At 39.0% G+C, this 72,089-nt stretch overlaps 1 protein-coding gene and 3 pseudogenes across 1 annotated transcript; 1 reads left to right on the top strand and 3 right to left on the bottom strand.

Annotated features, from left to right (window-relative positions):
• Positions 1-7,542: 7,542 nt before the first annotated feature.
• On the bottom strand, positions 7,543-8,433 carry LOC122728765 (annotated as a pseudogene).
• Positions 8,434-19,885: 11,452 nt separating this feature from the next.
• LOC122728764 lies at positions 19,886-38,185 on the bottom strand (annotated as a pseudogene).
• A 1,818-nt stretch (positions 38,186-40,003) lies between these two features.
• Positions 40,004-41,098, bottom strand: LOC122728763 (annotated as a pseudogene).
• A 7,856-nt stretch (positions 41,099-48,954) lies between these two features.
• On the top strand, positions 48,955-49,896 carry LOC122728762 (olfactory receptor 6V1-like). Its single transcript, XM_043967546.1, has one exon. It carries the CDS (start codon positions 48,955-48,957, stop codon positions 49,894-49,896), a length of 942 nt encoding a protein of 313 aa, XP_043823481.1.
• The last annotated feature ends 22,193 nt before the right edge of the window (positions 49,897-72,089 follow it).

Raw genomic sequence — 72,089 nt, 5'->3', positions numbered from 1 at the left:
TTGTACTTTATTCCCAGCTCATTCAGAGATCCAGGCAAATGAGGGACTGAAGGAAACTATAGTGCCTTGGATCCACACAGCCCATTAGGATTTGTCAATAGTAGCCCCAAAATGATTTGAAGGGGAGTACAATCTAAAGATGTGGGCATGTTATCTGACTAACCCTAAGTCATATAGAGCCTTAGGATCAAAGATGTGTATCCTGCTTGCAGGAGGAAGTGAATTCTAAAGGACAGACTAAATGCCTATGAATTCTAATTGGCTCACTGGGTGATCTGCAAATCACCTTGGCCTTTGGAGGCTAAGACTCTGAAAACTGCCAAGTATCTCTCTACTTATGGTGAAAACCATAGTTTTTCTCAATCTAATGAGTGTGTTTGTATGTGTGTGTGTGTATGAGCTCTACACACCTAAAAGATCTGAAACTTTGCCCTCACTTTATGACTCCTAAGAGAGAATGCAGATGTTATCTGTTCCTCTTATAGGGAAAAGGTAGCATCTCAGGTGAGGATTCCAGCTGAATCTCAGTTTGTGGCAACATCAAGAGCAGCTCAGAAGAGAGAGAAAGACAGGGAGCAGCAGAGACACTATTTGATAACTAGGCAGAATAGTAGTGATGGGACAGCCCAGGGAACAGGCCCAGGAGAATAGAATGGTGGCTCTGAAATTTCAGAGGTGTGAGTTGCCCTGTGATGAATGTGTGCTAGCTATGTACTCTCATGTAGGCAATGCTAATGAGCAAAGCCATGAGTCATTCATACCAAGTGAATGAGTCATTCTTACTACATGAATTACTTTAATCAAATCACATTCCTAAAATTTAAGCAACAGAGAGAAGTTGACAAAGGAGATTGGAGGGTTTTAGAACATAGGAAGGAATGGATGGAAAATTTCAAGCATTCAGGTTCCTGGAGATTTACAGAGAAAGGAGAGAATGAACCAGCATGTAGGAAGAAGTATAGAAAAATCTACAGGAACATAGTGAAGGTGGGATAAGGTCATATGGAAGCTGGGGAGCAAAAAGAAAAAAAATGGAACTCATGGAATACAGGACAAATGCCATAGACAATCTTCAAAATCTGGTGGAAAGTAAGTCATCCTTTTCCCTGCCCTTTGAGAACACACCCAGCCAGTCATAGCCAAACTGTCATTTACCTCTAGTCTCCAGCCAACACCCTTCAGCCCCATTGTGGAAGGGATTCTATCCCTTAGCCCCAGGCTTGATGGAGAATCCTGAATGGTTACAACTTAAAGGAAGGTTATTCTCCCAGAAACTTTGAGCTCATTACCTGAAATTCCATCTTTTAGACTTTATTTCAAGTTCCTGAGCCCAGAGGCTTAAGTTCCCAAGAGGCTTAAGGCCTGGGTGACTCTTAATTAGCTTAATGAGCTGGTTAAATTAATCCAATAAATGTACTAAAGAGAAGAGATAGATTGTGAGGGAGGACTGCAGGGAGGGGACATTTTGGAGCAAACAGTCCATTTTGGAAAAGAAAATGGGGGCAGCTAGGTGGCGCAGTGGATAGAGCACTGGCCCTGGAGTCAGGAGGACCTGAGTTCAGGTCCAGCCTCAGACACTTAACACTTACTAGCTGTGTGACCCTGGGCAAGTCACTTAACCCCAATTGCCTCACCAAAAAAAAAAAAAAAAGAAGATGAAGGCAGGCCTCGGGTGGGGGAAGGGGGTGGCAGCAATGAGAAGCTTTGGAGAACCAAAACTACCATAAATTCATGTGGGTAAATATTGAGGAAAAGGGAAAGGAGAAAAAAATCAAGACAGAGATTATTATGAGCCAAGTCTAGTCATTATAATCCAGTTCTGGTCTCAATTCCTCCACTGATTTTCTTGTGAGGGATAAGGAAAAACTAATTTCTCTCTTTTAGGAATGAAATGTTCCTACCTTATCCCTACTTTTCCCCATGCTTAAGTGAAGTATAAGCAGGGCTGTTGTGAGTCTCAAATGAGAAAATGAACATAAAGCAGGTCGCAACCCTTAAGGTACCCTAGAACTGTCTATTATTATTATTATTATTATTATTATTATTATTATTATTATTATTTTGGTGAGGCAATTGGGGTTAAGTGACTTGCCCAGGGTCACACAGCTAGTAAGTGTTAAGTTTCTGAGTCCAGATTTGAACTCAGGTCTTCCTGAATCCAGGGCTGGTGCTCTATCCACTGCACCACCTAGCTGCCCCAGTGTCTATAATCATTAATATTATTACTAGCCTATAGTCACCAGGCCTCTAGTCTGATGTTGACTTCTTTCTCTGAGTCTTGTCCTGCACTCCTGCTGAGCTCAAGCAGTGTTTATAAAGAAATACAAGAGCTTGCTGGTTAATGTTTAAAAAAGACTCTTCAAAAAACAATACCCAAACACTTTTAGGTTTAATCTGAATTGTTAACACTTTCTTAAGTCTAAATGATCAGCAAAGTGATCTATCAAGTCCTGATATGTAGAGTTGTTCATGTCTGAGATGTAAATGCTCACACTGAAAGTTTAACAGGAGGTGAAAGCTGGTTTGAGTTGGCCCCATCACAGCCCTGAATCCAAGGCACGATATTGCTACTCTTTTTACCCCTACCTCAGATCTAATTATTGCCCTCTAACTTTATCTAGGTTTTATAAACTGACTCCTTAATGAAAGGAAATACAAAATAGAAGATGCTTCCCGGGGATGCACAGAATATAGGACTATTTGTATCACACAGGGTGCTCTAGGAGACTTCCATGGCAACAGTAATGTATACCCCCAAGCAAAAACTACTATTTTTTCACTTTTAAAATAATATTTTAATTTTTCCTCAATTACATATGAAACAATTTTTAATATTTATTTTTTTAAGTTTTAAATTCCAAATTCTATTCCTCCCTTCCTTCTTTCCCTCCCTGATATGGTCAGCATTTCAATATGGGTTATAAATATGAAATTATGTAAAATATTTCCATATTAGTAGTTTCATGCAAGAAAACAAAAAAAGTAAAAAATAATGTATTTCAGTCTTTATTCAGACAACATCAGTTGTTTCTCTGGAAGGGAATAGCATTTTTCATGATGAGTCCTTTGGGATTGTCTTGGATCATTGTGTAATGATTGGAATGACGCCACCTGCTGGATACTTACTGTAGAAGAGTTCTGCCCATGAAGCGAAGGTCTTTGAAGGCAAGACCAGGCTTCAGGAAGTGACGCAGACTAGTGGGAGGAGGAAGGAAGAGACTGGCGCTCGGGCTCACTCTCTTTTCCTCTGGACTCTGGTGGAGAAGGGAGCTAAAAATGTGCTCTCCCTTTAATAGATAGGAATCTAGGCCTTTTTCTCTCTCTTTACCAAATTCTTATTCTCCTTAATAAATGCTTAAAAGTCTAACTCTTGCTAAAGCTTGTAATTGATTGGCGACCACTCATTAGATATTTTAGACAGTTTAGCTAGAATTTTAGCCCTTAACAATTGTATTGATGAGAAAAGCTGTCATTCACAGTTGTTCATCATACAATATTGCTGTTACTGTACACGATGTTCTCTTGGTTCTGTTACTTCACTTTGTATCAGTTCATGTAAGTCTTCCCAGATTTTTCTGAAATCATCTTGTCATTTGTGGTAAGATTATTGGAATTTGGCCGACCAATTGACAAAAGACCCATGCTGTCTCAGCACATGGTCTCAAGGGGACCTAAGAGAGTGCAGGAGACCTACAAGCCAGAGAGCCAAGAGCATGCACCAAGAGAGTGCTCTGTTTGCTCCTTTTGCTGATTGTTGCACTGTTCTTCAATGTGGGGACAACTTTCTGACTCCAAGGTGAACATAGCCTGACCCCATAGGGTGTGTAATCAACCAATCAGTGAAAGGGAAAAGGAATGACATTCCAAACTCTCATCAAAAGCCAGTTTGGGATTATTTCCAGCACAACCAATCCCAACTCTCTCTTCACCCATTATAGCTCAGCATTCTCTTGTCTGACCCCTATTACTCCTGGACTCCCTCCTGGTATCCACCTCTCAAAGGAAATTATAACTCTAACCTAGCCATGCACAACAACTTTGTAGGCAAAATCCATCTGTTTTTTCCCTTAAATCACCTTGGGACTATTTTAGGTGACACAGAATGAAATGGTTCTGCAGTCTGGGGCAGTGACCAGGGAATGGTGCTTCCATTTTTTTTGTGGTGGTGTTTGTTTTTCCTGTGAGAAAAAAAGACAGGATGAGTAGGCAAAAGGTGAGTTGTGCTGCTCATCCTAGGGCTCAATATATTCTCTTTTTCCCAACCTACCCTTTTTTCTGAAATTCCCTATTTCCATTTCTATGACCATGAGATCATCCTTCCAGTCACCCAGGTTCTCAGTCTCTTTGTTATCCTTGACACTTAAATCATCTGAACCTGCTCTCTTCAGTTACCAAAGATCTCTTAATTGCCAAATCTGATGGTCTTTTCTCAGTCTTCAACCTTTTTAATCTCTTTGCAATATTTATCACTACTGACAACAGTGCTAGGAGAAATATCCTAATTCCTAACCCATGCAAGGTTTGGGCTAGTTTTTAGACTAGCTTTTTTTTCCTTAAAAGTTGCTGAAACTATCCTCAAGACATCATTAACTCAGGGTTCTAAGGGCTCAGGTTGTTGGAATCACTTCTTGTAGCCTGAGTAGAGAACATTCATGAATAGCACCAGGTATAATGTAATGCTTCCCTGGAGGAAAATGATGGGCAGCTCAGGAGAAGGAGTTTGTTTGGCTCAGCTGACATAACTTGAAGTGTCCTCAATGCACATCCTGGTTGATTATCTTTCCCCTTCTATTATGACAGAGTAAATCTCCTTTTGTTAAATATCAAATGACCTACAAAGTATCTCATTTCATCCCAATATTGAACCTAAACAAGCAAGCCACTGACTTGATTCAGGCCCAGTCCAGTACAAGCAATTTTGCTTTCCAGATATGTCCTTTCTTCTCTTTGGGTTGCTGATAACAAGTTCAGTATTTTACCTTTCAAACTCCTATATCTGCAAACCTAAGAAACTTAGAAACAACTTTCCAATCTGTTGAACAATCTTCCAAATGAAGAGTTTCGGCGGTGGTGTGTGTGTGGGGGGGTGGTGTTTCAAAGACATTTGTTAAAAATATAAAAATGCAACACCTTCAAATTCGGTTACAAAGAACATCAGAGAAGACAAAAATTTACCAGCCAAAATGAAACAAAACCGTTTGCATAATTGGCAGATGGGATTAAAAAATGAGTACCACAATTTCATAAGTATGCCTAATAAAATATAGACTACTGTTGAGGGTAATGCAAAGGGAGGAAAAAGGCAAAAATTAGACAGTATGAAAAGGGAGATCTAGGGAATGCATAGACCAGTGGCTTACCTTATTTGGCAGTCTCATTTGGAGAGTGGAGGAGCCATTCAGTTCTAGATTCCCTAAAACCATGCATACTTTTCTTTGCCTGGGTTATGTGGGGTTTGTTTTTTTCCTTTTTCCCTGCTGCTGCTGCCCCACAAAACTCCAGCAGTTCATTGGTGCAGTGGATAGAGCACTATCCCTGAAGTTGGGAGGACCTGAGTTCAAATCTCACCTCAGACATTTACAAGCTGTGTGACCCTGGGCAAGCCACTTAACCCCAAATTGCCTTAAAAATTCAGGGCCATCTTTAGTCATCCTGATATATATCTTACCACTTGGCCCAGATGGCTCTGGAAAAGAGAGCGAGGTTGGTGACATTGCACAGCCCTCACTCACTTAAATCCAATTCACTGCAAGTCATCACATCACCTTGATGTCATGGTTCTCTTTGAGAATGAAGGACAAACAATGAAAACAGCTGCCCCACAATCCAGAGCAAACCATCAGAGTCCTTGCCTGAGAGATGAGCCACTAAGCTCTGAACTGCCTGAGATGAAGAATGCTCATCTTAACAGTAGCCATTTTCTGCTTTGCTTCTTTCTCAACCCAATGTCAATCATCCATGATTCCCACTTCTGTCTCTGAGAACTATACCCAATCAATATTTTGTGCCTCTGGAGAGGTAACAAACTATCCTATAACTTCACTCATCATCATTTTGGCTTCCCAGATCATAACTCTTTTCCCAAGCAACCATATTACTATATGTGTTATCTCACTGGTTAGAATAGAATTTAAGCTAAATGAGGGCTTGGACAATCTACCCTATGTTACTGTCTCCTTGACACTTAGTAGTGCTTAATGTTTACTAAGGGCTTTTTTTGTTTGTTTGTTTTTTTGGGGGGGTTTTGCAGGGCAATGAGGGTTAAGTGACTTGCCCAGGGTCACACAGCTAGTAAGTGTCAAATGTCTGAGCCCGGATTTGAACTCAGGTACTCCTGAATCCAGGGCCGGTGCTTTACCAGCTGCCCCTACTAAGGGCTTTTAATAAACATTTTTCATTTATTCATTCATGCTCCTATATGCGATTTATGTTCTTCAGTTATGGAAATCCATCAAGTATTGAAATAGGCCTAACTTAAAATGTGACCTTCATGTTACTATATCACATTGTGTTAAACCAAGATTTTCAGAAATAATGAAGGATATCCAATCATATTACTCTCATTATTCATTATTAAATATAACATTTTAGTGAGAGTTTAAAGTATTTTTGTGCCATTAATAAATAAAATATTATCTCGTCCTTTAAATTTATTTTTGTTCAATATAATTATAGAGACATACATGTATATCATTAATAAATTAGAAAATTTGCATATCTTGGGGGTGTTAAAAAAATTTTTATGGGGGGTCCTATGATCAAAAAAGCTTCAAGAAAATTGTTTTATGCCATAGACTCTTGCACATACCTCTACAGGTGCACACACACAAAATTCCCTTATAAAGAAAAACACTTAAGCAAAACCAAGCAATGAAGTAACCTCATCTGACAATGTATGCAAAATTCAGCCCTCATAGTCCCTACTCTCTCTACAGAGAGAAGGTGTATGGGTTTCAATGTCTGTCTTCTGGAAGCAACCTTAAGTTCAGCTGTGTTTTGGTGTTGTTTTGAATTGCATTAATATACTTACTTTATATGTTCTTCTCCTGAATTTTCCTTGTTGGCTCTATTCATCCAGACTGAAATACCCATTTGTCAAGAGCTTTCCAGAAATTGTAGTATAGTGCTTGAAGGACTTGGTGTGGGAATGGAGTGGAGCTAATGACCACTCACAATTTTGGGGTTCTGGTTGTCAAAGTCCTGCAAAGCAAATCAAATTGGGGAAGAAGAGAGATCAGCCCATCGTCACAGTTCTTACCAGAACCTCTCCTCTTTTTACCCCTTCTCTAGCTCATAATCTACCTCAAACTCTTGACCCACACATTGAACTCCTTTAAAATGGAGTGACATTTCAGTAAGAACAAAATAATGACATTGGTGCTAGTGGACAGTGAACATGACCATTAACTCTCCTTGAATGTTTCCAAAAGCATGAAAACTCAATATGTAAAATTTGACAATTATGACAGTGAAGTAGCTTATGGAGTGAACATTTAACAACTGAAAAACCTAAAATGTATATAATTCTCACTGAAATCTCCCTCAGCAAGGAGTAACCCTTAAAAAGATGATGTCCCTCAAGGCTTCTTTAATTTGGTTTTGCCGAAGAGTGAAAATGAAGGGTGTCAGGAATGGGGTTACTACTGAAATCATCAGGGACACTTTTTATACTCAGCTGCCTGGGTCGCTTGGGGTTCACATGAACAAGCAAGTGTCATAACTTGTCGCCACCACAGTGAAGTGAGAAGCACAAGTGGAAAAGGCTTTCTTCTAGCCAGAGGCAAAAGGAATCTTTCAAATGGTAAAGATCATATAGGTATAGGAGATGATAGTTTGAAACAAAGAGCCTAAGAGTACAACAGGGGCCATCAAGAAGAGAATAAACTCTAGGAAAACTGTGACATCCAGGAAAGCTTGAGCAATACCCCTCTTTTACAAAAGAAATGGTTTACAAGAGTTGATCTGCAGAAGGAGAGTTGAAAAGTACGACAGACTGGCAAGATTTGAAAAAGAAACTCCAAAACACAGGCCAATATAACCACCCAGAGACAAATGTGACTGTACTTCTGGGGAGGGGGGTATGGACAGCTGCATAATAATCTACCACCACTGCTCCAAGTAATACAAATTCTATTATCTCCATAGAGAGATACAAGAAGAGTTGAGTGAAACAGACTGAAAAAGACATGGCCTTGGTTTCAGACATTAACAATTCCCCTAGCATGGGAGGAATAATAGTGGAGGTAAACAGGATGTCCAAGAGAGACAAGTGACCAAACGAGAGTCAGTGATCAGCATAATGACAATGATTACCACATTTTCCATTAAAGTCACAAAGAAGGAGAAGAGGAATATGGCAGAGTGTGTGGCAGAACCCTGGATAGCCCCAAAAGTCTTAAAATAAAATTTGATGACTCCAGGGTGATTTCCCATCAATTGGTCCTCTGTTCCTTCTGGCAGCTAGGGGTCAAAAGAGAATTAACATTACCAATCAGAAGTCCTAATTTCCAAAGGTATAGTGACAGATCTACAGCATGCTATATCCCCCCACCTGTTCATGGGATATATTTCAAGATCATCTTTGATTGACAAGAGGTTTATATAGTTCTTACTATGTGCAAGGGAATGGTTTTCAGAGGCAATTGTATGGCAAGGGCACAGGGGTTTGAATCAAGAAGACCTGAGTTCAAATCTGACCTGAGACTCTTACTAGCTGTGACCTGTGTGTGACCCTGGGAAAGTCATGTAGTCATTTATAGCAATTTATAGTGTAAATGGGACAGTGGGAGAAGGGATACCAAGGGCTTGAATAAGACTGAGAGGTAGGGTGTAATGAAACAAAGGCTTCAGAAGAGCTCTGAAACAAGATTTATTAAACCACCTTTGAATTTTCTTTTCTGTCAAAATGTCTGCAGACATCAGCCAAGATATTAAGGGTGATTTCTCCTACAAAGAGAAGAGGGATTCAGACCATTGCCTTCGTGTTTCTCATACATCTGTAGCAAAAGAACAAACTGATAGAATCAACCATTTGGGATATGTACAGATTCCTTTGCTATTGTACCAAAGAATCTTGAGAAACAAACCACTTACAAAACAGGTCTGTGAAAGGGATATAGTCTCATGTTACTCAAAGAGGTTGACTTGAATTAAATAATAATCAATGTTTCTGGGGTGGCTAGGTGGTGCAGTGGATAGAGCACTGGCCCTGGAGTCAGGAGTACCTGAGTTCAAATCTGGCCTCAGACACTTAACACTTACTAGCTGTGTGACCCTGGGCAAGTCACTTAACCCCAATTGCCTCACTAAAACAAAACAAAACAAAAAAATAATCAATGTTTCACCCTAATTGATTGACTGCCTTCTCCGATAGCCCAATCCTTTTCACTCTGTCAGTAGTTCACCATTACCTTCTGTGGTAAAATAATGGAATTTGGCAGATGGGGGGGGGGGTCCCACCTGATTGATTTAGTAGTGTTTGTATTGGCTGTGAATGAGAAGCTACTAAGTACTCACTTGAGATGATTAGATTTTTAGCCACACCTGGCCAGCCCTGTTAAACCTAGTTTAAACTTGGCCAGCCCTGAGAAGGAGTGTCCTCAGAGGCTGTGGACTGCGTCATCAACAGAGGACCGGTCTCAGCCACACAACTTGAGAAAAAAAGTAGAAAAATGGACTCTCAAAAGGAAGTTTGGGCTCTTTCCTTGGAGGAGCTTTCAGAGCAGACTGGAGATGGGCTGCACAGCTGACTCCCATAGAAATTATGGACCCCCTGGTGATGAGTTAATAGAAAAAGGCCAGCTCTTTGAATTAGCTGAGTCACAAACAATTTTTGGGTTTTGAGACAGTCTTTCTTAAGAGCCAGGAAGCTTATCCATTTTTTCTCTTTCCCTATTCCCTTGTCACTTTATTTATTTCACCTTTGTTGTATATTTTATTCCCATCAATAAAAACTGGTTTGTCAGTGGAAAAGAGGCTGTTAATCTCCTTTCTTATTAGCCTGGGAGAAATAACTGGGAGGAGAGGAAACTCTGGACCTAGAAGTCCCTCATTATTTTCTGGACCCCAATATTACAGCAAGACACCCAATTAACGCTACCCAGAATTATTTGACCCTTACATTTCTAAATCAGTTTTAGGCTGAGCCAATTCTTTTAATTCCCTTGGTCACCAGAGAAACAAGATTTATTTCTGCATTTATATTTTCCTATTTGGGATCCTCTTGAATTCAGATCAAATGATCTTTCAAAAAAGCCAAGAAAACACACTCTCAATAGACATTTTAAAGCTACAAATTAGGCTCTTCTCAACATACAGACAGTTTTCTAGATGATCACAATGGTATTCCCCATAACTATTGTATTATGTTATTCATTTAGACTAGGACCTTTTTTCCTTCTTTGTTCTTTGTTTAGTACAGTGTTTAGGACATAGTAGGCATGTTAAACACCCCTGACATATCCCTAAAAATAACCCCTGGCATCTTGGCTGGTGGCTGTAGAAACTTTGACAGAAAAGTAGAATCAAACTTGGGCTAAGAAATGCAGAATTCTAGAACAATGTCTAAAGGGCTATAAAAATTTTCATACCCCTTGATAAAGCAATATCAATATTAAGTATGTATCCCATAGAAATCCTAAAAAATGGGGGGAAAGCACATGTAGAAAATTATTTATAGCAACTCTTTGTGTGGTAGCAAAGAATTGAAAATTAAGGGGATACCCATCACTTGGGAATGGCTGAACAAGTTGTGGCATATTAATATAATGGAATACTACTGTGCCATAAGAAATGATGAGCAGGCAGATTTAAAAAAAAAACTAGACTTACATGAACTGATGCTGGGTGAAGTGAGCAGAGCCAGGAGAACATTGCACACAATAACAACAACATTGTGCAATGATAAACTATGATGTACATAGCTTTTCTCAGCAATGCAATGATCCAAGACAATTCCAAAAGACTCATGATGGAAAATGTTCTCCACATCCAGGAAAAGAACTATGGAGTCTGAATACCAATTGAAGCATAGTATTTTTGCTTTTGTTGGGTTTTTTTTTTCTTCCTTGTAGTTTCCCCCTTTTGTTCTGATTTTTCTTTCACAACCTGACTAATGTGGAAATATGTTTAACATGAAGGGGTTTCAATATTTAATAACTCCATTAATTTTTGGTTTTACTTTACAATGACATAACATCATATACAGTATATATATATATATACAAGAAATGAATCATTACGTGCAAAAAAACAAATCTTATAAATGGCAAAAAATAAAAAATAATTTTCAAAAACTTTTTAAAACACATGACTTTTGGCTCACCCTGTGTATGTGTGTATGTATGTGTATATATATACATATACATATATATGTGAGTATATTGTGTGTATACAGAATATATACGGATCTTGGCTGAGAAATGAAGAATAGTTTGATAGGGTCTGGTGTGTGTCTCGAGCGCGCACGCATACACACACACACACACACACTCTCTCTCTCTCTCTCTTTCTCTCTCTCTCTCTCTCTCTCTCTCTCTCTCTCTCTCTCTCTCTCTCTCTCTCTCTCTCTCTCTCTCTGTTTCTCACAGCCAAGATCCCCAGGGGGGAAAACCATCTATGACCATTTTACTTCTACTTCTAGTCATTACAAAAGCAAAGAGATGGAAGATGGAGTGGGAGAAAGAGCAATAAGGCTCATCTGGAGTGATCATCAGGGCATGGAATAAAGCAATGGATATTTAGGCTAGAAATGTTTATGGGAGCCAAAATGTGTTGGGTTTCAAATTTCAAACAGGAATTTATATTTGACTCCAGAGGTATTAGGGAGTGGTTAAAGTTTGCTGAGTAGAGGAATGGCATGGTTAGACTTGTGAATGAGGGACATCACTTGACACCCTTGCTGTGGATGAATGGGTAAGAGGAGTCTGGAGAAAGAGAGAATAATAAGGAGGCTGCTACAATCATAGAGGCAAGAAGTTATATAGGCCTGAATACAGGTGTGTGCTATGAAGAGAATTAATGTGGGAGATGTTGTGAAAGTAAAATTGATAAGATTTGGTGACTGAATTTGGTAGGTGTTAGAGACCAAAGAGTCAAGAATGAGTTCAGTATAGCAAACATGGGTGACTGGTCTAATTTTTTAGATGACAATGTATTTTGTCCCTGTAGACATTCCTACTCTGATTCTTAATTGTTTTGAAAAATAAATTAACCTGAATGATAAAGAAGAATCCTAAGTATTTACTCATCTTTTGAGTGGTCATCAAACTACAATGGCAGCTTCAAAGGCATCTCACACAAAAACTATTGAATTTCTGAGAGAATTATCTTAGGGGATATTTCTGCATTGTAAGAGGAATCATGAAAGAATGAACATCTAACTGTGATTCTGAAGAATTACCTCTCATAGGATCATAGGATTATAGATTTAGATCTAGAAGAATGCTCAGATGCCTTCTAGAAGTACAATGACTTGCCTAGGGTCACCCTGCTCATAAATATCTGAAATGAGATTTAAACTCACTTCTTACTGTTAGGAATAAACAGAGACTCTGAAAGGACAGAGGATTTTTTCCTCTAAGAAAGCCATTTTAAGTCTTTGTATTACAAAGAAATATGAATAATATTCTTCAGAAGAAACATTGACAACCAGTGAGTTGATTGGTAGGACCCTGTTTCCAGAAGTAAGGAGAAGTCACCAGTAGCAGGGATGTTTAGAACTGACGTTGGTTCTGTTCTTTCTCATTGCCTATACAATGCAAGTACTTACTTATACATTTGGATATTTTTGTTTCTCACAGTGTTTTGTTTTGTTTGAGACTGTATCTCTCAACCTCACCTAAGCTAGAAATGCAGTGGATACTCACTGGCTTGATTCCAATACTCATAGGGGCAGAAGCTTTAACCTGCTACATTTTCCTGACCTGGGCCACCACTCCCAGCTTGTTACATCATTAATAACTTATATAAATAGTGACCTTGAAATATCTTTTAGTTTAGGAGATTAGAAAGGTATATAAAGAGAGTGATATGAGTGAAAATTTATGGGAAAAGAGATTTCTCCACTTGATTTAATAAATGATTTTTAGTAAACTGGTAGTAGCTAAATGCTAATTGATTAAGTGAGAGATATGTTATACTTTCAATAATTTCTAAGAAAATATAAAAATATATCCCTTTGTTATTTTAGAACCCACCAAGAGAATGAATAAAAGAATGATCTGTTAAAAAATGGAGAGAGAGGTAATCACCTCACTAAGAATACATGAAACATCAACCATTAATTTTGTATCAGAGAGAAGCAAAAGAATATTTGCAAGACCAAACAAAAATACAAAGAGATAAAAGAGAACACAGAACAATTATAGGACACCTCTAACAACTAAAAAAGTAAGAAGCAAAAGTAATTGTTTTGGATTTTGCAATTTGAATCTATATTACAACATATCACATATGCTTACTCAAAAGCAGTCATATTTTTTCTGGTCTTTTCTTCTCTTACCATTGTAGTTTCCATGGAAAGGTTGGTTTTATATTTTTTCCTCATTTTCCTTTATTTCTGAAGGAGCTCAAAAAGCAATTCTTCCCACATCATATATCAGAGCATTCTCAGCTGTCCCAAAGGCAAAGAGGTTCATAAATATCCTTGCATTTTAAATTTCATTGACTTCCCATATGCTTCTTATGCAGTCAGAATATAAAATAGCCCTTCTAGTTTTGGTTTTACCCATCCAATTTCAGTTTCACCCATTCAGTTTCAGTTTCACCCATCCAATTTCAGTTTAATCCATCCAGTTTCAGTTTCACCAATCCAGTTTCAGTTTCACCCATACAATTTCAAATCCACTTCTCCAGATTAATTTTCAACCATCCAGTTTCAATTTCAGTTTCACTCCTCCAGTTTCCGTTTCAGCTCTAATTTCAGTTTCACCACTCAAGTTTCAGCCATCCAGGTTCAATATCATTAGTCCAGTGTCAGTTTCACCCCTCCAATTTCATTTTCAACTATATAGCTTCAGTTTCACTCCTGCAGGTTCCTTTTCACCCCTCTAGTTTCATTTCACCACTCAAGTTTCACCCATCCAGGTTCAGTATCATTAGTCCAGTGTCAGTTTCACCCCCCCCCCCAGTTTCAGTTTCACCCATCCAGTTTTAGTTTCATTATTCCAGTTTTGCCCATCCACCTATTCACAACATTCCAAAACTTGGACTTTCATCCCTTCACTTAATCTCTCAAGACTTCAATCACCTCATCAGTGGGTCAACTAGATGGCACTGTACATAGAGCACAAGGCCTGAAGTCAGGAAGACTCCTCTTTCTGATTTCAAATCTGACCACAGACACTTACAAGATGTGTGACCCTGGCCAAGTCAATTAACTCTATTTGCCTCAAATCTAATGTGTGCTGTATTGGAGGGAGCACAGAATGAAGAGACAAAAGATATGACTTCTATTCCTACTACTACCACAACCACAATGAATCATTCTGAGCATGTCACCTTATCTGAGCTTTTGATTTCGCCCTTCTAGTTTCAGTTTTCACCCATCCAGTTTTGGATTCACCTGACAAGTTTCACCCGTCAAGTTTCAGTTACACCCAATGAGTTTCAGTTTCACCCTTTGAGTTTCAATTTCACCCACTGACTTTCAGTTTCACCCAAGAAATTTTGCTTTCACCCAATGAGTTTCACCTGTTGAATTTCGGTTTCACCTATCAAGTTTTGGTTTTAACCGAAGGGTTTGACCTATCCAGTTTCAGTTTTTCACTCCTCCAGATTCACTTTCACCCTTCCAGTTCAGCTGTCCAGTTTCAGTTTCACCCATCCAGTTTCACCCCTCCAGTTTCAGTTTTACCCATCAGTTTCAGTTTCAGTTTTACCCTTCCAGTTTCACTATACTAGCTAGCCTAATCAAAAGTCAATTTACATTGAAGAACAGAAGAGAAGGAACAGGTATTGAGATGATCAGAATGTGTAGAAAGCTAAAGAAATACTAAATTATAAACCCATATCTATGATGGAAAGACTTGGGTTCTATCCCAGTCATCAATATGGTGGTGGTACTTGCTCACTGCAGGGGATTTGGGGTTCAGTATTCCTGGGTCTGTAGATTTTATGTAGGTTCATATTTCAAAGCAATGGTACTACAAGTCCTCCCACCCAGACTCAAACCTGGTCTCAGGCTGACAGCAAAAGGGCCCTATTTCTATTATATGCTCATCTCTCCTAACTGCCCAATATCATTGCCCTGCTACCTACTCTAGTCTCACTTACACAATTTCAGTTTCACCCATCCAGTTTCAGTTTCACCTGTCCATTTCAGTTTAGTCATCTACAAAAAAAAACCCTGAAAAAAAATAAATAATCTCATAATAAAAATAAGTCAAATTTAGAAAATAAAAATAAATACATATTTCTAAATGACTATACATAGTTTTTCAGGCTAGAAAGCATTATTATATTGAAATACTTGTTATTTGAAGGTTTATCTTAATTCTTTGGTTATGGAAGTGAACAGACTGGGGCAAGAAGTATCAATTTCATAAATTCATTTTCTTTCATTAGAAAAGTCACTTAAGGGGGCAGAGCCAAGATGGCGGAGGAAAGACATTTAACCCACAAGGCTCCTGATACAATCACCCCAAAAATAGCAATAAAAGAACCCTTGGGGCAGAAAAATACACAAAAATACAGGCTGAGAGTTTTCTCTAGCTATAGATAGATTTCAGGGGGCCGTCTGGGCCAGGAATAAAGCCTAACCCTGCAATTGGCTGACACACCAGACACCTGCCAGAGGAATTTGCCCCAGTGCCTCTGAATCAGCTGCAGGACTGGCGTCTTCTGGAACCGAGCATGCAGTCAGAGTGAACGGCTGGATGGGGTTGGGGGGGGGTAAGTGCAGGGGTACTAGTGGACTGGGGGAAAGGATTCAACTGTCCCACCCCAGTGGGGAACCAGGAAGAAATCCTGATTGGCTGAAGGCCCAGGTGGGAGAGGGGAGCAGGGGAACAGGGGAGCAGGGGAGCAGGGGAGCAGTCTCATCGGAAGCTGAGAACCACACCACAGAAAGCTTTGCTGGTTGGTTGCTTAGTAAAGTAGGCCTGAAGTTATCTCCAGACCTGAGAACAGGCCAGGTGAGATTAAAGCCTGCCCCCCCCAACCCAAAACACCTGGGACCCTCTGAAGCTGAGAACAGGAGTGGAGCTGAGAAGCAGCCCCGCCCCACCCCAACCCCAACCTCCCCACCCCCAGTGGAGAGTTTAAAATCAAATGAAAGCAAGGCCAGGCAGGCTGAGAAGAAGCCCAACCATCCCCTGGGCCATGCTGTAGCTTGAACAGTGTGTCCTGGAAGCAGTGCCACACTTTAAGAAGGAGTTAAAAGCCAAGAAATAGTAAGCCAGGATGAGTAGGCAGAGAAAGCAGAAGACCATCAAAAACTTCTTTGGGGGAAAGGTAGACCACAATACATCCTCAGAAGAAGAAGATAATAATAGGGTCAAAGCTCCAACATCCAAAGCTTCCAAGAAAAATATGAACTGGTCTCAGGCTATGGAAGCTCTCAAAAGGGACTTTGAAGAGAAAGTAGGAGAAATAGAAAGAAAATGTGGAAAAGGAGGAAAGAATGGAAAGGGAAATGAGAGCAATGCAGGAGAGTCATGAGAAAAAAGTCAACAGTTTGAAAAGCCAAATGGAAAAGGAGATTAAAAAACTGTCTGATGAAAATAACTGCCTAAGAATTAGGATTGAACAAATGGAAGCTAGTGACCTTATGAGAAACCAAGACACAGTAAAGCAAATCCAATTGAATGAAAAAATAGAGGGCAATGTGAAATATCTCTTTGGAAAAAAAGCTGACCTGGAAAATAAATCTAGGAGAGATAATTTGAAAATCATTGGATTACCTGAAGACCATGACCAAAACAAAATCTTAGACACCATCCTATAAGAGATTGTGAGGGAAAATTGATATTCTAGAAGCAGAAGCTAAAATAGAAATTGAAAGAATCCACCGATCACCTCCTGAAAGAGATCCCAAAAGGAAAACCTCCAGGAATATTATAGCCAAATTCCAGAACTCCCAGGTCAAGGAGAAAATACTGCAAGCAGCTAGAAAAAAGGAATTCAAATACTGTGGAGCTCCAATAAGGATAAAGCAAGATCTAGCAGCTTCTACATTAAAGGACCAAAGGGCATGGAATATGATATTCCAGAGGGCAAAGGAACTGGGACTTCAGCCAAAAATCATGTACCCAGCAAAACTGAGTATAATCTTTCAGAGGCAAAAATGGGATTTCAATGAGAAAGAGGTCTTTCAAGCATTTGTGATGAAAAAACCTGAACTGAATGGAAAATTTGACTTTCAAATACAAGATCCTGGAGAAGCATAAAAAGGTAAAGAGGAAAAAGACTTCGTGAGGGATATTAAAAGATCAAACTGTTTATATTCCTACATGGGAAGATAATACTTTGAAATCATAAGAACTATCTCAGTAAGAAATACACAGAAGACAGGGCTGAACTGAATATGAAGGGATGATATCTGTAAAGCATTTATGCTTTGTTCTTTGTAGGACAGACAGGGTAGGGTGTCATGTCTGGGGCTGGATTTGAACGTGGGTCCTTCTGGCTCCAGGGCTAGTGCTCTGTCCACTGCACCACCTAGCTGCCCATATGGTACCTACTTTTCTGGGCTTTTATGAAGAAAATTCTCTGTCAAGCTTAAGGTATGATATAAAGGTTATAATGAACAGGATACTATCAGAAAAACCTGGAAAGACCCACATGAACTGAAGCAGAGTGAAATGTACTGTATACAAAATAACAGCAATAGTGGGGGATGATCTATTGGGAATCATGTGGTTATTTTCAGCAAGAAAATGATCCAATATAATAACCCTGAAAGACTTATGAAGATTGCAGCTTATCTGCAGAGAAAGAACTGATAGTATCTGAAAACAGATGGAAACACATTTAAATATTTTTTTTCATTTCCTCTTTGACAACTCCTTAATCTGAAGTTTTGGGGGTTTTTTGACTGTTTTCTCTCCCAACTAGCTAATATGAGAATTTTTCCATGACTACTCATGTGTAACTTATTTTGAATTGCTTGAGTTCTTGTGGGTAGGGAGTGGGAATGGAGGGGGGAAGAGAAGTTGGAACACAAAGTTTTTTTTAAAAATTGATGTTAATTTTGTTTTTACATATATTTTGGATAATAAAATTCTATTAAAAAAAAAAAAGAAAAGATACTTAAACTCAGATCTAGGGTTAGAAAGTCCCTCAGAAGCTATCTATTCAAAATCCTTCTTTGGCAAACCAGAAAAATGAGGCCCAGAGAGATCTGACTTAGGTAAGAACAAAGAGGTAATAAGCATCAGCATTAAGATTTGAACCCTGATCCTTTCTTTCTCTGCACCACATTGACTTCTAGACTACTTAGGCAACTTATGATGAAGTTGCCACTGCTCAAAACTGATATATGTTGGGGGGAGGAGGAGGAGGAGGAGGAGGAATAGGAAGCAACAAAATAAAGTGAAAGTGGGACAGCTAGGTGGCACAGTGGATAAAGCACTGGCCCTGGATTCAAGAGGACCTGAGTTCAAATCTGACCTCAGATACTTGATACTAGCTGTGTGACCCTGGGCAAATCATTTAACCCCCATTGCCCTGCAATCAATCAATCAATCAATAAACAAATAAAAATAAATAAATGAATAAATAAGTGAATAAATGAATGAATGGATGAATGGATAGATAAACAAATAAATGAATGGATGGATGAATGAATAATAAAATAAAGTAAAATGGAAGCGTCAGCTCCGTCTCATTTTCACCCATCCAATTTCAGTTTTACCAGTCCAGTTTCACACATTCAGTTTCAGTTTCACCAGTCCAGTTTCACCAATCAAGTTTAAATTTCACCCATCTAGTTTCAGTTTCATCAGTCCAATTTCACCAATCCCACTTCAGTTTCACCCCCTCCAGTTTCAGTTTTAACCATCAAGTTTCACAAGGCCAGCTTCACTTTCACCTATCCAGTTTCACCCATCCCATTTCAGTTTCACCCCTCCAGTTTCAGATTCATCCTTCCAGTTTCACATACTAGCCTAATCATGTCAATTTACACTGAAGAAGAAAAGAGAAGGAACAGGTATTGAGATGATCAGAATGTGTAGAATGCTAAAGACATACTGAATTATACACCCATATCTATGATGGGATGACTTGGGTTCTGTCCCAGGCATCAATATGATGGTGGTACTTGCTCACTGCAGGAGATTTGGGGTTCACTATTCGTGGGTCTGTAGATTTTATGTAGGTTCATGTTTCAAAGCTCTGGTACCACAAGTCCTCCAACCCAGACTCAAACCTGGCCTCAGGCTGACAGCAAAAAGGCCCTATTTTTATGGTATGCCCATCTCTCCTTCTCACTGCCCCATATTCCTGTGCTCCCTACTACTCCCAGAAGGTGAGGACCATAGTGTGTGCTGCTAAGAGGACACTATCTTTCCTGGGAGATGATTTATTGGGGATCATTTTTGTTGCTATTCAGTTTTTTCAGTACTATCTGATGCTTTATGATTCTATATGACGTTTTCTTGGCAAAGATACTATAGTGGTTTACCATTTCCTGCACCAGCTCATTTTATAGACGAGGAAGCTGAAGCAAACAGGGTTATGTGACTTGCCCAGGGTCACACAGCTAATAAGTGAGATAAATATGAAAGAAATCCAAGACCTGAATAGAAGGTTGGAGGAAATTAGGTGAAAATCCAAGACCTGAATAGAAGGTTGGAGAAAATTAGGTGAAAGTCTTTTTTTTTCCGATTTCATCACAGGCATTTTTATTAACAGACCATTAGAAAAACAATCATGGTAATGACTTTTAGTTCATTCTTCTAATAAACCTGTTGAGCTGGTCTTCCCTGTTACCAGCATCTCCACCTTCCACAAAATGAGTAGTCCTTTTCTTCATTCCACCCCAAAAAGATAATTTGAAGGGCCACAAGAAGTTGTTGGCAGCTTTGAAGTGCTTGCCAACAGTGTAGATCTCATGAATCAAGTCCTCCATGCAAATAATTCCATATTTACCTGGAGATTTTGCAATAAGGGCATTAAAGTCAGGGCAATTCTCTATTTCTTGGTCTTGCCATAGCCACGTTTGTAAATCAAGTCATTCACAGATTTCAGGTTTGGAAACCCCATGCAATGTATGGTTCCACAATTCTCAGCACGTTAATTGAAGCCTTATTAAGCTTAACAAAGGTGCCGTTTAAGATTTGGTGAAGACAAAGAAGCTGCAATACTTTTTGGACCTTTGGGCTAACAGCATTGTTACCTCTGATTCTACTCATAAAAGGTAACGGGTTCAGCAGGTACATAGGAGTTGCCAGCTTTTGCGTGCTATTCTAGTCAGCCAGATTTCACTTCTGTACATCTGTTTGTACTCCTTATGGTACGCTTTAGCTTTTTCATAGATAACTTTTTTCTGTATTTTACAGAGCTTTTTTATAGCCACCTTCTTCCTTAGGTATTTGGCCTTCAGTATCACAAAAGCCTTTTGCTTTTTTAGAAGGAATTCTGGAGCAGATGGAACATTCTTTTCTTCTGCTCCACTGGGTCAAAACGATCTTCATAAGGATATTAACAAGTTGTAATTTCTACTATGGTAAATGTTGGTAGATAGAACCCATATCAACAGATGTTCTTTGGGGTCCTTGATAATTTTTGAACATATAAAGGGGTCCTTATACCAAAATGTTTGAGAACTCCTAGCATATATTACGTGCAATTTGGAGTTAGAAAGATGGCGTTTTAAATCATGCTTTGGTCACTTATAAAAAGTTAGTTAACCTCCCAAAGCCTCAGTTTCCCCAACTATAAAATGGTACTAATAATAGCTGTAATTCTTTAGATGATCGTTATGAGGCCAGATAACAAGATACTATTTGTAATAAAACAATGATTTGCAAAATGTATAGCTAGGGTCCAGAGGGCAGAAATGACCAGCATGAGGGAGCAGCATCTATTTATGACCTATATGATCAATGGCAAGTTGCTTAATCTCTCAAGCCTTCAGTTACATCATCACTATGGACAGCTAGGTGGCACAGTACACAGAGCACCAGGCCTGAAGTCAGGAAGACTCTTCTTTCTGAGTTCAAATGGGGCCTCAGAAACTTTGCAGCTGTGTGACCCTGGGCAAGTCACTTAACTCTGCCTCAAATTGATTATGTGCTGTAGTGAGAAGCGTGCTGAACGAAGAGAAAGGGTTTATGACTTCTGTTTTCACTTCTACCACAGCAACCTTGAATCATTTTGAGCATGTCACCTCATCTGTGAAATGAGCATGATAACACCTGTAGTACTTATCTCATAGTGTTGTGTTGCTCAAATAAGCTAATGAAGGGGGGGAGGGCAAAAGTCACGATGTTTTAACAACTTTTTGAAAATAATTTTTTCTTTATTTTTCCTCATTTACACAATTTGATTTTCCATGCACAGTGTAAATTAATTTCATATATATATATATGCTATACAATGCTATGATATTTTAACTTGAAAAAAAATAAAGGAGTTGTTAAATATTGAAACCCCTTCATGACTTTTGGCCCACCCTGTACAAGTAAATCACTGTGCCAACCTTAAGGTGATATATCAGTCTCAATCTATGTTCTTGGCTGTGGTCATGAAATGAAGAGACAGCAAAGCCAGAAATCAGTCTCACATCTGTCACACTAAGTGAAACAAAAAGAAATGGGTGAGTTATTGGTTTGCACTGGTGGAAGTCCCCTCATTAGGAAGTCCCTGTGTTGATGAAAACACAGACTTGTATTTCTTGCCTTACAGAGTCATAGTGAAGATGAAAGGAGATTATACATGTATACTATATATCACCTATGGAATAGTATAGTATTAGATATGTATGTTATATGTGACATAATATATACACACACATCATTATACATATGTGTGTGTATATCAGTCTCTATTCATCAGTTCAGTATGACCATGGCATTCATCCCTGTCCAGAGCCTCTCTTGCCATTTTCCCTTAGCACTGACTGATTTTTCTTCCAATCTCACCGAGGCACATTCTAGACAGCAATCTGGCTCCTCTATCCTCCCTCTTCCAGCTACCGTTCATGCAAACAGTGAGGACATGGGGCCAGTGCCAGACCACCCTGAGGCTTTAGTGCATTCAGCATAGGCAAATAGAATGTTTTTTAATTTTTAAAAAGAAAGCTTAACTGACCAACCATGAGCTATGGTGAGCAAACATTCACTCAGCACCAGATCTGTGAACTGCCCTGCCTGAGACACAGGTAATACAAAAATGAAATGAGGTAGAATGTCATGGAGAGTTAGCCATATGCACCAATAAAAAGTCACATTCTATAGAGTCCTTTCCTTACAAATTCCCTACCTGGGTGATGGTATAAGTATTTATACTTTAGGCTTGCCCATGGATGCAGCTAATAGGTGTTAGATTTAGGACTTAATTCCCAGTTACTTTTTTCATTCCATTGACCTGCCTCTTCTGCCCCAGGAGGATGACTCAGAGAAGAGAACCTTGATTGTATTGTCTGTCTCTTTCTACCCCATGCTCTGCTTCTACCCCATGTTCTAGAGGTTTTGGCCCAGCAACTCCCACTTCTCTTGCCCTCTCTTCTTACTCCATCACAAAGACAAACACTAAAGAAAATGCTTACCTCTCACAGGAGAATACGCAAATTGAACTCGGTTTCCCCACAAAAGTGGCTGGGCCTCTGTTCAAAATAATTTCTAACAGACAACTGAGGCAAGACAAGCTCTCTCTTCAGCAATTCCTGCTATTGATGTTGCCCTTCAACTCACAATGACGAAGGAGTGAACCTTACCGAGGACTTACCAAGTCCTAGAAGAAAGATGCTCTCTCTCTCTCCCTCTCTCTCCCCCATTTACTCATCTATCCAACTCTGGAGGATTCAATGCTGAAACTTTTGTTTATAATGAGCCTAAAATCAGGAATTCCCCTCAGGACCTAATCTAGGGGAAACTAGGCAAACGAGACTTCTTCCCTTCTGGCCAATTAGAACCAGAGCATTGAAAAGTCTTGTTTAAAGAGACTAATCTAAATTCATTCCACTCCGGTAATCTACAAAGGTGGGGTTCTTCTTATTGCTACTGGCATTCTTTTTTCTTGCCCCAGCTGAATCCCCAGAGGGCAGATACAGGGAAATAAGAAATGTGACATTTATTATCTTAAGAAAAGCTAATTACCGATCTGCAGGGTTTAACCAAATGGAAATAGCCTCCAGAATTCAGAGGAGTAGTCGTTCATGGAATTTTAAAGAACAGAAGAGATGTCAGATGCCATCTGACCCCAAACACTACCCAAATCACAGACTGCCTGCTACATCTGTGAAAAATGATCATTCTGTCTCTGCTTGAAGATGGTGTTAAACATCTTATTACTGTCCCAGCAATGTGTTCTAAAATGTAGGAATGTTTTCTGTTTTTAATTTTGGTTTGAAGCCTGCCTCCTTATATACCTCCTAAATTATTCCTAGTTCCACTTTTAGGGATCAAATAAAACAAATCTACTTCCTCTTTAGCATGGTCACCCTTGAAATATTTGAAGAAGGAGAACATGTCCCTACCAAGTCTGCTCCAAAATTAATATCCTAACAGATTCCCATAGGGAGTGGTTTTCAGAGGCAACTATATGGCAAGGGCACAGGGGTTTGAATCAAAGTTCAAATCTGACCTGAGATTTTTACTAGATGTGACCCTGGGAAAGCCATTAAACCTATATCTGCCTCAGTTTCTTCAATCGTAAAATGGGAATTAAAAAAACCCCAATCTCTGTGGGTTATTGTGATCATCAACTGAGATAATATTTGGGAAGCACTCAAGACTGTACTGGCATATAGTCAGTACTTAATAAATACTTGTTTCTTTCCTTTAAGTTCCAACACCCCTTTGTCCACTCTTTTTTAACTTCTTTCAACTTATAAATTGTAAAAAAAAAAAATATTATTAGATAGAAAAATTAGTCTGAAAAATTAGATAATTGTACTTATAAAAAATTATAGGTTTAGAAAAAATGTAATAGGGACCATAAGTCCTTGTGGTCGCCATTCAAATTGTAGAAATATTTTAATTTACTAGGGCTAAATTTGGGGGGACTAATCTGACTGGAGGACTAATCTGGTGGCCTCTTGACTAACTGGCTATCTGACTGCTATTAACTTAGAATGGGCTGTTTAAAAGTTTCTCCACACTGCTCCCAAATTGATAAGCAAAAGATTAAGAAGCCTCTTAACTAAATATCAAAGCAGAGTTTATTTATGAGATAACAATTTAAAATTATGAATACAGGGAAATAAAATGTACACTTGACTGCGTTCTGGTGTCTCTTTCTACCTGCTGCGCCTGGAACTTTTTTAATAAAATAAGGTCATTGCTGCTCTTGCCTTAGGGTATGTTCCACTTTCACTGCTCAGCTCCTTTCACTAACTCTGCCTGTACCCTATGCTGACCGCTTCTGTCCTCTCCGCTGCCTCCTGTCCGTCTGTCTGCTCCATCAGTCTGCCCTCTGCCGCCTTTGCCGCCCTACTAATCTTGTCTGACTCCCAGGGTCTATACTTATATATCTTCCTTCTCTCCACTCACAATCTCGGCTTTTTGCACCCCCATACACACCAAGCTAATCCGCCAGCCAGGCTGCAGCTGGGGGGGGGGGGGAGGTTGACATACTTCAAGCCTCCAGTGCGTACCATACCCCAGGGCTCCAGTGGCCCATGCCCCTGCTGCACGCCTGGGACCTTGGCACGGGCTATGCCAGAACCCAGACTGAATGAGCTGGGATCTCTCGGATAGATCTTCTCAGGGCGGAGGGAGCTGGGATCCCTCCCCCCAGCTTGTCTGACCTGGGGTCTTGTATGGCCTATGGGCTTTTTTGGCCTCAGCTGAAGCAGAGGGGGGAGGGGCACCAGCTCCTCCAACAGAAAAGCCTTGAGGGCCTAAGGCTTTTTAAATCTTAGCCCAAAGGTAGGGTCCCGCAAATCAAAATAAATTTCTACAAAATGTCCATTCCTAAAATTTGGTGCTCCCAAATGGACCCAATATTCTAAATTTGGTCTGACCTTATAACTGCTGCCTCACAGTTTGACTATGTGGTTGGATCACTTTTCTTTTCTATTCCTGCATGTCCCTGATGGTGCCTTTGCATCACTTCTTGAGTACCAGTCGTCACTGGTAACCAAGATATACCTTTTTTACACCCATCATGATTCTTTACAGAAAGGTTATTCAGCTCATAACTGCTTAATCAATAGTTTGCTTGATCTGAACAAAACGGATGAGAAGATGGATAACTGGACAAGGATAGTACTCGTTCCCTGAACATTCTAGATACTTTGGAAATGTAGGGGTAAGGAAGTGGAAGCGCTCTTTATGGGAGGAGAGAGGGCATGTGGAGTAAGTGTAAATGGGACAGTGGGGAAGGGATACCAAGAGGCTTGGATAAGACTGAGAGGTAGGGTGTAATGAAACAAAAGATTTATTAAACCACCTTGAGTTTCCTTTTCTGTCAAAATGTCTGCAGACACCAGCCTAGGATAATAAGGGTGATTTTCTCCTACAAAGAGCAGGGAGATTCAGACCATTTTCTTTGTGTTTCCCATATATCTCCCAGGCAAAAGAACAAACTGATAGAATCAACCATTTGGGGCATGTACAAATTCCTTTGCTGTTGTACCAGAGAATCTTGAGAAACAAATCACTTACCAAAATAGGTATGTCAAAGGATATAGTCCCATATTACATAAAGAGGTTGACTTGAATTAAAATAATAATCAATGTTTCGCCTCATGATTGGACTGCCTTCTCCCACTAACCCAATCCTTTTCACTTCCTCAGTAGTTCACCATTATCTTCTTCTTCTTTTTTTTTTTTTTTTTTTTTTTGGTGCGGCAATTGGGGTTAAGTGACTTGCCCAGCGTCACACAGCTAGTAAGTGTCAAGTGTCTGAGGCTGGATTTGAATTCAGGTCCTCCTGACTCCAGGGCCAGTGTTTTATCCACTGTGCCACCTAGCTGCCCCCCACCATTATCTTCTAAATAAGTTTTAGACTGAGCCAAATTCTTCCAATTTCCTTGGTCACCAGAGAAACAAGATTGATTTGTTTATGTTTTTTAATTTTGGATCTCTTGACTTCAGATCAATTGAGCTTACAACAAAACACTCACTCAATAGACTTTTCTAAAGCTATAAATTAGCTCTTCTTGTCATCATACAATTTTTTTTTAGATGATCCACAGTTATGTTCCCCCTAAACTGTTGTTTTTGTTAATGATTTAGATTAGGGACTTTTTTCCTTCTTTGTATCTCCAATGCTTAGGAGAGTGTGCAGGACATAATTGGTATGCCAATCACCCCCTGAAATCACCCCTGGTTATTTGGCTGGTGGTTATAGAAACTGACACAAAAATATAAACAAAATTGGGTTAAGAAATGCTGAATTCTGGAACTATGCCCAAAGGATTATAATATTGATTACCCTTTGATAAAGCAATACTACTAGGTCTGTATCCCCAAAAAATCATAAAAAGGGGAAAAGACCCACATGAACAAAATTATTTATAGCAGCATTTTTTGTAGCAAAGAATTGGAAATTAAAAGGATGCCCATCAACTGGGATTGGCTGAATAAGTTGTGGTATATGAATGTAATGGAATACTACTGTGCCATAAGAAATGATGAACAGTTGGATTTCAGAAAAAAAACTAGAAAGACTTACATGAACTGAGACTGAGAAAAGTGAGAAGAACCATGAGGACATTGTACACAAGGTCTTATCTCTTCCCAGCAATGCAATGGTCCAAGACAATTCCAAAGACTCATGATGGAAAATGATCTCCACATCCAGGAAAGGAACCATGGAATCTAAATGCCTGATTGAAGCAAAGTATTTTTAGCTTTTTAATTGTTTTTTTTCTTTGGGTTTTTTTCCCTTTTGTTGTAATTTTTCTTTCACAACATTAACATGTAGAAATAGTTTAACATGAAGAGGTTAAAATTTAATACCCCTCTGTTTTTTGGTTTTTAATTTTACAATGCCATAGGCATCATATACAGTATAAGTAGGAAATGGATTTACATTATGTGTGAAAAATCAAATCTTATACTGTCAAAAAATAATTTTCAAAAAGTAATTACAAGCATCATGACTTTTGGCCCACTCTGTGTGTAATAAGGGTATGTATGTGTACATATATCCATATATACACATATATATATACACCCACACATATGAATCTTGACTGAGAAAGGAAGAGAATAATTTGATAGGGCCTGGTGTATGTCACACACACACACACACACACACACACACACACACACACACACACACCATACTCTATCAAACTCTTCTCCCTTTCTCAGCCAAGATCCCCAGAGGGAAAACACCTATGCTATGTTACTTCCTCTTGTAGTCATTACAAAAGCAAAGAGATGGGAGATGAGTGACATTGTGGGAGAAAGAATCATAAGGAGGATCATCAAGGCATGGAGTGAGCAATAGATATTTAGGATGGAAATGTTTATGGGAGCCAAAATGTGTTGGGTTTCGAATGTCCAAATTGGAATTATATTTGGACTCTAGAGGTATTGGGGAGTGGTTGAAATTTATTGAGTATAGTGTTATGGCATGGTTAGACCTGCCATTTGGAAATCACTTTCTATGGTTGAATGAGTAAAGGGAGTCTTGAGAAAAGAGAGGATAATAAGCGGCTGCTGCAATCATAGTGGCAACGAAGTGATATAGACCCGAATCATGATAGTGAGTATGTGTATGATATGAAAAGAATTAATGTGGGAGAGGTTGTGGAAGTAGAATTGAGAAGATTTAGTGAATGAATTTGGTGGGTGTCTGAAGAGTCAAGAATGACTTCAATATAGCAAATATGGGTGACTGTTCTGATTTTTTTTTTTGCAGGCAATGGGGGTTAAGTGACTTGCCCAGGGTCACACAGCTAGTAAGTATCAAGTGTCTGAGGCAGGATACGAACTCAGGTACTCCTGAATCCAGGGCCGGTGCTTTAACCACTGCTCCATCTAGCTGCCCCTGTTCTGATTTTTTTAGAGTAATCATTAGAGTATTCTATCCCTGTAGGCATTCCTACTCTGATCCTTAATTGTTTTCAAAAATAAATTAACCTGACTAATAAAGAAGAATCCTAAGTATTCTTTGCTAATCTTTTTAGTAGTCATGAACTACAATGGTAGATTCAAAGGCATCTCCCTCAACTATTGTATTTATTTTTTTTGTAATAAACATAGTTTAAAGTTTTCAGTTCCAAATTTTATACTTCCTTCCCTCTCTTCCCCCTATGTCCCTGAGACAGTAAGCAGATATAGATTATACAAGTGCAGTTATGTAAAAAATTACCATAGTAGTCATTTTGTATAAGAAAACAAATTAGAAAAATGAAAAAAGTGAAAAATAGCATGCTTCAGTCTGTATTCAATCAATGTAAGTTCTTTCTTTGGAGGTGGAGAGTATACTTCATCATTAGTCGTTTGGAATGGTCTTGGATAGTTGTATTGCTGAGAAGAGTTAAGTCATTCACAGTTCATAAAACAATATTGCTGTCTCAGTGCACAACATTCTCTTGGCTCTGTTCACTTCACTATACATCAGTTCACACAAGTCTTTCCAGGCCTTTCTGAAATCATCCTGCTTGTCATTTCTTATAGCACAATAATATTCTATTACCATCATATAGCACAGCTTGTTTAGCCATTCCGCAATTGATGGGCATTCCTTTGATTTCCAATTCTTAGCCACCACAAAAAGAGCTGCTATAAATGTGTTTGTATAAATAGGTCTTTTTCTCTTTTTGGGGATGTCTTTGGGATATAAACCTAGCAGTGGTATTGCTGGATCAAAAGGTATGCACAGTTTTATAGCCTGTTAGACATAGTTCCAAATTGCTCTCTAGTATTGTTGTATCTTTTTACAACTCCACCAACTATGGAATAGCATCCCAGCTTTCCCACATCCCTTCCAACATCCAATATTTTCCATTTTTGTCATATTTGCCACTCTGATAGGTGTGAGGTGAAACCTCAGAGTTGTTTTAATTTGTATTTCTCTGATCGTAGTGATCTAGAGCATTTTTCATATGATTATAGATAGCTTGATTTCTTTGTCTGAAAACTGTCTGTTCATATCCTTTGAACATTATTCAGTTGGGGAATGACTTGTATGTTTATAAATTTTACTCAGTTCTCTATATATTTGAGAAATTAGTTCTTTATCAGAAATACTTGTTTTAAAAAAATCTTTCCCATTTTTCTGCTTTGCTTATAATCTTGAACATATAAGTTTTATTTGTGTAAAAACTTTTTAATTTTATATAATCAAAATTATCGATTTTATATTTTGTATTGCTCTCTATATCTTCTTTGGTCCTAAATTCTTCCTCTGTCCATAAACCCAATGGATAAATTATTCAATGCTCTCTCTCTCTCTCTGTCTCTCTCTCTGTCTCTCTCTCTGTCTCTCTCTCTCTCTCTCTGTCTCTCTCTCTGTCTCTCTCTCTCTCTCTCTCTCTCTCTCTCTGTCTCTCTCTCTCTCTCTCTCTCTCTATATATATATATATATATATATGTAAAGGGTGATAACCCTTTATGTGTAAATCATGTACCCATTTTGACCTTATTTTAGTATATGGTGTGAGATGTTAGTCTATACCTAGTTTCTGCCATACTGTTTTCTAGTTTTCCCAGCAGTTTTTGTCAAATAATGAGTTTTTATTCCAAAAGCCTTGGTCTTTGGGTTTATCATATACTAGGTTACTGTAGCCATTTACTATAGTATAATTTGTACCTATTCCTATTCCTATTGATCCACTTCTCTATTTCTTAACCAGCTACCAGATTATTTTGAATTATTACTACTTTATAATACAGTTTGAGATCTGGTACTTGCTAGACCACTTTCTCAGTATATTTTTTTTCATTGATTCCCTTGATATCCTTGAGCTTTTGTTCTTCCAGATTAATTTTGTTATTATTTTTTTCTAGATGTATGAAATATTTTTGATAGTTTTATTGGTATGACTATTGCATGTCTATGAGAGGAATTATCTCAGGGAACAATTCTGCATAATAAGAGGAATCATGAGAGAATGAGCATCTAACTGTGATTCTAGAGTTACCTCCATAGGATCATAGTGTTTATAGATTTAGAGCTAGAAGAAAGCTCAGAGGCCTTCTAGAAGTACAATGACTTGCTAGGGTCACCCAGTTCATAAATATCTGCAATGGAATTTAAACTCACTTTTCATGTTAGGGCTAAACAGATTCTGAGAGGACAGATTTTTTTTTCCTGAGAGAACCATTTTAAGTCTTAGTATACAAAGAAATATGAATAGTATTCTTCAGAAGAAGCACTGACAAGCAGAGAGTTGAATGGTAGGACTCTGTTTCCAGAACTAAGGAGAAGTCACCAATAAGCAGGGATGTTTAGAACTGATGTTAGCTCTGCTCTTTCTCACTGCCCATACAGTGCTAGTACCTATTATATATTTGCGTATTGTTTTTCTCACAGTGTTTTGTCTGAAACTGTATCTCTCAACCTCACTAAGCTAGAAATGTAGTGGACACTCACTGGCTTGATTCCAGTATTATAGGGGCAGAAGTTTTAGGCCTGCTACCATTTTCGGACCTGGGCCGCCACACTCCCAGCTTGTTACATCATTAATAACATATATAGCTAGTGACCTTGAAATTTCTTTTAGCTTAGGAGATAGAAAGGTTTATAAAGAGAGTGATGTGAGTAAAAACTTATGGAAAAGAGATTTCTCCACTTGATTTAATAAATAATTTTTAGTAAACCGGAGGTATAGCTAAACGCTAATTGATTTGAGAGATATGTTTATACTTTCAATAATTCTAAGAAAATATAAAAATATATCCCTTTGTTATTTTAGAACCCACCAAGAGAATGAATAAAGAGAATGATCTGTTAGAAAAATGGAGAGAGAGAGGTAATCACCTCACTAAGGAGTACATGAAACATCAACCATTAATCTTGTATCAGAGAGAAGCAAAAGAATATTTGCAAGGCCAAACTAAAATACAAAACACATAACAAGATAACACAGCAGTTATAGGACACCTCTAACAACTAGAAAGTAAGAAGCAAAAGTAATTGTTTTGTATTTTGCAGTTTTAATCTATATTATAACTTACCACGTATGTTTACGAAAAGCAGTCATTTTTTCCTGTTCTCCTTTTCTCACTTACTATTGTGTAGTTTCCATGGAAAAATTGATTTTATATTTTTCCTCTCCTTTCCTTTATTTCTGAAGGAGCTCAAAAGGCATTCCTTCTTATTTATTTATCAGAGCTTTCTCATTTGTCCCAAGGGCTAAGTGGTTCATAAATTTCCTTGCTTTTAAAATTTCATTGACTTCTCAGATGCTTCTTATGCATACCAGTCAGAATATAAAAATGTTTCAGAGGGGAAAAGAAAGATATTATTTCTTTACCCTCTCTTCTCCAAATTATTTTCATTGCAAGTTGAAAGATTACTTCTGTCCTCAACATCATATTTCTGTGCTTTTGTGACTTTCCCCCTTCATTAATTGATCCTAGCCCTGTTCATTCTCTCTTGTGTGTATTTCAACCATATTCCCACCCACCCCCATTATCTCCTAAGTTACCATGAACAGAAAAGAGAACTCTTTTGGAAGGAAAGAAAGAAAACTGACTTTGTGTGATAACACATAGGTTTTCTGTCTCCATCAACATGGTCTCAGGCAGACATGCCCAAGTTCTACTGTACTTATACTACACTACACTAATGTCATCTGAATTCACAGAAAGTAGTATTGTATAGCTGGAATGGACTTTGGCAATCATCAAGTCTGGATTCTCATTTAGAGTTGAGGAAAATAAGACCAGCCCCAAGCAGTAAATCTTTAATTGCACAAAGTAACATATAAGAATGAGGAAAGTATTAGAAATTTATCTCTAAAGCCCTTTCCACTACGAAAACAAGAAAAGACGAATTTAGTTGAGAAGCAACAGCCGAGTTCTTCTTGTCTAGAGCTAAACTTTATAAGACTGATATCCAAAGAGTCTGCTATATCAGTTACTTCCTTGGAGTACTTTTTAGATGTTTCAGTGATGACTTTGGGTTTTTCGTTGACTGTCATATCATAATACAATTAATAAGCTTACCTCCAAACCCTCTCTTATAAAAAGAAAAACAATTCAGCAAAACTGACAAACATAGCACCTATGTTTGACAATGTATACAAAATTCTGCATCCATTGTATTTCATTCTTACCAAGAAAAAGGATGTTTAGTCTTCTTTTCTATGGGAATAAGGTTCTTCACTAGAATATCGCAGAGCTTAGGCTATAGCAACTCCATCATTATGATATCATGTATCATTTTATATGTAGATATAATTGAAATGGTACCTGGTTAGACATTAGAAGAAGGAAATAACCAAAGATGACACCAAGAACATATTCTCTCTCTCTCTCTCTCTCTCTCTCTCTCTCTCTCTCTCTCTCTCTCTCTCTCACACACACACACACACACACACACACACACACACACACACACACACACTCTAAAAAAGAGGAAAAAGTTTGATGAGAAAGATAAAAATAGTTCTGTATATAATGATTTTCAAGTACATCCAGATGAAACTATCCCAGTAGAAATCGGAGCTATGATTCTGGAGTTTAGGAAAGAAATCAGAATTGGAAATAATAATTGAGACTCTCCTGGGTAAAGGTAGTACCTGAAGTCAAGGGAATAAGTGATATTTCCAAGGATGGGACTTAAGAGAGGGAAGAGGAGGGGACTGAAAGCAGAATCTTGGAGAACATACACATCAAATTTTCAAGCTAGGAATTTCATTTAAAAACTATTGGTGGGAGCAGCTAGGAACTATACCCAAAGGTCTATAAAATGATGACCCTTTGGGGCAGCTAGGTGGTACAGTGGATAAAGCACCGGCCCTGGATTCAGGAGGATCTGAGTTCAAATCTGGCCTCAGCCACTTGACACTTACTAGCTGTGTGACCCTGGGCAAGTCACTTAACACTTATTGCCTCACAAAAAAATGTTATTGTTGTCAAGCCTCTTAGCCTACAAATTACACTTTCCACTGCTTAATCACATAGATGACACAGGATGAAAATTCTTACAAATGCAAACAAATAGAAACTTGCACGATCCAGATATTCATAGAAAAGTGCAATCCAGGAATGGCTAAACAAGTTATGGTATATGATTGTGACAGAATACTATTATGCTATAAGAAATGACAAGTAGGGGCAGCTAGGTGGCTCAGTGGATAGAGTACCAGCCCTGGAGTCAGGAGTACCTGAGTTCAAATCCGGCCTCAGACACTTAACACTTACTAGCTGTGTGACCCTGGGCAAGTCACTTAACCCCAATTGCCTCACAAAAACAAAAACAAAAACAAAAACAAAAACAAACAAACAAACAAAAGAAATGACAAGTAGTATGGTGTTTTTTCCCCCAGAAAAACCTGGAAAGACTTACTAGAACTGATACAAGGTGAAATGATCAGAACATTGTACAAAATAACATCAATATTGTATGATGAGCAAATGCGAATGATTTAGTTATTCCCAGCAATGCAAAGATCCAAGACAATTCCCAAGGACTTATGGATAAAAGTGCTATTCATCCCCAGAGAAAGAACTGGAGTCTGAAAGCCAATCAAAGCATACTTTTTAAAACTTTCTTTTTATTGTTTTTTTTTTGTCTCCATTTTCTTTTGTAACATGGCTGATATGGAAATATTTTGCATGACTGCATATGTATAATCTGTATCAAATTGTTTAACTTCTCAAGGAGGGGGGGAGATGAGGGAGAGAGAATTTGGGAACTCAAAATTTTTAAAAGCATATGTTAAAATTTTTGTTTACATGTTATTGAGAAAAGAGTAGAAAAGTATAATCCAAGCTTCCTATTAGAGGTGATTTCAACCAACCCAGTTGAATTTTATAAGTGAGGAAACTGAGACATTCAATGTTTTGTCCACGGTGATCTTTTTAACCCCAAAATTCTAATTCAAAAACTATATATTGGTTCTCAGAACAATATCTACAATGTATTACCAGGGTACGTAAGGGTAGCTTTTCCATAAAAGGTACTGAAATCATCCTTGAGCTTAATTGGCTCAAGGTACTAGAATTCAAGTTATTGATAAAGCTCACTGGAAGCTTAAGTACAAAAACCAATCCATAAGGGAGCCAGCAATAACTCCCTCAGACTTCTGAGGTTCAGTCCCACATCTCCAGTTATCTATGACATTTCAAATTGGATGTCCTGAAGACATCACCCACTAAATTGTGAGCTCTTCAAGGGCATAGTCTGTCTTTTGCCTTTTTTGTATCCCCAAGGAACTTAGCACAGGGTTTGGCACATAGTAGGTGCTTAAGAATGTTTATAAATGACTGACTGCTGTATCAAGCTCAACTTATCAAATTTCACATTATTGTCTTAAAGTTTAAATGTCTGTTGATTGCAACCACTGTTTCTTCTGATCTCCCAGGTTCATAAGCTCCCCTGTAACCTCAGAACTTCATTCTCCCTCACCCAACATATCCAACCATCATTGTCAAATCATGCCTTTGCCTCCTCCAGAACATTTTTTCCATCTACTCTCTTCTTTCCATTCACACAGCTATCACTTTAGTTTCAGGCTCTCAACACCTCCCCGTAAATTATTACAACACCATTCTAATTAGATTCTTGCCTCAAGTCTCTCCATAGTCTAGTTCATCCTCAACACAGCTGCCAAAGTGGTTTTCATTAAGCACAGAAAAGAACTTAATTCCCCCCATTTAATAAATTCCAGCGGCTCCCTAAGGCCTCTAGAATTGAATTATAACCTCTTCTATTTAGCATTTTAAAAAATTTTACAACCTTGCCCCAAACTATCTTTCCAATTTCATTGTACATTCTCCTCAGGGATCCAGTCAAATATGCTCTCTGTTGCCCCTCTCCATTTCTTATCTCAAGGCCTTTTTCATTGGCCATTCTCCATTCTAGCAATTTTTCTTTCCTCATCTCCACTTTATACAATTCTTCTCATTCTTCACCATGCAGCTCAAGCACCACTTTTTCCCCTTAATAATATTTTAATTTTTTCCAGTCACATGTAAAGATAGTTTTCAACATTGGTTTTTATAAGATTTTGAGTTCCAAATTTTTCTACCTCCCTCCTTTACCTTCTCCCTCCCCAAGATAGCAAGCAATCTGATATAGGTTGTATACATACAATCATATTAAACTTACTTCCAAATTAGTCATGTTATGAAAGAAGAATCAGAACAAAAGTGGAAAACCTCAAGAAAGAAAAAAAAAGCAAAGGAAAAAAAGTATGGTTCAATCTGCATTCAGATCCCACAGTTCTTTTTCTGGATGTGGAGAGCATTTCCCATCATGAGTCCTTTGGAAATGTCTTGGATCATTGTATAGTCAAGCACCAGTTTGTTACATTAAACCTTTCCTGACCACTAGTGCCACCCCTCCCAAACTATCCTTTTTTTTTTTTTTACTATTTATCTATTTGTACTTACTTTCTTTAAATTTATTTTGTTTGTACTTATATATGAACTTATTGTATTCTCTATTACAAATCAATCTCTTTTTGAATGGGAATTGGTTCATTCTTTCCATTTACATCCATAGTCCCTTATATAGTGCCTGGCACATGCTGATTGATTCAATTGTTTCAAGTTTTATTCCTGACACAAAATAGCTTTCTGACCATGGGAAAGATAGTTCCCCTCTTAGCAAGGCATTACTCTTCCCTTTGAGGTGCAAGTTGTCTGTCTTCATTATGGATGGATAATAAGTGAACTTAAGTTGAAGATTCCAAACAGAAACATAAAAGAAAAGAAAGCAAGGCATGATTTAGCTGTCCCTCTAGCAGAAAAGAGGATTGGAGGCATGGAGAGAGAGATAAAGAAAGGAAAGGCATATTTGCTGTCTCCTGGACTGCAGTTTTTCCCCCTTTCTCAAAGAAGGATTATATGAGGGACTATGTTGTGATTTAAATGTAGAATAACTCAAAACTTGGAAGAGGTAGTCAGCCATACATCCTGTAAAAGACAGAAATGTGGTAAAAGAAACTAGAGCTATACATAAACCTCATCTCTACTTTTCTTTCTCAATCCTTCATTCTAAGGACTTGAAGGACTGAAGGAAACTGCAGTGTTTCAGACCCACAAAGTCCTTTATGGTTGGTTTATGGTAGACCCAAAATTGTTTTATGGGGACTACAGGTTGGCAATTAAGAGATAATGGTATTGGGGCAGCTAGATGGCGCAGTGGATAGAGCACCGGCCCTGGAGTCAGGAGTACCTGAGTTCAAATCCGGCCTCCTAGACACTTAAACACTTACTAGCTGTGTGGACACTGGGGCAAGTCACTTAACCCCAATTGCCTCACATAAATACTATAAATAAATAAATAAATAAAGAGATAATGGTATGCTATCGACTAACCATAAGTCAAATAGACCTTTGGGGTCAAGGGTGTGGATCCTGCTTGCAGGAGGAAGAGAATTCTAAAGACAGACTAGATGCCTATGAGTCCTAATTGGTTCACTGGATGAAATACAAAGAGATCTTTGGAGGCCTTCTGCAACTGAGATGTACCTCTCTCCTTAAGGAGATTAAGACATTTTTTCTTAATCTAATGATGACATATAGAGTCCCTAGATAGTCTAAAAGATCTGAAGCTTTGCCCTTGTCTTGTGAGTCATAAAAGAGAAGGCAGTTGTTACCTATTCCTGTTTTCGGGAAGAATTAGCACTCAGGTGAGGATTCCAGTTGAATCTCAGTTTGTGACAACATCAAGAGAAGACCAGAAGAGAAAGAAAGGCAGGAAGCAGCAGAGATAGACAGCCCCGGGAACTGGCCTAGGAGAATAATCTTATGGCATTACCAGAATATATTAGTGGCCCTGCAAGGTCAGGAGGTATGAGTTGTCCTTTGATGCATTATGCTAAATATGCAATCTCCATGCATGCAATATTAATGGGCAAAGCTATTTTTTGTAGTTGTTCATCCTTCATTCTCAAAGAGGACCAATGGCATCACAACAGTAATATCTTGACTTGGGAGTGAATTGGATATGAGTGCTGTCAAGCTATTTGAAGTCATCAGCCTCTCCTCCAGGGTCATCCAAGTCCAGTGGCAAGACAAAGGTCACAATGACTCATGGGCAAAGCTACAAGTCATTCAAACCATGTGAAATTATCATTCATACTATGTGAATTACTTTAATCAATAATATTTAGATGACATGAATTGAAATTTTGATGGAGGGAATTGGGTGGTTTACACCATAGAAAGGGATGGGGAGAAATTTTTTGAAGCATGAAGACTATTGGATATTTGTAGAGAAAATGGACCAGTGGGTAGAAAGAAGATTTCAAAAAAAAATGTACACAAAGACAGTGAAAATGTGATAAAATCATATGGAAATTGGATATCAAAGATATTAAATTAACAAAGGTTTTGAGGGACCAAAAAAGAAATTAACATATGGAAAGGGGAGAAGGAAGCCATAGCCAGTCTTCAAAATCTGGCCTTGAATCAGCCTTATCCTTTCCTCTATCCTTTGAGGACACCTTCAGCCAGACAAACCCATATGGTCATTCCCCTCAAGTCTACGGCCAACATACTTCAGCCCCATTCTGGAAGGAATTTTCTCCTACCCCTTAGCTTCAGGCCTGATAAAGAAACCTAAATGCTACAACTTAAGGGAGGTTACACTCCCAGAAATTTCTCTCACACTACCTGAAATTCTATCTATTGGGTTTTATTTGAAATTTCAAGTTAAGGCAGGAGGCTTAAGGAGTTGTTGTTATATGTCCTTTATTTTTGAAGAGGACCGATGACATCATAGGTAACAATCCTGGCTTGTAAATTGGTTTAAAGTGAGGCAGAGTGGCAAAAAGTTGTCAGTCTCACTCTTTCTTCCTGAGTCACTGAAGTCTGGTCATAGGACAAAAGTCAAGACAAAAGGTAATGTCCCAGAATGCAATGGATGACTTTAGTGTCTTCTAAACCTACCCAAACTCTAAGCTCTTCAGAGTGCCTGCTTCAGCTGCCTTCATATCCATTGGACCAAATTGTTCTCATGTACCCATTCCTCTGAGGGAAATCTTCACATGCTCTAATCCACTGATAGGTTTGAAGCCTGTCAGTTACCCTGAAGCTGGCTTAGTTCATCTGCTGAGGTTTGCCAGGGTGTGGCAACTGTGCATGCTACAGCTTCTTGGAGCCACAGGTAAGAGTTGGGTGAATCAGGTAGACAGAAAAGGTAGATGAACAGCCCTGAAAAGGGCTTGGCAAGCCCTTACACCAGAAGCTTAAGGAGTAGGTGACTCTTAATTAGCTATTCTGTTAGACTAGAAGGACAAACTAATTAAACCAATCCATTAGATTATATGAAGGAAGAGAAATTAATGTGGGGAAGGAAAGGAGGGGGAAGGGGATATTTTGGATCATGCAGACAATATTAGAAATGGAAGAAGGGGCAGCTAGGTGGCGCAGTGGATAGAGCACCGGCCGTGGAGTCAGGAGTACCTGAGTTCAAATCTGGCCTCAGACACTTAACACTTACTAGCTGTGTGACCCTGGGCAAGTCACTTAATCCCAATTGCCTCACTTAAAAAAAAAGAAAGAAAGAAAGAAATGGAAGAGAAGACTGGCCTTGGTAGATGACTGCAGTGAGAGGCTTTGAAAAGCCAGAGACTTGATGTGGATAAGTATTAAGGAAACAGGAAAGGAGATAAAATTCATGATAGGGGATATCATGAGCCAAATCTAGTCATTTTAATCTGGTTTAGGCCTCTATCCTTCCACTGACTTTCTTAAAGTGGTTCTACAACACCCATGGGTACAATGGCCAACATCTCCCATCTTTCTCCATATCTTACACCTTACTCATCTGGGCTAGAGTTGTATAGCTTGTGCTCTTGTATTCTTAGCACTTATCACAGTGATTAGGATAAGGACTTTTAACAAATGTTTTTCATTCATTCTCATTCATTCATTCATTCAATCATTCTGCTCTTTGTATCTTGTGAGTTATCTTTTTGCAGATATGGCAGCCTTTAATAACATGTATTAAAATAAACTGAACTTAGATCATGACCTTTGAATTGTTGCATCACAAAGTTTTAAACTGAGTTTCAAAATAATGAAGGATGTTCAATCACATTGCTTTCATTGTTCATTATTAAAATGACATTTTAGTGAGTGTTCATAACATTAATAAACAAAATATTATTTCATATTTATCTCATCCATCTAAATTTGTTTTATTTGTAATATAGATAACCATAAATACACAAATGAATTTGTATAATTAATAAATTAGTAAATATGCCTATACTGGGAGTGTTCCTAAAATTTTACTAAGGGGTTGTACAATTGAAAATGTTTGAAGACGATTTCTGTGTGCCATAGACATTCTCAAGCAGTACATATTCACACTCACTAAAGCAAAACCAACCAAGCCAGTGACCTAATCTGACCGTGCAAGCACAATTCTTCTCCAATAATCCCTGATATTTTAACTGAGAAAAGGATATGTGTTTCAAGCTTCTGTCCTCTAGGCATTGCCATTAAATTGAGTTCAACTGGATCAGTGTTCTTTTGAGTTGTGTTATTGTAGTCAATGAGTGTGTCCATTTTCCTCCTGATTCTCCTTTGTTGGCTTCATCCAGGCTGAGATATTCATTTTTCAAGGTCTCTCCAGAGACTGTAGTATAGATCTGAAGAGTTTGGGGGAGAAATAGTGTACAACTAATGACCATTTACAATTATTTTGGGTTTATCGCCAAGATCCTGCACAGTAAAATCAATTTGGGGAGGAAAAGAAAGCAGCGCAGAAAACAAATCTGTGCCAGTTCTTACCAGAAATTTTTAACTTCCTACTCCTTGTCTAGCTGATAATCTCCTTCAAAACTGAGTGACATTTTAGTAAACACAAAACAATCATATTGGGTGCCAACTGGGGAACAAGTGCCTAAAAGAGAGGAAACATGCCCACTAATTTTGCCTTGAATATTTCTAAGAACAAGAGAACTCAGAACTATGTGATAATCATGACAAGAAAATAGATTAAAGAATGAAGATTCAAAAGTACTAAAAAAAATCTAAAATGTATATAGTTGTCACTGAAACATCCCTTGGGAAGGGCTTACCCTTAAAGAGATGACAGCAGTGTTTCATTGCATCTCACAGGACTTCTTTGACTTTATCATTCCACAGAGTGTAAATAAAGGGTGTCAGGAATGGGGTTACCACTGAAAATCCTCAAGGAAACAATCTTGTTATACTAGGTCTGCCTAGGTCTGCTTGGACTTTACATAAAAAATAAGTAGTTACTATATCCAATTACCACAAAGGTGAAGTGAAAGGCACAAGTGGAAAAGATTGTCTTCCAGCCAGAGACAGAAGAGATCTTTAAAATGGTAGAGACACTATAGGTATAAGAGATAACAGTGGGAAGCAAAGAACCAAAGAGAATAACGATGTCCAGCAATAAGAGAATAAACTCTAGGAAAACTGTGTCATCATACGTAAGCTTGAGCAATAACCCTCTCTCACAAAAAAAATAGTTTACAAGAATTGATCTGCAGAAGGAGGGTTGAAAAGTAGCATAGACTGGTCAGATTTCAAAAGAAACCCAAACACCCAAGACAAAATCACCACCCAGAGATAAACTTGACTGTTCATAAAGATATTGCATCTCAAGGAGTTACAGACTGCTACATAACAATTTACTGCCATTGCTCCAAATAATATAAATTCTGTTGCCCCCAAAGTGAGGTACAAGAAGAATTGAGTGTCATAGCTGAAAAAAGACATGATCTGGATTTCAAGCATTAACAAGCCCTCCAACATAAGAGGAATGATAAAGTCATCAGGATGTTAAGGAGAGACGGGTGACCAAGGAAGAAATACATGGGAGAGTGTAATCAATGATCACCCCAGACAATGACAGTGATTACCACATTTCCCATTGTGGGCAGCAAAAATCAGCCTCAGACTCCCCAAATGGGCCGTCCCTCCCCCAGCCTAACTGCTCTACCTGAAACTGCTCTGCACGGAGGCCCCCCACATAGTGGGGAGGCACATGGGAGGCCTGAGGGATGCCAGAACTTGGTCACCCAGCCCCCAGCTCCTGGCACGCAGAACAGCGCTTGGCTGCGGCCCTGGGGTGGCTAGCCCCAGTTTCACCTGAGAGAGGAGGTTAATAAATAGAGATGCTAGGAGGAGTAAAAGGGGGGATGCTAGAAGAAGGGGGACTTGCAGTTAGAGGACAAGGACACTAGAAGGAGGGGGGTTTTCAGTTAGAAGCAGCATGGGACAGAGAGAGGAGCAGAGCAGTGAAAGGGAAAGGGGGAGGTGAACTGGTCCAGGTGCCAGCATACCCTCAGGCAAGAGAAGCTCAGGCAGAAGGAGAGAAAGCTAAAAGAGATAGTGAGTTCCTTGGCCAAGGTTTCAGGTCATATACTTTGCATTTCTTGACCCTTATCTCTTATATTTATTCTCATAAACAAACCCATTTGCTTTAATTGAAGAAAGAGGCATTTGCTTATCAATTTGGGAGAAGCAGTGTGGGAATTTTTAAACAGCCTGTACTAGATTAAAAGCAGCAGATAGCCAGCCAGGAGTCCACAGATTAGGCCCACCAGCCAGTTAAAAATGTTTTTACATTGAATGGCGACTGCAGCAGGACTCATGAGACAGTTATAATTTTCCAGTCAGCTTATAGATATAATTTTTAGCTAGTTATAATTTTATATAGCTTATAATTATCATTTTTCATATCAGTCCAGTTATAAATTTTTCAGATTAACAGTTATAGTTTAATATTTTTTCACACCATTAAAGTCACAAAGGAGAAGAAGAATATGGTTGCAAGTTACAATCTTGACTTCTCTCCCCAATATCATTCATCTTTTTCTTTTCTCTTTATGAATCCTATCCTTGTCCATCTCTTATCTTCGTATTTTATACCATATCCCACCCACCCCCATCATCTCCTAAGTCTATGATAAACAGAAAAGACAAGGTATCTTTTGGAAGCAAGGAAAAAGAAGTGGCTTCATATGATTACAAATATAGCTATTTTGTCTGCATCAGCATGGTCTCAGGTAGACATGGCCAAGATCTACTGTATTCACCCTACACTAATATAAGCTGAATTCATAAGAGGTATAATTTTATAGTTGGAATAAAAATTGACGATTATCTACTCTGACCTCCTTTTATAGCTGAGGAAACTGAGGTGTAAGCAGGAAAAATTAATTGTACATAGTTATAAAATTAAATAGAAATGGAGAATTATAAGTTAGATCTCTTGAGTGTATAACTTTTCCCACTATGCAACACCAAAAGTTGAACTGAATTGAAAAACATGAGCCAGGACTTCTTATCTAGAGCTAACTTTTATAAGACTTATGTCCAGAAAGAGTTCGCTGTATTGGGTACATCCTTAGAGGTTAATGGTGATATTATTGAAATTGTACAATCTGAAGGAGAACGTTTTGGAGGAAAGATAAAAACTTAGTTTTGTATTCAATGATTTTAAAGACATCCAGATAGATTGTCCCATAGAAAATTAGAACTATAAGTCTTGAGTTTAGGAGAGATATCAGGATTGGAAATATAGACAGAGACTCTTCTATATGGAAGTGGTAGTTGAAGTCAAAGGAATTCCAAGGGAGAGGCTCAAGAGAGGGAAGAGATAAGACTGATAGCAGAATCTTGGAGAATATCCCTTGAAAGGGAAAAAGAAACTAAAAGGGAAGAAGAGATTAGAGATCTGAAAAGTAAACCCAAATTGATGTGATTTGTCAGAAACTAAGGGAGAATAAAGCATCTAGTATGAGGACTTGGGGTAATGAGCAGCAGAGAAGTCAAGGAGGATTGAGAGCAGAAAAGAGATTATGAGATTGAGATATTAGTGAATTTTTAGGAAAAAAATTCAGCAAAATGATGAGGAAAAGAAACATTGAAAGGGATTAAGTTAAGGCATTAAGTATAGACTTTTTTTTAAAGTTTGGCCATGAATGGTAAGAGAGAGATTGATCTTTCTTACAACAGATAACACTTTTTGCTGGTAATTAATCACATGAGTCATTCATGGAATCCTCTTCAGCTAGAATTCTGTAGTTCTATTTTTTCAATTCTCCTGCAGGATGGAAATAGAAAATGGGGTGGGGGGACGGTGGAGGGGAGGGATGGGTGTGGCAAAGGGGAGGAGTTTTATTTCAAAAGTGGTTGCTATCCAGCCTCTCAGCCTACTTACTCTACTCTCCTCCTCTTAGTCACATAATTGACACACTGAAAATTCTTACACACACACACACACACACACACACACACACACACACACACACACACACACCCCCATCCAAGGTTCCCAAGGATAGCAGGCATCCTGAGGTATGCAAATGTAGCTTTACCTGAGGGGTAAAAATTAATCAACCTGTCCTGAATACAGGTATATATATTAAGCATATAAATAGCCACCTGGAATCCCAAAGAGTTATCTAGGTTCTTTCCTCATCTCCGTGCTCCCTAGACATAAACCACCATCATGTATCTCTAAAGTTTGTGGAGATAGATACTGCTTCTGAACATTCTCTATTGATTCTAACTAAAACACTAGCCTGTATTGGGTTCTTCTCTATTGGATCAGACTATAAGCAATACTAAGAAAGACATAGTCTCTATCTAGTGCTGGCCAAAAGCATAGTGAATGTCTGTCACTTTTTCTAGCCTATTCTCCCTGTCCTCCAGGTATCTCCAAGACAATTGACTCTGTAGTTAATGCAAGTGATGGCAAATAGCTGTCCTCGATATCCCAGGGGAGTCCGTGATCCCATCTTCCATTCCCATTGAGAATATGCTAAGAAAGATATATATTTCCAGTTAGCCCAGATTCCTGCTAATTGGTACTAAATAACCAGGTGCTTCCAAATACAAATGAGAGAAAAAGAACCAGGTAGCAGGCAGCAGGAATCCAGGAAGAAGACAAAGCAGTGAACAAAGATCAGAATTTAAAGAAAAGCATTATTTGTCTCAGTAGGAGCCCTTTCCATCTGACCTTTTATAATTTCATACTTCCTCCTTCTATATCTAGATGGATGATACCAGTGGACATTGCTGTGACAGACAGTGAGACTTTTAGCAGTCTACCTTAAGGGTTTAGGTCATTCTGGTTTCTTGTTGTGTTTTTGGTTTTTGGTTTTTTGGTGTGCCTTTTCCTTTCTGCATTGGGAGAGTGGGATGTCTGCTCAGGTTGACCTGACTCCACCTGGGTTAGATTTCACCTCCCGTTCCTTCATCCACTGAAGAATTCTATTTAGGGTAATGATCTTCATGTCTCAGCAAGAGGAATTATGGTGTGCCAGTTAGGAGATACCAAAGGTAAGTGAAAGGGAAGTTCATTTAGAGAACACTGAGCTGAGAGGTTCAACAAGATAAAACCCATACACAGGTTCAATTAATTCAACTGGATGAACTGTGAATTAGTTTCCTGCAAAGCAGTACTATGAAGCCAGGAGCTTTCACCAAAATTTGACTTAGTATTGGGCTTAGAACTCAGAGTTAGCATTGAGCACAAAGGTCACTAGTGCTATTCAGGAGTCAGTACCACTTAGATAGTCCTTCTTCTTTGAATCTGGACCCTTTAACTTTGGGTTATAGAACTTTCTTCTATAGGAGCTTCACAAAAGGAAGAATGGAAAGTCTAATATGTTCCTCTCTGCGATGTTATTTCACTGTAGAAAATGAAATTATCCTAATTCAGCTTCAATTAATCTCATAATGAGTCTGCAAACTGATAAGTTTTATTTCAAGAGTTCTAGAACCTCCAAGTGACTTCTTGGAAAATTAGGACATTTTCTATCCTCATAATATCTACCTTTGTACCAGAGAAACTCCATGGGTGAGTGATAAAATCAGGAATATATACTTGAATTTCATATTCATTATCTCATTTTATGAATGCAACTCTTTTGTGATGCACACGTGGCAGGTAGTTTTCTTCCATTTTATCAAAGAGGAAACTAAATTTCAGAAAATGTTAAGTGAATTACACTGATTGAATTTGAAACTTGAAACAAACTTTAGGTAATATCTAAAACTACTCATTTTTTGACCAAGACCACAGACATAATAGGGGAGACACTTGGTAGCTTAACCCAAATTTGCTGACTCCAAATCCAGTCCTCTTGCCACTAGACCATGTTCCTTATCTGAAGCATTGTGGGAACATATGTGTATATTATGGAAGTAATCTTTTAGCAGTAGTCTTTTCTCACACCAACATAACCTTGCTGTTGTGCTTATTTGAGACATTGGACTCCCAAAGCTAGCAAGACTGTCCCTTGCATTATGAGGGGTGTATATGGCCTTCTTTGTAATATTCATTGTCCCAATCAAGGTTCTGATATGGGCCAGGTTGAGTTTCTATGGATCACTCAGAGCTCAAGGGTTAAAAAAAAACCATCCTTTTACTAAAAACACATTTTAATATTCTCAGGTAGAAATAATTCCCAGGGTGGTTAAAAGCAGTTCAGGAAGATAAAAAACAGATAAGCCATTGACAAGAAATAGTGAAATAGAGATTTTCCTTGATTCCTCAAGTATACAAAAAAAAAATGTCAATTAATCAGTAAGCATTAATTATGCACCTACTATTTGTAAGGCACCAATACTGGGGATAGGAAGGCAAACACAAAATACTCCCTGTCCTCAAGAACCTTACATTCTGAATAAATGTGTGTGCAAATGAGGAAAGGTGCCGTGTAGAATGTAACATTTCAGATGAGCTTTGCAAGAATCTAGAAGTTCTAAAAGAAAGAGGTGAGAGAAGAGTGCATTCAAGAAATGAGTAATAGACTGTACAAAGGCATGAAGATGGGAGATGGCATATTATGTCCAGCATCAAGCAAGAAACCTATTGTGACTGTAGTGTAGAATATGTGGAGGGTATGAATACATGATGACACAGGAAAAGTGGGCTGAAGCTAGATTTATAAGGGTATAAAATACCAAATAGAAGTGTTTATATTTTGTTTTAAAAGCAAAGGAAGCCACTGGAACTTCTTGGCATGACCAGACTTGTGCTTTAGGAATGTCATTTTGGCCACTTTCTGGGAGATGAATTGGGGAGGGGAGAGATACAGGGAGAAAAATTAGGAAGCTATTAAGATAGTTGGAAAGGAGCGACAAGGGTGTGTATTATTGAATATGGAGTAGGAGATGAGAGAAAGTACAGAGTTAGGGTGGACTCTGGGGTTGTGAAACTAGATACCTAGCAGAATGGTTGTACCTTGTATAGAGATTGGGAATTCAGGAAGAGGGGTGAAAAGATAATGAGCTCCGTTTACATTTTCTGAGTGCATTATGCCAATAGGAATCCAGTTAGAAAAGGGAGATGAAAATGGATGATTCCACCTTGGGAGATAGACTAGGGTTGGATCTTGGAATTATTTGAAAAGGGATGGTAATTGAAGCAATGAAAGGTGTAGAGATCACTGAGAAGGTCCAAAGAGAAAAGAAACACCCATGAAACAGCCTTGGGGCATGGGCACAATTGGTTAGAGGACAGGCTATGATGATGTTCCATCAAAGAAATTTAAAAGAGAGTAGCTGGACAGATGATGAAAATGATAGTAGGCGGCATTTATATAAAACTTTAAGGTTTTTGAAGTGCTTTATGAGTCATCAAATTTTATCCTCACAACAACCCTGGGAGGTAGGTATCCCTACCTTACAGATGAGGAAACTGAGGTAGATAGAAGTTAAGTTTCTTGCCCACCACTCATTTAGTAAATGTCTGAGGGTGGATTTGAACTCCAGTCTTCCTGATTCCAAATCCAGCACTCTATCCCCTAGGCCACCTAGCTGCCTAGTTAGGAGAACCAAGAGAAGGCAATGTCTTGATGAACCAGAGAGGAGACAGTTTACAGGAGGAAAGGGTGTTCAACTGTGTCAAATGCTTAGAGAGGTCAAAAAGGATGAGGAGAGAGAAAAGAATATCACATTTAATAATTAACTGATGATTGGAACTTTGGAGTAAGAAGTTACAGTTGAATGATGAGGTCAAGAAGCCAGACTGTTGAGAACTGAGTGAAGGATAAGTGAAAGCTAAGAGCAAAGACAGTTTTTTTCTTCAAGTTTGGCTGTTAAAGAAGAGATAGGAAATGGAAGAATCAAGTGAAAGCCTATACTTCTCTTTTTTTTTTCTTTTTTCTTTTTTGTGGGGCAATGAGAGTTAAGTGACTTGCCCAGGGTCACACAGTTAATAAGTGTTAAGTGTCTGAGGCTGAATTTGAACTCAGGTCCTCCTGAATCCAGGGCCAATGTTTTATCTACTGTGCCACCTAGCTGCCCCCTATATTCCTCAATAAAGTACAAAACAAGGTCCTTTGCTGGGTCAGATGACTTTCTTTCTCCATAACCCAGGGTTAGGAATTGACCAGGCCTGAGCAGTGACATAGAATCAGGAGGCTAAGGGGAAAATAGAAAGTTGAACTATGGGGTTAAAATGGGAAAATGTGAAGGATGAATCCAGATCAAAGGTGATATCCAGGAATAATATTGAGGAATGGAGGTGATGAAAGTCCTGGTAAGGACAAAGAATACCTTTAGAAGGGTGGTAGGAAGATGGTTTTATGGGTTAGAGAGGTTTTAAGGCTTTAGCAACCTATGACACTTATTCCCACAGAATAATTGAGGCCAACAGGACACTTAACATTTTATAACTTGATTATTAAAAGTATCCACAATGTTTAAGGCACTTCTCTTAGTCACTTTCCCCATCTATGCAATGTCCTTAGGTCCCTTCTATCTCTATTACGCTAAGTTCCTTAGACCTTTAAGCTCCCAAAATGCTGCTACATCTTCCAGGTTATTAGTACTTAAGCGTTGCTGTGATTGTAAGTTTTAAAACAGTCAAGAGTGTGAAACGAAATGTGATAGTGGGCAATATGAACTTTCAAGCTTATGTACATGCAAGTGTGCATACAAACATCAGTGGATAGAGGTGGAGGAGAGGAGTTAGTTGGGAAAATAGACTTTAGCAACAACAAAAAACAAGTTGATAAAGAATAAGGAAAAAAATAGGTAGCTTTATTACTAAACTGAACTTCTAAAGTTTGTGTTAGAATGTGTACCTCCAAAAGCCATCAGAGAAAAACTAGACCAGTCACCTATGGGTTGAGGTTAGATAGAATCCTTTTAGCCCAGATAAAAAGCTCGACTAATGACCTTTCTGAACTCTGCTTATCAAAACAGACAGCAGAGGTCAACCTAAAGGGATTTTGTGTATTGATTTCATATTCTGGCTGCCCTAAATTCAATAACACAAGTAAGCTTTGAGATTGACTGAAAAGAAATGGGAAGGAATTTCTCACCACAAAGGTAAGGCTACATCAAAGAAACATGTATCCAAGGAGGCAGTGGGTTAGCCTCTGAACTACACTGATCTACAGTGGCAACAAACCCCCAAACTTAAATGATAACATGTATGGACTTCTTGAGGAGCAGCCAATTCATTTTCTTTCTTTTATCTCTCTTCTCTTTCTAAATGTCTTCCCAGGTATTTTTCTTTCTCTTTCAGTGTCTCTATTTTTATTTCCCATTCTCTCTGAATGTGTCTCTCTGTTTTTCTCTTTATGCTTTTTTCTCTCTGAATCTACTTTATTTTCCTTTTATCCTATTTCTCTTTTCTGCTGCCTCTTCTTTCACAGTTTTTCTATGGTCTTTCTCTCTTCATTCCAACTCATTCCTCCCCCACTTCCCCCCCAAAAAGCTCATTTTCTCTTCTTTTAAATACAGGTGACCTTGGCCAGAAAATATGGGAAATCTGAGCCATCCATCTGAGTTCATCCTTTTGGGCTTCTCAACATTTGGCAAGCTGCAGGTTGTGCTCTATGGGCCCTTCCTGGTGCTTTATCTTCTGGCTCTTTTAGGAAACATAATCATCATTACCATGGTCCTGGCAGATGCCCACTTACATACCCCTATGTACTTCTTCCTGGGAAACTTTGCTCTATTAGACATCTTGGTCACCATGACTGTAGTGCCCAAGATGCTCTCAGACCTCCTTGTCTCCACCAAGACAATCTCCTTTGCCACTTGCATGGTCCAATTCTACTTCTACTTCTCCTTTGGCTCTACCACCTCCCTCATCCTGGCAGACATGGCTCTGGACCGCTTTGTGGCCATCTGCCACCCACTACGCTATGGCACCCTTATGAGCTGGACAGTGTGTACCCATCTGGCAGGGGTAGCCTGGGCAGCACCCTTCCTGGCCATGGTGCCCACTGTTCTCTCTCGGGTGCAACTCTCCTATTGTCATGGCAATATCATTAATCACTTCTTCTGTGACAACGCCCCCCTGCTACAGCTAGCCTGCTCAGATACATCCCTCCTAGAGTTCTGGGACTTCATGTTGTCTTTGGCCTTTGTCCTCAGCTCCTTCCTGGTGACGCTTATGTCCTATGCCTACATTGTAACCACTGTGTTGCGTATCCCTTCTGCCAGTGGCCGCCAAAAGGCTTTTTCTACTTGTAGTTCCCACCTCACCTTAGTCTTCATTGGCTTTGGCAGCACAATCTTTATCTATGTGCAACCTGGCAAAGCTCACTCTGTGGAGTTAAACAAGTTTGTTGTTTTAGTCACTAATATTCTGACCCCTGTCCTCAACCCCTTCATCCTTACTTTCCGCAATGAGACAGTTAAGGCTGTTATTCAGGGGCAGATGCAGAGGCTAAAGGATCTGAGGAATTCAGCATGAGTGGAAGAGTGGGGAACATTTGGAAACATAAAATATTAAGGACTAACTGCAAAGAAAAGGGACAGTCCATGGCATCTCATGAGAAGTCCAGTCAACAAATTTTACGATGGTACCATGAGGTGGTTTCTTCTCCTTTCTCCCTTTTTGATACCATCCATGAGCTCTGTTACCACCTTATACCAGATCTCCCTAATGTCATAGGCAAAACCCTCCTTGTGCCCTCCTGCAAGACTTGATGGCTTTGAATACCCATTATACCTTCTGGTTGTTGAGCAGGATGGAGCTGGCAGTAAGCAGAAATTCTATCTCCATTTCAGTTACCATGAGGCTCAAGGATCAGGAATCAAGGAGTCCCTTTCTGTTCATGGGCATTGTCCATATTGAGTGTTAGTATATACTTCTATTCATACATGTGCCCTCTGTGAATGAATGCTAGGAGCTATGCTTATGCAATCCATTCCCAGGGGAGTACTACTGGTGAGCAAAGCACACTGAGCTGTCAATGATATCCTAAACTGAAAGACCTGTGTGAACATGCCCAGGGAACTCAGTCCCACCTCCCTTTTAAATGAATGGAATAAGTATACTGTAATGATTAGAATGATGCCACCTACTGGAGACTTGCTGTGGGAAAGCTCCGCCATGAGGAAAATGCCTCAGAGGCATTGTGGCTTTTCCTTGGCATCAGGAAATGACGTTTACTCATGGGTGCTGTCTATCAAGGCTACCAGCCAATCAACTTGAGGAGCCTCCTATTTTCTGGGAGGAGACAGGAAGGAGGAAAGGGAGCCTGCCCGGAGAGCTCTCTCTCTTTTGGGTTCCTGACTTGATGGTGGTGGTGGTGGTGGTGGCGGTGGCAGAGGACTTCACAGGAAATTTGAGGAAAGATAGGAATGCCAGGTTGTTGGAATTCTGTTCTCAATCTTTTTCTTTCTATTTTCCAATAAACCCTTAAAAACCTAAACTCGTTTTATCAGTGATTTTAGTCAGTTTCCCCCAAAACTGGGGGAAGAGATTAGAATCCACATTTAGAATCTTAAATTACACAATCCTAAGCACTTCATTATCCTCTCTTGGTAGAAGAATGGTTTTCTTTTAACTATCAGCTCTACTTTGGAACAACAAAAAACAGATCCTTTGCTCACTTTAACTCTTCCTGTATTCCATAGGTTTTTTATCAGTTTCCAGAATTAGTTTTGTCTCCTTTTGTTAAACTGGGGGTTAATTGGATCTTAGATTTTGCCAGGCTTATAAAAATCCAATAATAGTCCCCTCCACCATTACTACCTCCACTTTGCCCTACTGGTTCCAGTCCCTAGGTCCAGTCCTTTCCATTGGAACCAAATAACTCTTCTTTAAAAATAGATACACTGGGGGGAGGCTAGGTGGCGCAGTGGATAGAGCACCAGCCATGGATTCAGAAGGACCTGAGTTCAAATCTGGCCTCAGACACTTAATACTTACTAGCTGTGTGACCCTGGGCAAGTCACTTAACCCCAATTGCCTCACTTAAAAAAAAAATGGATACACTGGGTCTCCATTGGTCTGCCACTTCTTAGACCTAATTCTCAGTAAACAGCCCCAGAGGGTGATATATCCTTTAAGTGTTTCATGGCCTCTCTTCACAGGGACCCACAATAACTTCTCTATCTCTGTGTTCTGCTTGCTTTTCTTCCTACTTCTACCCACATTGTTGTTATTGTTTGTCTTCCCTTCTCAAAAAAGACCAATGACATTAAGAAGGTGATGTCCTGACTTGCAAGTATGGATTTAAGTGATGCAGAATTGTACAAAGTTATCAGCCCCACTCTCTTCTAAAGAGTAATCTGGATCCAGTGGCAAGACATAGATCAGAGTGTGGGGACCAGTTTTTAATTGGGGAGTGTTAGCTAAGTGGCTCGCCGCAATATTGGGGCAAAGAAGGAGATTGGCAACCTCCCTCAAAACAGAACAGGATTTATTTTAACAAGAACGAACTTAAAAAAAAAAAAACAGGAGCAGTAGGATCAAGGGAAAGGAAATAAAATGGGGAAAAGGGAAATTATACAACCTGAAAAATACCACCACCCAGGAATCAGCTGAGAATACACAGCAGAGCTCCTGTCGCCTTTCAGCTTTCAGCTTCCAGCTAGAATGGTGACTTCTCTCCATTCCCAGAAACCCCACACAGCCCCCAACCAACTGTCTGGCTGCTCTGACAGTCACATGACTTCCCTCACTAGGCTTCCAATCATTATAATTTTGCCAGGCCCATGGAGGCATCAGTGAGTGGTGATGGCGTGAGGTGACAGCACCATGGCAATGGCTACAACATGTGCGTGGAGCACCATGTGGTTTGCGGAGCCCCAGGCCAGTGCACACCGAAGCATAAAAACCTCAAATAACAATTAATTCTTTACAAGGGTGACTGGAAATGGTCCTGGATGTAGTTAAAGACCTTGGCCTTTTTAAACTAGGGTCTTTTCCAAGTCTAACCTCAAGTTCCCTTCTTAAAGACTGGGTTGGGGGAGCATGCTTGAGTGTCTGGGTACTGGCCATCCATTAGGTCAGTTCTCTGCCCTAAATTTCACTTCTCCCTTATGAGGTTAGTTAAGCTAGGATTACATTTGCATACTTATATTTTTAAATGCAATGAGTTTTTGTATGTTTTATTTATTTTTAAAGCTGATTTGATTGAATACTATACTGTTTAAAAAGGAAAATCACTGTCTTGAAAACTTAATTAAGATTTTTCCTGTATCCTGGATACAGCTTGACCAACTAACTCACTTTATCTTCTTCACAATACAGGAATAAAATAAATGGTTGTGTCAAGGGTTTTGTTTGTTGTAGTTGTTCAGTCATTTCAATTGTGTCTCATTCTTCATGACCTCATCTGGGGTTTTGTTGGCAAAGATGCTGGAGTGGTTTGCCATTTCCTTCTCCAACTCATTTTATAGCTGTGGAAAGTGTGGCAAACAGGGTTAAGTGACTTGCACAGGGTCACACAACTAGTAAGTATCTGAGGCCAGATTTAAACTCAGGAAGATGAGTCTAACACCAGGCCTGACACTTAATCCACTGCACCACTTAGGGTACAGTGTGTTTAATCCAACTTAAAATATTTTTCACCCCTATGTACTAGTTTAATTACAATTTGTTCAGTTGCAAAACTTAACCTAAATTAAGTTAAGCAAGACCCTTTAGAAATGGTAATATTTAAAATTGCTATATTACTATATAAACTATATATACATATTACTATATAAATGACATCTTTTCAAAAACAATAAAAATGTTTGACTGAATGTTAATTGTACTTCCTATAAATAAAATGAAGCCTAGTGCCTCTGTGACCTATGTTCTTATTGTTGTTGTCATTGTCGTTGTCATTGTTGTCATTGTCATTGTCGTTGTTGTTCTTGCATCTCTGTGGAGATCCTATAATCCAGAAAATGATCTAAAGAAGATGATAGTTGAAGCAGAAATTGCAAGATACCACTAGTCAATAAATATTTATTAAACACCTACTATGTGCCAGGCACTATGCTAAGCACCGAAGGTATAAAAAGAGGCAAAACACAGTCCCTGGCCTCGGGGAGCTCACATTCTAATGGTAGAGACAACCAGCAAACAAATACGTACAAACAAGCTATATACAGGATAAACAGGAAATCATTAAAAGAGGGAAGCACTAGAATAAAGAGGGATTGGGAAAGCCTTCCTGTAGAAGTTGATTTTAGTTGGGATCTGAAGGAATAAGGGAAGTCAGTGGGTGGATATGAGGAGGGCAAGCACAGAGGGATGGCCAGAGGAAATGCCCAGAGCAAAGAGATGGAATGTCTTGTTCATGTAACAGCCAAGAGGCCAGTGGCACTGGATCAAAGAGCATTTGGAAGGAAGCAAGGTATAAAAACACTAGAAGAAAGGGTAGGGGAAGATACCAGGTTATGAAGGGCTTTGGATGACAGAAGATTTTTTTTGTATTTGATCCTGGGGGTGATAGGGAGTCACTGGAGTTTATTGAATAGGAGGGGTGACAGTCAGAGACTATACCTACTCTGTCCAAGACAGAGAGGAGATAGCGGAAGCTATCCTGCCTCAAGTGTTTTGTGACTGGAAGCCAGGAGGACAGTTAAAGGGGCTGATATCTGTCTGCTTCTGTCCTTTGACCTTTTTTCCTTTTCTCTCTTGCTTCTTTCACAATCCTTTCTCTGCCCTCATGATATGGACGTCCTCTGAGATTAAAGTAGACCAAGACTCAAGCAAGACACTATAGAAATTGAGCTGATGTGGGCAGTGATGATTGGAGCCAACATCACCCAAGCAACTGCAGTCTGGCAGCCAAAATGACAGCCATGTGCCTGCAGGCTGTGAACTGAGAGAAACTAACTTCTCTACTTTCTCTTTTCAGTCTATGGTGCTAGGGTCAGGGGGAACAATCAGTCCTCAACTTACTCTTCCCTATGAACTCCAGGTGAGTGTCCTTTTTTCACCTTTTTCTCTCCTCACCCTGCTCCTTCCACTCCTGTCCACACCTGGAGATCTGGAAGAGAGCAAGGAAGAGGTTTAGGAGAGGGAAATTGTTGGAGGTGAATATCTTCACATAGGAACTTTTTCATCTATTTTCCTTTTCCACTGTATTTTATATCCAATAAATTATGTGATCACAAGATGCTAAATCTATGAATCTTCTGGTATATGGTAAGAATACCCCCCCAAATAAAATACTTCATGTGTAACCCCAGTCCCAAAGCCCATTGGTATGGGACTCTCTCCTTCTTGATAAGGGTCAAAGCCCCATACCCCCCTAAATCAGGAGTGAAACATTGATCTCTACCAGTAAGGAGAGATTCCAGTATCAATGAGCTTGGGTACTGTAGTTACACATTTAAATGGGATTTCAGACAGATATAAACTGATTTACTATTTAAATATTTTGAGCAATATTACATTTTATCCCCAACATTACATTTAAAACCCAGCCAGCATGGATTAGTTAAAGCTGTTTGCAGGCTGTGTAACAAAGGGAAAGTAGGTCACATTGATGGAGCAGCCTAGGTGTCCTCAGTCTGTGAACCCTTGAACAACCAGTGATTTTAGGTGGACTATTATAAACTCAAAATTCTCTCCTGAACTGATCAGAGAGCAGCTAATAAGGACAGGGTTGATAACTCAAGTTTGAAGCTACTTGGTGACCAACTTAGATAGAGGTCTCTGCTAATTAAACTCCTTTGCTTGTTAATTAATATAAAGACACAGTCTCCCTTTGGACTTAAGAAATGCAGGCACAGGGGTAGCTAGATGGCGCAGTGGATAAAGCACCAGCCCTGGATTCAGGAGGACATGAGTTCAAATCCAGCCTCAGACACTTGACACTTACTAGCTGTGTGACCCTGGGCAAGTCACTTAACCCTCATTACCCCACCAAAAACCAAAAACCAAAAAAACCCAAACAAACAAAAAAAGAAACGCAGGCAGAAGCCATAGCAAAGTGTCACAAAATAAAACAAAATTAAAAGCTAATTCCTCCTGTCTAATCATACCAACTGGCCTGTTCCTAGGCCAGGCCTTTCTCTCCTTGCATCCTGACAAGCCCTCATTCTTCTGAGGATTTAAAAATCACCTGATCCACACTAACTCTTCCTGATTCAGTCTCTAGTTATACTCTCAGGCAAGGAATCTTGTTATTTTTAACTTCTGCTCCTGAATCAACTTCCTTCTTACGTTATCTGAGGAATAGCTCCTGATCTTCAACTACTACCAAACTAATTCAGCTTCTCCACTTCACCAATTAGTTTCTGCTTCCAACCTAGGTTCTATTATCTTTGTTGTCATCAGTAGCAGCAGCAGCATCACCATTACCATCACCATCACAATAATAATTATGATAACAATAATAACAATTGGTTGGTTGTTGTCTGTGTTTGAAAAAGACCACAATGACATCACTATGTCAGGGTCAAGGGGCAGTGTGTCCAACTGTGGCTGATAAGACCAAATTGAGCTCAGAAGGCTCTACCACATGTCAGGCACAAGTAGTCCACACAAACATCTGGAATGGAGATCTCAAAATTTGTACATCTCATGCTTCTTTTGAGCTACTAAGATTCTGCTTTACAACAACAATAATGATAATAATACCAAACACTGATATTCTAATTCATAGTTCATGTGTATTTTCTTGAGTTTATATTCACAGCAATTTTGGGAAAAGATTAGATTTGATGGTTCTAAAAGTTCCTTGTAGCTCTAATTCCTCTGATACTATGAAATATGGAGAGGCATCTTTTTGCCCCTTTTTTAGATATAGAAAACTGAAAGCTTTAGCAGTTAAGTAACTAGTGGCCATGGTTATAAAACTTGCAAGTAACAGCACTAGCTGTAGAGACCAATTATTCAAGCTGCTAATTCATTGTTCTCCCAGTGAGACCTATTGGAAGTGGATCGTGAAGGTCCTATATTTTCTTGTGGTCACTTGTTGACACATTATGCATTAAATTTTAATTCCTGGGGCAGCTAGGTGGCACAGTGGATAAAGCACTGGCCCTGGAGTCAGGAGTACCTGAGTTCAAATCTGACCTCAGACACTTAACACTTACTAGCTGTGTGACCCTGGGCAAGTCACTTAACCCCAATTGCCTTACCGAAAAACAAAACAAAACAAAACAAAAACAAAAAAATTTAATTCCTGTAATTTGAATAGATATAGTTTAGCCATCTGGCTATAAAAATAGACCCTTAACAAAGCTATATCAAAGGTTAGAACCAGAGGTACCACAGCAGTTTCATGTATCAGCAAGTCACACAATGGAGATTTTTCATGACCCCTTTTTGCCCAAGAAATTTTTACATGACCCCAGGTATATAAAATAGGTATACATAACCTTTTACTATTGCCAAATTTTTGTGACCCCCCCCACATTCAGTTATGAGACCCCACATTGGGTAGCAATACACAGTTTAAGAAGCTGGGGTCTATATAATGTGATTTGAGAGACATTTGGGAAACTCCCCTCTCAAAATACTCCCATCTACCACAGTATAAGATTCTCCTAATAGAGATTCAATCCTTAATTAGCCTCCATTGTTTTGTTGTTCTTGGGGAAAAAATATACCAAACTCTTATCAGTCTTTTACACCTGAGAAAGAGGTAGTTTATCAGAACAATTTCCCCTCTGGCAGTCAGAACAAGAATAGGGCACTGAAAGGATCAGAGTTTTAGTGAAGAAAGAAGTCCATTGTGCTGGGAGGACTGGTCTGATTTAAGGCTAGAGGTTTCAGTGGATAACATCAGCATATTGGCCCCAGGAGGGAAGAGAGAGAAAATAAAATGGAGGTGTAAGTGCCCCATGGAGAAGGAAATGGCAAACCACTCCAGTATCTTTGCCAAGAAAATCCAAAATGAGGTCACAAAGAGTCAGATAAAACTGAAATGACCGAAAACCAAGTACCCCAAAGATAAACTTGGGCTTATTTAAAACATAATTTTCTCTTCTCCTCGATAAAGTCCTACTTCTAGCTTCTGTCAGAGGGAGATTATGGAGTTAGCAAAAAGAGAAAGACTTGATCAGACTAAGAAAGAAAAGGAAATTGTGAAAGTGATGTGGAGATATTTGGAGTTTGAGCCTGTGGAGGAGAAATTTGAGAGGAAAATTCGAAAAAGAAAAATCTCCAAATTCAAATTCTACTTCCTGTTTCTCTAAGAGAAGGATGCAGGAGGGGGAACAAGAGAGGAGACCATAGACAAGCTTAATAAGGATAAAGTATCAAGGTGATTTTGAGGGGTTTGGACATAGTCTGGGATGGCGATTGAAGTTGTGTATAAGAAATTTGGAAGAACTTGAGGATAAGCTTAAGGAAGAAAAGGATTAGGAATTTAAGATCCAAAGAGAAGGAATCCTGGAGAAGGAATAAGCAAAAGTAGTTTGAAAAGCAATGCAAGAATATTTAAGTAAAACAAATTTGTAAAACAAGTTGGTCCATAAAAACAAATTATTCCCATAAATAAGAAGGAAAGAAAGTGGGTCTTGTTCATCAATTTATGTCCAAAGGAAGTTGGTCATGTCTGTCATGTTGTTAAAAGATAATAAAAAGCTATAAATGTCTAGTGAGGGGTTTAGAAAGTTAGGTATTAACAATCAAAAGTAATTGGGGAGGGGCAATTAGGTGGCACAGTGGATAAAGTACCGACCCTGGATTCAGGAGGACCCAAGTTCAAATCCAGCCTCAGACACTTGACACTTACTAGCTGTGCGACCCTGGGCAAGTCACTTAACCCCCATTGCCCTGCAAAAAAAACCCCAAAAAAACAAAAAAAAAAGTAACTGGGGAAAAAACAGCTGTCACTCTCAATCAATATGAAGAGCAAATAGTACTTTTCAGCAACTTGTCTTGAAAGTGCAATGTTTTTATATCTTTCACAGCTAAATGACTGCCATCTATGTTGTAAGTCTATTATTGTCTCCCTCCTAGAAGAGAAAGTAAAAGTACTCATGAGTGACTGTGCTATCTAGGAACAGTATTTAGGAAGTGTTTCTATAATAAAAATAAATAAACAGAAAAATTTGCCGCTATGAAACTAAGAAAATAACCCTCAATGGGAGAAAATGGCATGTATTGGTTCAATGGAAACTTGACCATCATCAGGAGGATGGAATGGGAAAGAATGCTAGACAAGAAAAAAAAAAAAAAGGAAAGGAAGAACAAGGACAACTATACATTCAGAGCTAAACACAAAGCAAAACAAAATGTTCCTAAGAAGAAGGAAAGTGAATTCTCTGAAGAGGAGGCAGTCACTTGTCCTGCAAAGTACAATAATGTGGATTCACAAATAGTGTCAAATAAGAAATAACCCAATTAAAATGAGAGAAAGAGGGCAGCTAGGTGGCGCAGTGGATAGAGCACTGGCCTTGGATTCAGGAGGACCTGAGTTCAAATCCAACCTCAGACACTTAACACTTACTAGCTGTGTGACCCTGGGCAATTCACTTAACCCTCATTGCCCTGCTAAATAAACAAACAAACAAACAAATAAATAAATAAAAGAATGAGAGGATGAATATAAGTGGTTCACAAGTCTCTATTCAGAAGTACCAAGGTAACTAGTTGTTGACTCTATAACAACAAAATAGAGATTGATTGTCATCCCAAGACATAACAGAGAATCTCCTAAGACTTGTAAAAACAAGTGATGACTACTCACTTCTGATGATTCATGTGGGTGCCAGTGATACTGACAGAAGGAACTTAGAAAGTATTGTTAAACATCACTAAGACTTGAGCAATAAATTTGAAGACCATAAGGACAGATGTCATGTTTTTCTCACTGCTAAATATTAAAGATAAGGAATGCAGAAGAGAAAAAAAGTTATTTAGGAAGTGAACATTTAGAATATAGAATCTGAAAATGGGACTTGGATATCTGGACCACAGCCTAGAATACAGGAATAACAGCCTCCTAGCCAGAAATATGCATAACAAAGGCTGTCAAGACTATATCTGCCTAGTCTCTGGAAAATTTAATAAAAATGACTTTAAAATAATCATTTTTAAATTTAAAAAGATATGGTGAGAAAATTGGTTATGCATTTCTAAAAAAAAATAAATCTCTTAGTGAGTAGTTACAATAAAGAAATAAGAGTAGCATTTGAGATACTCAAAGTTTATGAGACCAAATACAACAAAGGAGCCAGCAGCAAAATAAATGCCTTAAAATTTATATTAAAAAATGCTCAAAGTTTAGACAAATAATAAAAACTAATACAAGGAGGCAATTTAGCCTTATAAGTATCACTGAGATTGTGATATTTACAGATGAAACTGGTATCTAGTTCCATGACTAGATACCTCATTTAATAGAAATTGAATAAATAAAATTTGGTGAGTTGGGGATAGCATTACACATTAAGAAGCTATATTCATATTATGAATATATAACAAATAAGATTTCAAAGATTAACTGAGACAAAGGATATCATTGGGTAGGTGTATCATAATAATAATAGATAATAGTAACAACAATAATAATAATAACAGTTGTTGACAGCAAAAATTAGAGATAATAACTGAATAGTCTAAGTGCCTAGAAAAACTGGAAAAAGACACAACACATTGGAAAAAACCCTTATGGGAAACTTATGGGAAGATATTAACAGTCATTGCTCAATATGGGTAGGTATGGATGGTTTACAATCTGCATTTTCAGAGGGATATATAAATAGATTAAATCATAGTATTTAGACCCGAGTATTTGAGCACTAGCGAGAAAATCCAGGAACCAGAGGAGGGAAACATGATGGAGAGCATCTGAGTTAAGATGAATAGAGGGGAAAAATAGAAGTGTTTTTGTCTTTACAATATATTATAGGCCATGCCAAAATAAAGAAGAAATAGATGAGGACTTCAGGAAACAGATCACAAAATTAGTACAAAGTATGAAATAGTGGTAATGGGGCTTCAATTATTCAGACATCTGCTGGACTTTACTCTCTGCCGAAAGCAGAGAAGTGAAAAGTGTCTCAATTTGCCTTAATAATTTCCTCTTTCAAAAGGAATTCTAACAGTAGAAATTCAGTTCTGGAGATGATTCTCAATTAACAAGAAATAATTCGATTGTGAGCTCCTTGGGGGCAGAGACTGTCTTTTTGCTTCTATTTGTATCACCAGTACTTAGCACGGTGCCTGGCACATAGTAGGCTAGAAATGAAAGGGACTTTTCACTCTCTCCTAGAGTTTGTATTAGGGAAGGAGAACAAAGTCAGGCATAATAAAAAATGTACCATGGATTTTTAATAGAGCAAATTTCAAAGAAAGACTATAAAAAACACTAAAGACTAAAATTCTACAGAATAAATCAACCTTAGAGGAATGGTAAAGTCTCAAAAATGAAATTCTGAAGACATAAAGGGACACAATTCCAATGACAAGAAAAATGGAAGCTACTTAAAGAGACGAATGCAGAAGGCCAGGGAACTCATAAAGCAACTTAGATTTTAATAGCATAGGCACAAAATGCAAAAGCAAGGGCAGATAATAGAAGCTGATATTGTTATAAGTGGCATAAAAAACCCTCAGTTGAGACTGCTTAAGAAAGCAAATATAAAATTTTAAAAGGCTTTTAAAATATACATTTAAGGAAAGAAGAGAATCAAAGAAGGGATAGGAACAGTGCATGGGATTGATCAGATGTTGATCATTGAAAACAAAAAGTAGGCAAAACCACTCCATTCAAATTTGGCTTATGTTTTCTCTACCAAAAGAATGACTTCTACACCGGAAATTACAGATCGTTATAGCTAATAGTGATTTAATAAATAAAATTAAGTAGGGAGATAGTGAAAGAACCCTGGGCTACCTTTTATGACTTTAAATCATTGGCCCATATGAATTATATCTTCTGTTACTGACAGAACTGGTGGGTATGATAACAAAGCCATTGTCAGTGATGGATAAAAGATTATAAATAGGAGCAAAGGTACTAAAGAGGAATTAGAAAAGAACAAATGTCCAATTTTTCCCAGAAAGGGAAGAAAATAGTGTTGGCAAACTATTGGTCTTCAAATTTGACATTGAATCTTTGTATACATACCATTAAAGTAAACAAGTAAGTCCAGACAGACTTTATTTCCTTTTCCTAACTGAGTAACTAAGCTGGTAGATATTGCTTACCTAGATTTCAGCAAAGAATCTGATGATATATCTAATGCTATTCTTAAGAAAAAGAGAAAGATGTGGCCTAGTTATAATACAATTGTATGAATTCAGAAATGGTTGAAAGTCTGAATTTAAAAAGTAGTCATTAACAGTTCAATCTCAACTTTGCAGTGTAGCAGTGTAGTAAAACTAAAGCACGTTATGTGGCTTGACTTTGGGGGGCAAGAGGAAAAAATGAAAAATTACCCAGTCCTTCCTTTGGCCCCCACCCTTGGAAAGTAGTATTGTCATACTTTCCCAACCACTCCCATTTCTGCTCTTAGCATAGCTAAATAGTTACTTCCTAGTCACAACCCTCACTTTATCCCTAAAGAGATTGTCTTCTGAGAATAGAAATCAATGGAAAGGATAGTGTGACATAACAGTACTCATCCCTCACCAGACATCAATGGCTACTGGCTCGAGTTAGCTTGAGGGGCAAAAATCCCAAGACAAGCACTGGAATGTTCATAAAAAGTAATGAATAAAAAATCAGTGCTATTTTCTCCCTTTGGAAGCAATCCTCCAACCAGTGTTGCTTCCTGGTTAGAACCTTGGTCCTTTTTATATTTATATACCAATCACATTCACTGTATTTTTTCTTTCTGCTTCATTTTATACACATGGGCAGAAAGTTAGGCTCATTCCTTCATTTCCAATTGGTCACTTTGTTACTAAGTAAAACAGAAGGTAAATAACTTTAAATAAGAGGGGGAAATCTCTCTAGATTAGACTTCTGCCCTCCTGGTAGGGGAGAAGAGGAAGAATCAGGCACTTTACCAACTGGATGAGTCCTCTGTCAAAGGGTAGGTCAGCACCAATCAGACATATTTTTCATTCTAACCTCCTGGGAAAGGTAGCGGCAACAGCAACGAAGGCTAAGTGGCATCATCACCAGTCATATTAGCTGTTTACATTTTTCTCTATATCCTTATCCCCTATCAATCTTCCTCATTCTTCCTTGTCCAAAATATTTTGAATCATTTACTCAGTATCTCCTCTCTTTGTCTCATTTCACAGCTCCAAAGGTAGTCTCTTTCAGACTACATTTTCCAAAACTCATACAGCTAAGAGCTAGGAACCTAGTGGTTCAACCAGTGGTTGAGGCTGAAGAGCCTTAACTTAGAAGAGAGAAGACTATGGGGGAATATGCTTATTTGTCTGCAATGATAAAGGCCTTCATGCAAAAGAGGGAGAAAGGCTTATTTTCTTTTGCTGAAGGTCAAATCTAGGACCAAATGTTGGACATTATAGGGAAACAGGGAGTTAAATTTAGAGGCATAATGGATATACTTCTAGACTTGATTAAATCCTGTCTCAGACATTTCCTATCAGTATGACCCAGTTTTGGGTAGGAAGTTAGAGTATATAACCTCTCAGTTCCCTTTCAACTATAGGATTCTATGATTTGTAACATTACAAATTATCAATCAACAAACATTGATTGTCAATCATATAGGGGAAGCTAGAAGGCACAGTGTATAGAGGGGCAGGCCTGGAGTCAGGAAGTCTCATAATGAGTTCAAATCTTCAGACATTTATTTGTTATATGACTCTGGGCAAGTCCTGTTTGCCTCAGTTTCCTCATGAGTAAAATAAGCTGAAGAAGAAAATGACAAACCACTCCAGTGGTTTTGCCAAGAAAATCCTAAATAGAATTATGAAGAGTCAGAACTGAAAAACAACTGAAAGATGTCAGGCATTGTGCTAGGGTCTAAGAATACAATACAAAGAATGAAGTAATTCCTCCTCTCAAAGAAGTTACATTCTCATGAGGAAGATACCAAGTATACATATAAGTATATATAGAATAAATAGACCAAGTTTTGTAAGTCCCTACCCTAGAAGTTATTCTATGTCACAGAAAGTCCAGCGCTATTGTTTCCATAGTATACCTGGTGTGTGAAACTGCCAACCTTTTTTTGGGGGGGGGGCAATTGGGGTTAAATGACTTGCCCAGAGTCACACAGTTAGTGTTACGTGTCTGAGGCTGGATTTGAACTCAGGTCTTCCTGAATCCAGGGATGGTGCTCTATCCAGTGCACCACCTAGCTGCCCCCACTGCCAACCTTTAATTGAACAATTTTTATGGATTCTTTACCTTGCAAAATAAATTTATACAATCAAAGAGCATGAACTCCACTCCACTCCAATCTGGGATGTATTTAAGCTTCCCAGAAGCATATGGGAAAACAAAGGCTTGACATAATTACAAAAATCACCTAATACACCAAGAGGATGCTCAGAATGCAAACTTGGAAAGTATATGTCAAGTCTCTGAGACAAGGACTACCTGATCTGTCTCTCCTTCTAATTTCCACTTACTTATCTAGATTGAGGGTGGCATTCTTGCAACTGTCAAAGCATTTAACTGGGTGTGTTAAGATCAAGATGACTGTACAAGAGAGTTGTCTTCAATAACTCGGTCCTACACTGTCCTGCCTCCTTAGCTTCTCCCTTTATCTAGAATGCTTTCACTTCTCTCTCCCAGTCTTCTACCCCACTTTGGCTAAGGTCTCTATAGGATGTATCAATGTAAGGGATTTTAATTCTTCTTTTTGAATTCTTCATAACCTTCATGATTTAGCCCTGGTACCATTCTTCCTTGAAGCTTTTTGTGATTCTCCCAACAAGAAATAATCCCTAATTCCTTGTATATGCCATGGTCCATCAGTCAATAAAGATGTATTAAGCACCTACTATGTGCCAGCTACTATACAAACTTTGCTCTAACCATATTCTAATTTGTAAGGTTTGTTATGTTTACACATGTTATATCTCCCAAACAAAATTATAAACTACTGGAGGACAAGAACCACACTCTATTTTTGTAATCCCAGTCATAACACAGTGTCTTAACCATAGTCTACATTTATTGAATTAAAATAGGGGATGTGTGTACATGCATGGGGAGATGGTGTAGAGGTGAGATAGAGAAGATTGTCCAAATAGGAGTTAGGAAGAGATTATCTCAAGGGGAAAAACTGAGTAAAGTTTTGCATACTCCCAGGAGAAGGATGATTGTTTCCCACTTGTTTTTTCAATGTTTCACCAAGTTTGCAAATAAAGGGAATAATTGGCCCCTTGGGGATCAAGGCAGAGGGACTTCAAACTATTGACTACATTGCCCCTTTACAGAGAATACAGCAAGCCATCCCATTTTAAGGATGGGGGCAAGGTTGAGGAGTGGTAAGTGGATAGGCCAGAAAATGACTACTTTCTTCCTCCAGTTCCTGTAGTACTTTAAGAAATCCCTTTAATTAATGGCAAAAAGCAGAAGTTGTTAACAAGAGATGTCAGCACCTTTAATCAGCATATTGCATAGTTATAATACTGGCTACTCCAGGTAGCACTTCAGGGCAGTTGTCTTCAGGAGTGACCACAGCCAGTCTCTTTCTGGAGAGAGGGAATTTTGCTTTTGGTTTTAGGTTTATTTTTTAAATCCTGGGATGTCCCTCCTCCCTTTTCACTACTCCCAGAATCTTTCACTGGGATGGTAGGGCCCACCAAAGAAAACAAGGCCTGTCATATCAGCTCTCTGTCACTCTGACTTCCCAGAGATAGATCTACTAAGAACTGATTTCCTTCTATAGACCCATGCCCTTTGCCTTTTTAAGTTCTTCCATTAAATTCCTCCTTTCCAGCCCTCCACACTTATACTTGTCACCACCTAGCCAACTTCCATAGCTTCAGTGAGCAGGGTGAGGAGGGTGGGGTGGGGTGGGTGGAGGGTACCCAAACAATAGGGACCAAAACTCCACGAAATAAAAGAGCTCATCCTATCTCAGTGAGGTCTTTGGCTTAAATTTCTATGGGACAGAGAAGTCAATAGCATGGCTAGTGAGTGTTGTGTAAGAGAAGGGGATTGAGTGTACAGCTTCTGTAGCTCTCTGTGGCTTCTGACTGCATAGTGAGGGCAGAACCTCTACTTGTGGTCCCACAAACGCTCTCTGTGTTAGAAAAGACAGCAGTTTCTCTCTGGGAAGCATTACTCGCTAAAAGGTTTGTGTTCCCCATGCAACATAAGAGGCTTAGTCCTTTCATGGGTATTCCAAGGGATCCTACACAAGAGACTATCTGGGAGAACAAGATACTACCTAGGAGGGAGTGAAGATTCTGAGACCACTCAGGAGCATCAGGAATCTGTAAACAGAGGGCTTTGAGTCTGTTTCACAGGTTAGAAAGAGGCTCATTATCAGGTACCCAACCAGGGAAAAAAAGCCATTTCCTAGGCAGGAACCAAGGAAAGCAAATCACAAAGAAGGGACCGATGACCTCAGAGTTCACTACCATGAGTGACAGGTCCAGAAAGAGGATTCTGGGAAGCAGTTAACTTTTTAAAAAATTTTAATTTAATTTTTTTGTTACATTTAAAATCCTGGACCACCTCCTTCCCCAATTCATGCTGGAGAAGGCCACAATCTGACATATATGTGTGTATCTATATATGAAGAAGTATGCATAGTATTGTTTTACATATATGTATATATAGTAAAACCATATGTATAGTATGGTTTTACATATATGTGTGTAAGTATGTGTTTATACTCATATACATGTGTATGTATGTGTGTATATGTGTGTATATATATATGTTATAAAAACCATACTATGAATACATCTATTTATCAGTTCATTCTCTGAAGGTGGATAGCAGCTCCTTTCAAAGGTCCTTTGTAGTTGATTTGAGTATTTATAATACTCAGAATAACTTAGTTGTTCCCATTAACTCTTCAAATGATATTGCTGTTACTGTGTATGTTCTCTTGGTTCTACTCATTTTGCTTTTGTGAAGCAGTTAAATCTTGTCCTGGGAATTTCCCAGCCTGAGTTCCATGAGAGCCTAAGGGAGAATCTTTCATACAATGAGCTCAGTAAGACTAGGGGTCAAAAAATGAAAAGCCACACCAAAATGAAAAGAAATTTATTAATATGTTAAGAAAGACTGTAAGCATGGCGCAGTGAATAGAGCACTGGTCCTGGAGTCAGGAGTACCTGGGTTCAAATCCAGCCTCAGACACTTAACACTTACTAGCTGTGTGACCCTGGGCAAGTCATTTAACCCCAATTGCCTCACTAAAAAAAAAAAAAAAGAAAGACTGCAAGGGGGGCAGCTAGGTGGCATAGTGGATAAAGCACTAGCCCTGGATTCAGGAGGACCTGAGTTCAAATCTAGCCTCAGACACTTGACACTTAGTAGCTGTGCAGCCTTGGGCAAGTCATTTATCCCTCATTGGAAAGATAGAAAAGAGAGAAAAGGAAGAGAGAGAGAGAGAGAGAGAGAGAGAGAGAGAGAGAGAAAGTGGGAAGGAAGGAAGGAAGGAAGGAAGGAAGGAAGGAAGGAAGGAAGGAAGGAAGGAAGGAAGGAAGGAAGGAAGGAAGGAAGGAAGGAAGGAAGGAAGGAAGGAAGGAAAGAAGGAAAGAAAGACTGCAAGGACTAGGAGCAGCTTCAGCCCTTTGGGGTATATATTGCACTTTTATAACTTTTAGGCCTACTTGGCGTCGACAACCAATCAGTAGGCATTCCATGGCAGAATGGAAATGGGGGAAATATCCATGCTTTGGAGTCACAAGAGTTCTTAAAAGTCAGGTTTGTTCTGGTGGGAAATGAATTTCTCTGTGCTTAGTCTTATCAGAATTCCCTATATTTAGAGGAAACCTCTAAAGTGGTAGAGTCCCTTTTTAAAATAAAATCATTCTTATTCATCCTGTTGTTGCCAGTAGGGAGGGAAATAAAGTGCAAATTCCACAGTTCTGCTTTCTTGGTCTCACATGTTAATTTATTTGAAGAGCAGATGCTTCCCCCAAATTCACAGTAAATAGATTTATTTACCAGGGGCAGCTAGGTGGTACAGTGAGTGGATAAAGCACCAGGCCTGGAGTCAGGAAGACTCATTTTCCTGAGTTCACATGCAAGATCAAATACTTATTAGGTGTATGACCCTGAGCAAGTCACTTAACCCTATTTGCCTCAGTTTCCAGATCTGTAAAATGAGCTGAAGAAAGAAATGGCAAACCACTCCAATACCTTTGCCAAGAAAACCCCAAATGGCATTGTGAAGAGTCAGACACAACTGAAAACAATTGAACAACAACGAAGGTTTATTTGCTTCCTCCACACTTCCAAGAATAAGCCTGAATGAAGAATCCAAGATGAAGAACATTCAGCAATGATAGACTGGCACCTTCTGGAGTTCATAGGTATAGCTTCTGAACAGTTACAGTCATTTGCTTCCTCCTGATTCATTAAAGGACTCATCCTGAGTGGTCTCTGATATCTGCTGGGCTCTAACACTTGGCAATATACAACAATTGGTTTTGGCTGTTATCACACTCTAGGAGCAACCCTGCAGGTCTCAATCTCTGAGAAAAACATGACCCCCTCTTAGTCAGGGGATGCCTGGCCAGCTCATCTATGCCACTCTCTCTGATATGCTCATCTTGTTGTAGCAAACACCCACCCTCCGTGTGAAGATTCCTGTCCCAAACACTGAAGACAGATGCCAAGGAAGGCATTCACCTGGTGAATGTGTAGGACATCAAAAGAAAAATAATAATACCTAGGCAAGTCCCTTTCAATTCATAGAGTAGATTCTCCCAGATCAGGCCCTCATGCACTAAAACGGAAGTTCATGGGCCTGAGATCACAATTAGTTCACAGAAAATTTACTTAATGAAATGGCACAGCAAGAAAAGTAGCTATAAAGAACTTGTTTTATCATTTATAAGGCATGTTGCTTTGTTGTTCTTTGTTCAAGTCATTTCGGTGGCATCTGACTCTTCATGACCCTGTTTGGGGTTTTCCTGGCAAAGATATTGGAATGGTTTGCCATTTCCTTCTCTAGCTCATTCTACAGATGAGGAAACTGCAGGAGACAAAGTTAAGTGACTTGCCCAGGGTCACACAGCTAGTAAGGGTCTGAGACTGGATTTAAACTTGGGTTTTCCTGACCCTATACCTGGCACTCTATCCCACACACTACCTTGCTATCCAATAAACCTACAGCATGCTCTCCCACAAATGTATGTCATCATTGGGAGGAATGGACACATGTACACCTGGCACATGTGTGGATGGGCGACTCATTCTTCCAGTCCTACAGAGTGCCATTTGACTGCTCCTGGTCTGTTGGATTCTGTTCCATTGGGCGTGACTATGCAGAACATAGCTCCATCAGATGCAAGGAGCTAGGGAGCTTTCAGCTTCTAGCCTCAGGTGCAATCCTTGGTAATAAGATCATCTCTTCCATTTGAGGAGAAAGGGCCCCACAAGACTCCTTTAGTCAGGGCTGTCATGAGACCCAAATGAGATAATGGATGGAAAACACTTGGCGAACCTTCAAGTGTTACATAAATGCCAGCTGGTATTCTTATGATTAGCCCGTAGTCACCAGGCCTCCATTCTGCTGCTGACTTATTCCATGAGCTTCCTACTGCACTCCTGCTGAGCTTATGCAATGTTTAGAGAGCAATACAGGAGTTTCTGGTAAATGTTTGACAACTGAGCCGGAGATAGGGGTGGCTGGGGAGGGCGAGAGCACACAAGCTTTTAGGATCAATCTGCATTATTCACATGTTCTTAAATCCAAACAACCAGTAAAACCATACTTCAAGCCCTAATTTGAAGTGATGGCTTATTTCTGAGGTGTAAATGCTCACACTGAAAATTTAACAAGGGCTCTCCCAGGCTCGTTAAAGTTGTCTCCTTCAAACCTTTGCCCTTATTTCAGAAAACCAAAGTCTTTTCTTATACCTCTTAGAAAAGTGGCCACCCCTTGGACCAGAAAAGCAGCAACAGCTTTAGGGGAAATAACAATAAACAAACAAAAATACTTCGCTCCCCCCCCCCTTTCCTTTTTGTTCTACTTAATTCCTTTCCAGAGTATTTACTAGAAGATCTTTCATATCCTGGAGGAGTTTGATTTTTTGTTTTTGTTTTGTTTTGTTTTGCCCCAGGTATCAAACTCTTTAGGCTACAAAGCCAAGATTTTCCAAGTTCACAAGTATCCTCAGGCTGATTTTTTTCTTTGAAATAAGCCTCCTCATCCAAAGGCTCGGGTCTTTTCCTTGAAAACTTCATTCTATCTCCCAGAATCTCTCTGCTTTTATTTAGTTTGAAGGTTCAACTAGTCCTGGTCTTTATCGATACTTCATCTAATGATTTCCAAATAATCTGGGGTTTAGCATTACCCAGATTTTCAACCCTTAACCCCCTTTTACTTTCACATATGAGTTAGCCCAGGAAAGAAAGGTATAGTAACAAAACTAAGCATAAGGGGCAAATTAATCATCTCTCACCTGCTCAGTCACATTTCTGGTCTTTCAGCTATAGGTACTTCCAGCCAAAGCCTAAGGGGTTTTGAGCTCACCTTTATACAAATAAAGTGTAGGTGGGGGCACGGAACCTTTAGAAAGAAAAGAGGAGCCATCATTGGTATTCCTCATACCCAAGAGAAGCAAGCATGATGTGGTAAAAAGAAAAGGCCATTTTGGCACACAAGGCATTGTAGACTCTATTAAGAGAACCTGGATAGCACCAGGTGTGACTAATACAGCATCTCGAATCTGCTCGGGCTGCTCCACATGTCAATCTTATAATCAGTATGCTTTTAAGGCCAAAGCTTATGGAGGACGTCCTCTAACATATACACCTTTTGAGCACTTACAAATTGATTATATTACAATGCCAAAAGCAGGACATTATAAATTTTGCCTTTTTATAGTTGATCAGCTCACTTGGTGGGTGGAGGCATTTCCCAGCCCCAGAGACACAGCTGCCTTTGTTGTCAAAATTCTTCTTAAAGAGATGGTACCTCGTTTTGGCCCACCAGCCCGCATCGATTCTGACAAAGGCACACATTTCACCAATTCGATTTTATCCCAAATCTACTCTTTCTTGGGAGTGACTCCAAAATTCCACATGCCCTACCATCCACAAAGTTCAGGCCAAGTTCAACGTATGAATAAAGAGCTTGAGAGTATGATTGGCAAATTATGTACTGAAACCCATTTGAAATGGCCTGATGTTCTACCATTGGCATTATTCTATCTACGAAGTAGACCAAGAGGAGAACTTCATATATCTCCTTATGAAATGCTTTTTGGTCACCCTCCCATCCAAGCTAAAACTTTTTCCCCAGTTTATACATCACTGGTGGGAGGTGATACTTCTGTTGCCTCCTATATACAGGAATTACAGACCAGGCTATGTGAACTCCATGAGGCAGGAGCTGTGGTCCAGGCAGGCCCATTAGACTTTTCATTGCACAACCTCAACCCAGAAGATAAAATATATGTCAAGAATTTTCAGAGAACCAGTGGAACCCAACCTGCCTGGGAAGGGCCTTTTCAGGTATTATTGACAACTCCTACTGCCATTAAAATTGGTGAAAAAGACTCATGGATTCATTGCTCTCATGTAAAACCTGCACCATTCATAGGTGAAGAGATAGATAGAACTGAAGTAGACGCTAAAGAGCTAAAAACCCTAACAATAGCAACTGTTAAAGAGCAAAGAGAGTCCAGAGGAAATAAGCAGTTCCCATTTGATAATCCCACTGATCAGTTAAATGCTTTGGGACTCAGTCTTCATAAAGTATCAGGCGATGGAAATTGCCTTTTTAGGGCCTTAGCAGACCAGCTAGAAGGTCACTGTAGGAATCATCTCAGACACAGACAAGAAGGTGCTTCTATTTTTTTTTTTTTAGTGAGGCAATTGAGGTTAAGTGACTTGCCCAGGGTCACACAGCTAGTAAGTGTTAAGTGTCTGAGGCCAGATTTGAACTCAGGTACTCCTGAAACCAGGGCCGGTGCTCTATCCACTGCGCCACCTAGCTGCCCCAGCTGCTTCTTATATGATTAACCATAGACAAGAGGTGAGTCTTTTAGAGTAAATGACTCCCCTTTTGAAGAATATATTGATGAACTAAAGAAATTTGGAAAGTGGGGAGGAAATGATACAATTGTAGCATTTGCTAGACAGCATCAGCTGAATGTAGTAGTTCATCAGTTAAATCAGCCCTTATTGAAAATCAGTGGCACAGACAAAACTGATGCTAGAGAACTCCACATTTTCTACCATAAAGAACATTATGACAGCATTAGAAAGATCAATGACAATTCAGAACCCCCTGCCACTTTGGCATGCAGAGAATTGGGGAACCAGTTAAAACAATGTGGCATACCCCAAATTCTAGCAGCTTAAATACCTTAAAATTTAACAAGCATTTCCTTCTACAGGCAAAGCACTGAAGCACATGGCCTAGTTTTCTGGCCCACCTCAATTTCCCCCACCCTTTCCCTACCCTATACCTATTTTTTTTAATCCTTTTTGGTTTTGTTTTTTTCTTTGTTTTGACTTTTGAAAGGTACTGAAAAGACCTGGAATTCACCACACCTTTAAGTTCTTTAAGAGCACAAAAGGGTGCTTAGCGAATCTTTTGCTTTTATTTTTGGTTTTGGTTTTGCTTTGGTTTTTTTTTTTTACTTTTGTTTCTTTTGCTTTTCTTTAAAACTCAATT

The sequence above is a fragment of the Dromiciops gliroides genome, chromosome 5 (genome assembly GCF_019393635.1).
Source record: "Dromiciops gliroides isolate mDroGli1 chromosome 5, mDroGli1.pri, whole genome shotgun sequence".
In the NCBI taxonomy this organism is placed as follows: domain Eukaryota; kingdom Metazoa; phylum Chordata; class Mammalia; order Microbiotheria; family Microbiotheriidae; genus Dromiciops; species Dromiciops gliroides.
The sequence above is the reverse complement of the archived record's forward strand: the minus strand, read 5'-3'. Positions and strand labels throughout refer to the sequence as shown.

Coding starts and splice junctions, on each gene's coding strand:
- LOC122728762 (XM_043967546.1), top strand. CDS start 48,955: ATGGGAAATCTGAGCCATCCATCTGAGTTCATCCTTTTGGGCTTCTCA.